At 36.3% G+C, this 68,004-nt stretch overlaps 2 protein-coding genes across 4 annotated transcripts; both read left to right on the top strand.

Moving 5' to 3' along the window:
* The first annotated feature begins 34,350 nt into the window (after nucleotides 1–34,350).
* On the top strand, nucleotides 34,351–38,314 carry LOC141446761 (facilitated trehalose transporter Tret1-like). The gene is made up of 2 exons (XM_074113493.1): nucleotides 34,351–34,665; nucleotides 36,919–38,314. Exons 1-2 carry the CDS (start codon nucleotides 34,608–34,610, stop codon nucleotides 38,250–38,252), a joined length of 1,392 nt encoding a protein of 463 aa, XP_073969594.1. The 5' UTR covers nucleotides 34,351–34,607; the 3' UTR covers nucleotides 38,253–38,314.
* Nucleotides 38,315–42,646: 4,332 nt separating this feature from the next.
* Nucleotides 42,647–65,750, top strand: LOC141446760 (facilitated trehalose transporter Tret1-like). Of its 3 annotated transcripts, none has more exons than XM_074113491.1 (4): nucleotides 42,647–43,032; nucleotides 47,853–48,028; nucleotides 49,486–50,820; nucleotides 63,691–65,750. In XM_074113491.1, exons 2-3 carry the CDS (start codon nucleotides 47,968–47,970, stop codon nucleotides 50,817–50,819), a joined length of 1,395 nt encoding a protein of 464 aa, XP_073969592.1. In that variant the 5' UTR covers nucleotides 42,647–43,032; nucleotides 47,853–47,967; the 3' UTR covers nucleotide 50,820; nucleotides 63,691–65,750. The 3 variants fall into 3 exon arrangements, with proteins under 3 accessions (XP_073969592.1, XP_073969591.1, XP_073969593.1); XM_074113490.1 differs by having other exon boundaries at nucleotides 47,850–48,028; XM_074113492.1 differs by lacking the exon at nucleotides 47,853–48,028.
* The last annotated feature ends 2,254 nt before the right edge of the window (nucleotides 65,751–68,004 follow it).

Here is a 68,004-nt window from a genome sequence, read left to right as displayed (position 1 = left end):
GGAGGCAACATTCTGGTGTGGGGTGCATGAGTGCTAAAGAAGTGGGCAAGTTAGATCTAATTAATGGTATGATGGACCAATATGTGTATGTGGATATATTAAGACGCAATTTAAAAAAAAATTCAAAAAAATTAGGGTTGGAGGGAAAGTTTGTCTTCCAACAAGACAATGACCCGAAACATACCGCACTAAAAACTCGGGAATGGCTTTTAAATAATACACTCTGGCGCCTAAACACCCCTCCACAATTGCCAGACCTTAACCCAATAGAACATTTGTGGGATGAAATCAGCCGCGAAATAAATAAACGAGGAATAAGAAACCGTGAACAACTAAAAAACGCTATTTTAGAAGAGTGGGATAAAATTCCAACATTGACGACCACAAAATTATTAGGATCGATGAAAGCTCGCTTGTTGGAAGTAATTAGGAACATAGGAGGTCCTACAAGTTTTTAAAATTTATAATTCACGTACAATGTGTAAGAATGATTTATTTCTGCAAAGTGTTCACAGACTTTTTTTGCATTCGTTTGGGGTGTTGTTTTGTTAAACATTTAATTGTGATATTCCTGCTGAACAAAAATAAAAGATTGAATATAAAATGAAAAACTCTGGTTTCTCTCTATCGAATAGTATATTTCATTTGAAAATAAAAGAAGTTTCTAATAAGATAATAATAAAAGTAATAAAATTTAGGTTAGTGTTCACAGACTTTTTTGGCCCAGTGTATGTATATATCCATAAATCCCATCCCGCGAAGATGTTTTCTAAGCCTATCCTGACATACAGCCCAGTCTCTCGGCCTGATTTCGGGGCAATTGTGATATTTTTTTTTTTTTTTAAATTGTGACGTGTGAACTAAATTAGGTACTTTTCCGTTAGCCGGGCGCAAATGTCGCCAATTGTGAACCAAACGCGAGCCAAGTCAACGGAAAAAAGTCGAAAACGTTCAACTATAAACAAATATTAATTAATAGTAAGCAAAACAAGTTCAACTATAAACAAATATTAATGAATTGTAAAGAAAACAGTTTTACCCAATACTGTTTTTCGCTTGCGCCCGGCTAACGGAAAAGTACCCTAAATTATTTCAGCAAGTAAAGGCATACAAAATTAATCCCAAATAAATTTTAATACCCAAGGAATTCATGGAGTATTTTCACCACTCTAAAATCACAATTAAAAATCATTTATTGTGAGTGAAGACTCCGACTTCAGTTTGGTCCCGGGCTTCGCGAAATTTAAGAGCGATACATTAAGCGTTTTTTTTTTTTTTAATTCATTTGTAATTTACAATCTGTAAATGATATCAGTAAATCTATACAATCTGTAAATGATATCAGTAAATCTATACAATCTGTAAATGATATCAGTAAATCTATACAATCTGTAAATGATATCAGTAAATCTATACAATCTGTAAATGATATCAGTAAATCTATACAATCTGTAAATGATATCAGTAAATCTATACAATCTGTAAATGATATCAGTAAATCTATACAATCTGTAAATGATATCAGTAAATCTATACAATCTGTAAATGATATCAGTAAATCTATACAATCTGTAAATGATATCAGTAAATCTATACAATCTGTAAATGATATCAGTAAATCTATACAATCTGTAAATGATATCAGTAAATCTATACAATCTGTAAATGATATCAGTAAATCTATACAATCTGTAAATGATATCAGTAAATCTATACAATCTGTAAATGATATCAGTAAATCTATACAATCTGTAAATGATATCAGTAAATCTATACAATCTGTAAATGATATCAGTAAATCTATACAATCTGTAAATGATATCAGTAAATCTATACAATCTGTAAATGATATCAGTAAATCTATACAATCTGTAAATGATATCAGTAAATCTATACAATCTGTAAATGATATCAGTAAATCTATACAATCTGTAAATGATATCAGTAAATCTATACAATCTGTAAATGATATCAGTAAATCTATACAATCTGTAAATGATATCAGTAAATCTATACAATCTGTAAATGATATCAGTAAATCTATACAATCTGTAAATGATATCAGTAAATCTATACAATCTGTAAATGATATCAGTAAATCTATACAATCTGTAAATGATATCAGTAAATCTATACAATCTGTAAATGATATCAGTAAATCTATACAATCTGTAAATGATATCAGTAAATCTATACAATCTGTAAATGATATCAGTAAATCTATACAATCTGTAAATGATATCAGTAAATCTATACAATCTGTAAATGATATCAGTAAATCTATACAATCTGTAAATGATATCAGTAAATCTATACAATCTGTAAATGATATCAGTAAATCTATACAATCTGTAAATGATATCAGTAAATCTATACAATCTGTAAATGATATCAGTAAATCTATACAATCTGTAAATGATATCAGTAAATCTATACAATCAGTAAATGATATCAGTAAATCTATACAATCAGTAAATGATATCAGTAAATCTATACAATCTGTAAATGATATCAGTAAATCTATACAATCTGTAAATGATATCAGTAAATCTATACAATCTGTAAATGATATCAGTAAATCTATACAATCTGTAAATGATATCAGTAAATCTATACAATCTGTAAATGATATCAGTAAATCTATACAATCTGTAAATGATATCAGTAAATCTATACAATCTGTAAATGATATCAGTAAATCTATACAATCTGTAAATGATATCAGTAAATCTATACAATCTGTAAATGATATCAGTAAATCTATACAATCTGTAAATGATATCAGTAAATCTATACAATCTGTAAATGATATCAGTAAATCTATACAATCTGTAAATGATATCAGTAAATCTATACAATCAGTAAATGAGAAGAGTATGATGAACTGGTGCGGGAGGAGAGCAGGAGGAGAGAAGCTACCCAGGGGTAGCACTCTCTATGGGAGAGAGGAGAATGTGAGGAGGAGAGAGGAGAGATAGGAGAATAATGATTCCTAAATCATCTGAAGACCCATCTTCAGACTACAAGGAAGTCGCGGGGCCACTGGCGATTCAGTCGGCGAGGAGTATTAGGGATGTCAGAGGAAGCGAGTGACAGTACAAGAGGATTAGAGCTAGTCGAGAGAGTAGTGTGGAACTTTTGATATTTTGTCTTGGCGAGTTGGTCTATGAAGGGAATGTTGAAGTCGTTGTGAGGAGTGAGGTTAGTCACCGTAGAAAGGAGTGTCAACTATCTGTCGGCAGTAGTTTTGATTGAAATGTCCTGTACTGTCCGTATGTTCTGTAGTTTTGGCTGAACCCCACACAGCTCTAGTCCGTAAGTCCACATAGGTTTGAGGATAGTGTTGTATATTAAGCACATTAATCGTAAAATTATTTCATATATTTGCTAAAATTTGTGTTATTCATTCAAAGAAAGCAGTTGAACACGAATCGATAGTTAAGTACAATTTATTTTTTTCAAGGAACACATTTTGAGACCCAACACTCTGGCTGATTGACCATGATAAAATTAGCATAACAGTAGGAAAATTTTTTTTAATTCAGTTCAATTAAGGGACATTAAAGGAAAAATCAAGTAAATCAAAAAGGAAATGGGTTATTTTAGAAACATATTCACTAATTACAAAGAGGGAAAACACCCTGGTAGACCTTTTTCAAGATGATACCCTTAGAAATGGAAAAAGAAGAGAAAATAGAAACAATATCTTGGAAAAATTTTTCAATTCTGCGAGTTGCTTGCCACTGAAAACCTAAACACTCGCCTCACTCACGCATACACCACCAAATCTACAATTCCCATCCTCTCTATTTTATTTTTTTTGGTGGTAAGGAAAGGAGGCACTGGCTACGGAGTGGGGAGTGAGTGGTAAATCCTTGGCAAATCTTTTTTCCATTTAACCCATCGCCCAGTTTGAGAGTGTGTCTGCTGTTCACGGTAGAGTGAATGCCCAGAAGGGTGTGCAGCCCCCACACTATAGCCTTGGTCTTTACTTCTACTTTCTTCCCCCCCCCCCCAAAAAAAAACAACAACCTCCGCCTTCGTCTTCTTCGTGCTACTTCCACAGTAGAGATAAGTTTTTAAAAGAGACGCTTGGTGTTTTTCTGCCCTAGCCCATTCTTTCCCCTTACACTTTTCAGAAGCTTGTGCTTGCTTCCAGCATCCACTAGCTAGGGATACCGTAGCCTTCCTATACACCATGATCTCCTCGTCAACGTTATAAAAAGCTTATCACTCGTTCTTATCCTCACACTTCGTAGTCTTACTCACACAAACACCCAGTTTTCTCCCTCCTCTACCTGTTTTTCTTCTTCTTCTTCTTCCTCTTCTTCAGTTTTCCTCCAGTTCAACTACCCCTCTGTGCAGCTCTTATAACACTTCTGCTGGAAAAAACCAAAACTCTATTTTACTCAACACACACACACACACGAGCCCCACAATTACACTGAACACTCCCCTGGTCTCTCTCCCTGTCGCTGGAGGATTCCTTTTGTTTCCCAAATACAGAGAGTATCACCCACCGTATTCTCTGGGCACTCTAAACCATTTTCGTTTCTTTTCAGCCAGCTTTTCCTCTCTTTTTACTGCTACTTCCAATCGCCTTCTTTTTTTCATCCCTATCTAACGATATAAAAGTTACCGACCATTTATAGTATAACCTAAACTCGACATGATCAGTACAAAAAACATGTTCAGACATGCTGTGGCGTACCTAGAATTTTTTTTTTTTGCAGGAAATTAAAAAGTAAAAACGCCTTAGTTTTTCATTTAAGGCTTTCTCATATAGGCTGTGATAGTTCCCACTATCTCAGCGAGATTGTTTCTGAGATAAAATTAACATTGATGATGGAAAGTCGTTAATCATTAAGTAATTACTCAACATTTAGACTGTTTGAGGTTAACTGAAGACTCGTGACCAGTTCGATCCCACGTAAACTTGTCAAAGTCGTTTTAGATAGAGCTGATTGCCTGAATACATACGTCTAATGAGTTAATTTTTCAGACATCTAGGCAACATTTATTGGTCATCAAGATAGGTAGTGTTTTTATTTACAAATTTACAACTGCAAACAAAAATTCAATATACACTTACACTCACACAGACAATGGACATTCGTCCGTCTGCAAGTTAACCTCATAAAACCAACTGCAAATATTTACTCCTAATTTTAGTATTTATTAATTAATTAAATAATAATTACACTCTTTTTTTTTTTACAACAAAGAAAATAGTAAAACTAAAATGACGTACTTAAGTGGTAAAATAATTAAGGTGGTATTTAAGGTACCAAATGCACTAACAAGAATAAACTAAATAAAAATAAACACTTGAAGTGTAAAATAAAATTATCCATTGTATTGTGAAATCAGGAAAGCTCTATAAATGGAAGCGGCCTGTATGTATGAATATAACGGGTACCAGTCGCTCTTTCCGTTTAAAAAACTAATAACCTCATCACTGGTTAATTCAGCCTTGTTGAGCCACCTTACCCTGTACTCCCTGAGTATCGGACACACGGCAAGGAAGTGGAAGGCACACTCCTCAACACCCAAATTACACATAGTGCAAAGTCGGGAATTTTCAACTGCCCACGGCTTTAAGTTCTTTATCTAATAGCTGGCAACTCGCCCGAAACACCACTCTCTTTAGATGTAAACTGCCTTCGTCAGACATATAATTTTTATAATTATCAGGTAGATCCTGACCTCAATAACTCATTGGTCATCAAGATCTACGAGTTTAATCCAAGTGCTTGGAAAGATATTCTGATAGGGTCAGGGTGCCGGTTTGGCTTCATTCCATGGGATCCTCAAAAGACATGGCCATCTTCGGGTATAGAAAAAGATTTGATGCAGCCAACTAAGAAGTTCGCACCAACAGTGGGGTAAACTTCAGCCCATAGGCCCTCGATTATTAGCACTTCCTCGTAAGTTTACGACAGAGAGTGAGTTTAACTAAAGTAAGAAAAGTTTGATTTCATTTCGTGTGAGTTCAGAAGGAGGATATGCGGAACACATTACCATTCTTCAAACGTGCTTTACAAGGACAGGGATTGCGTAGCAAAGCTGAAGAAGTAGGATCAAAACTGTGCTAACAAGTTTCAAACTTTTTCAGTATTAATTAAATGAGGGTTCGAGTAAAATTGTTTCAAATCTTTATTCGATTGGCTTTCGTCTTGTAATTGTTGTTCATTCTTTTTGGTGACTGATTCATAATTCCAATAGGATGAATCAGTCACCAAACAGAATGAACAACAATCAAATCTTTAGTTAGTTTTTCTTTCTTCTGCAATAAAAGTTAAAGTCAAACCCAGTCTATCTGGTGTCATTTTAGACACTTAAATGAATTAACGATATAGCCTGGGGAGATGTAAGCTTTAAAAAAAAAAGGACTGTCGAAAGCTTTAAAAATAAAATAATAGAATGAATATAGCGGAGGATGGAGAAATGGCAAACGGGAATAGATATGATGAAGTGGGAAGCTGAGAATGGGGGGAGGTACTTAGCAATGTTGAGTGTGTGACAGGCCACATCTGGAGAGATTTCTCTTAGTTGCTGGAGAACTCACTCCAGCAGCGCGTAGTTAGCATAAGCCTTTACTCTTATCCTTGTCAAACGTGCCGGCGGCCGCCGACTCCATTTTCTCTCTTTCCAGTGTGTTTCCATTATTTTTTAATGGAAATAAAATTTTAAATAGGATCTTTGCTGGAATACCAAGGGGATCTTCTCCAGCAGCTCTCTCTCTCTCTCTCTCTCTGTCGGCCGTACTCACATTGGCGCCCTATGTGTTCACAATCTTCTTTTCATGGCGTCTCACTCCATCAGGATGTGTTCAAGAAGGAATCATCGGCCCCCACCCCAACAAGGTTAGAATGACAATTGTCGTTTGTATAATTCTTCCTAACTAATAATAACACTGAAACACACTGCTGACGAGATAACAGCCTAGTCACAGGGCTAAGTAACAACAAATGGGAAGGTTTTAACTAGCAGGTTACAGCTAAGAGGATTGCCCCCCACCCCGCCTGCAACCCACTCCGATTCGCACGCGCTCTCTCAGCTCGACTCCTTCTTGATTTTCTAATTAGTATAAGCGTTGTCTGATACCTGAATTGTAACCTAGCTACCTTGCCTGCCCAACTTAATTATGGCCCGTTTAAAACCCCCGTCTCCATTCTATTTGCTTTAACACTTAAAGCAATTACTAATTTTAACATACAAACACACACGAAAATTGTGCATACCTTAGCATTTAAAATAGCATTTCTAGGTTATACTATAATTTTAGGAGGTTATAATCAACTAAGGCAACCGTTAATTTAATTTGTATTAAAATGAATTCAACATAAGCGTAGCTGGCTGTTCGGGGGACAACTCCAAAATTATGGAGTTGTACAATTTCAGGAACATAATATCCTACGCCTCAAAACATAATTTCCTCGGACAAACTGTTCAAATAGGAACTTTTGATCGATGTATATTTAGAGAAAAAGAATCGATTAGGAATTGTCCAGGAGATAACAGAAAGCGAGTAAAATATTAACTTTCAGTTTCCTGCAATTTTCGAAAAAACAGACAAATTTCCTAGGAGGGGGGACTTTAAAACGGATAATTTAACGGTTGAAACTTAAAATAGAAAATTTGGCATTATTGCAAATATAAAAAAAGATGTTTTGCCGATATTTTGAAGGGTTATGCCTTTTTAAAGTCAAATTTTTGATGTCGTATTTTTAATCATAAGTTCCGGAAACCTCATTAGTTATGATTATGATTATTTAGGCTGATAAAAAAAAATGTGTTTTTTCTATCAGTTATCTGTAAAAAAATTATTTTCAATACATACCAAAGCTACTGTTATTGGCTCCAACCCACTCCTTAAATCATTGGCTCCTCTTCCTAATCTTTTCCTCTATAAAATATCTCAATAAAATATTGTTCCTCTGTGAAAAACCTTGGTATCACTTTTGGACCAAAACCTATCCTGGAAAAACCATCTTTCCCAAATCTCTGGCCGCTCCATCCAGATCCTGAAGCCGTTTAATAGTTCCCGTCACCTTTTTTCCAATTAAGACCCGGTAACTCCTAGTTTCCTCTCTTGTTTTCCTCCCATTTCCACTATGGTTACTTAGTGTATGGCGGTCTTTCTGGTGATATTGAAGCTAAGCTCTCAAGCGCCTCTCATGAACTGCTTTATAAGATTTATTTTCAGCATTTCCAGCGAGACTCCCACATTTCGCACTGCTACGATGAGTTGAAGTGGCCTTTCCCCTGTCTACAGCCGCCAGTATTTTTTTGGCTTATTTCCTTTTACAAGTCATCCAGTCTCAAAGGCCGTCCTATATTTTTCCAACTCTTTATGTTTAAATCCTCGATCCATTCTCGTAATTCCTGCCACACCGTACCTCATCCTTTGACAAATCCTTCCTTATACGTGCTACCTCTCTCTCTGGAACTCCTTGCCATCATCTGTCCGCCATGCTCCTACCCTATCTATCTTTAAATCCCGTCTATTCAGTTATCTCCTTTCTATCCAGCTTCCTCCGGAATTTTAATGGTTTTAATTTATTTCCTTAATTTCTATTGTTATTTTCATTTTCACTTTTTGTAAATACTTACGCATATTTTCTGTTTAATCACAGGCCAAACTATTAAGGCCTCTATTATTCTTAGGGGACAATCGTCCCAGAATAATGAATTTATTTTCTATTCTATTCTAAAAGAGCCAACAACATCAAATTTTACATTTACGTCGTTAACTGAGTTTAAGACGTATTACCCAAATTTGCGTTTCGTAATTTCTACGATGCAAAAGAAACTGTTAAGTACCCAATTTTCAATCAAATTAAAGAATCAAAAAAGATGAATGATGGGACGCGGACCATTTCTTGAAGGAAGTGAAGTTATCTAAGGCCACAGACCTCCAAATCATTCTTCAACTTTTTTTCCAACAGCCAAGAGTTATTTCACTGGAAATTCCTCAGATGAATGTCAGTAGATGCTTACTTGTAGGATCCTGAAGATCCCGAAAGAAACATTACCCTTTTTTTCCATTCAGAACGGAAAATGAAAAAAGTGGACAATTATCTCATAATTTATAAATGAAGCCAATTATCGGCCATTATTGCCAACGCCTACTAAATAAACAAAATAATTTAATTAAAAACCCCCAAAACATTCTGCAACAATTAGTATTCTTGAATGATTGAATAGCCTTGAATAGAATTCATTAATAACAGCTGGTTAATAAAGAAATAATAAAATCAGCTGGTTAATTTAATTTCTAATTAGCAATTACGTTAATTATAAACTTTCGGATTCATCAGTTTTTCTTCTTTCATTTATTTATTATTTTTTGTATTCCTTGCAATGATAAAATTTATGAAACTGAAAATTAAAACAAAAAATTTTTTTTGCCATTTTCTACGAATAATCAAGACAAACTGGGAAATCGTTTTGGTAAAAGGCGCATTTCCTGTTGAATACTAGCATGAGCTATTTGGGATTTCCTGTATTACAAATACAAACACACACAAAAACAAATATTACAAACACCAATGATGTGTGGCTATTAAATAACGAAGACTGATGCTGCTACAGAAGAATTTAAGCATGCGCCAAATCCTAACGACCGCGACAGCTGTGCAGCGTAAAGCCTTCTCTTTCGGATTGCAGCGTCTCACGTATTTTTGTAGAGAAATCTCGTCTGACCGGAACCGTCCGATTGTGTAAGAGGTGTTAGTTTTAGTTTTGCCGAAAACATGATACTACACATGTAGTAGAGCAACGAATTGTCGTGAAATTTCACAACAAAACTTGGTAAAACCGCTACTGAAACTTATCTTTTATTAAAAGAATGATTTATGGCGATGAATGTTAATCACGATGCGCAAGTTTTTTAAGTGGTTCAAGCGTTTCCAAGATGGCCGAGAATACGTCGGAGATGTCCCGGGTCGCCCTTCCACATCCAAAACGGATGGAAAATATCGATTATAATTAATCAACATTACTACCGCGTGAGGTGCTCGCTCAACTCCGCGTGAAAGAGTAAGGAAAAAAAACGACCCCGATTTTTGGAAGAACAAGTCGCGCGGGTTCACCATCAAGACAACCAGCGCCGGCTCACACTGCATTTTCTGTCGCAAGCCAAAAGTACAACATCCCAGTTTAAGGCCATCCGCCTTATTCGCCAGACCTGGCCGCCCCATGTGACTTTAGATCTGTTCCCCCCAAAGTCAAATCTCTGCATTAAAAAGGAACACGATTTCAGTCCTCAGTTGAAGCTGTGAAAGAAAAAGAGGCACGCGTCATGCAGGAGCTCAGACAGAAAAAGACTTCCAGCACTGTTTCTGAACAATGGTAAATTCGCATGGTGCGTTGTAGGAAGGGGTGTATATTGAAGGTGATAATAACTAAATATGTTTAAATTTTAAAATAAAATGTTTTATAGCAATAGTCTCGTTATTTAATAGTCACACCTGGTATATTTATACGTAAAGTAGAAATATTATCGATGGTTGTCCCTGGAAACTGTAGCGCGACATTTAATTTGAATAGAATACATTAAAAAAGTTAATTAGCAGGAAATATCGTTTTACACAGCCTCCCAGATAGAATGGTATTATCAATAAATAAACTGCCATAATTAATTTTACTTTAGGGAGGTGGGCGCTTAATATTTTTGGGCATTTTATTTTATTCTACTTTGTTAATACTCCAAACTGTTGATAGCATTGTTGGTATTGGCGCAGCCAAAGATAAGTTCTCATTGTTTGATTATGAAGCACTATATATATACAACACACTCTCCAAGAGCATTAATACTATTGGCAGTAAAATCGTGACAGCAAGAGTGATTTGATTGTAAACTGCTATGCACAGTTAAGCCTATTACCAGGGTGTGAGTTAGGGAATATAAAGGATTAGTGGGGGTGGAGAGAGGGATTCATTGTGAAACGAGAGAGAGGGAGTGAGATGGAAGTGGGTGATAGGGTGTCCGGGTTAGGAGGAGGAGGAGAGATTTACCCATGGAAATAGGGTGACGAAGTTACTAGAAGAACAGTTCTGGAGGGTCAAGACGTCGCCAAAACTGGACTAGTGGATGAAAAAATTTTTTTGTAGGATTTGATGCACTTCTAAATTGATGAGAAAAGTTACGATTTTCCCGTAATTAATTTCTGGAAATTCCGTTCCACCTTCTTCAGCGGTGCTGCAACTCATCAGTGAATCTTAGGCCCTGCACTCTGAGTCTCGTCAAGATTTCTATCTTTAGGTTTCTTTAGTTTAGCAACATACGAGGTCTGTAAATTAAGTAATGAGACTGATTTTTTTAAAAAAAATTTTATTCAAAAAGAATTACAATTCTATATTGTCACCTCTTCAAAATAACTTCCTTCTGAAGCCACACAGCGCTGGAGACGTTTCTTTCACTCCTCATAGCAGCGCTCGAACTACGACACTGGAATAGCCTTCAGCTGGTCGGTTACTGCCTTTTGAATGTTTTCCGACTGTCCCAAAATGAGTTCCCATGAGGTGATTTTTCAACTCAAAGTCACAAGGACTCAAGTCAGTGCGAATAAGGAGGCTAAGGATACGCCTTTTTCAAAGTTTTTCAAGAACCTCTCGGTTAAAGTGTTGATTGACCGTATAAATATTGAGAGGTTCTTGAAAAAGCTTCGAAAAATGGTCATTCGTGTGAGACCAAACATCAAGAACAATTTGGGTGTTGCATCACGATAATGCTCCTTGTCCATAGCAATTTCAATAAACCAGAGTTTTTGGCCAGTAAAAACATGCCTGTGGCTCCTTAGCCTCCTTATTCGCACTGACTTGAGTCCTTGTGACTTTGAGTTGAAAAATCACCTCATGGGAACTCATTTTGGGACAGTCGGAAAACATTCAAAAGGCAGTAACCGACCAGCTGAAGGCTATTCCAGTATCGGAGTTCGAGCACTGCTATGAAGAGTGGAAGAAACGTCTCCAGCGCTGTGTGGCTTCAGAAGGAAGTTATTTTGAAGAGGTGACAATATAGAATTGTAATTCTTTTTGAATAAAAAAAAAATAAAAAACAGTCTCATTACTTAATTTACAGACCTCGTATAGTACTTGAATTACACTAACATTGTGCACATTGGGTCATCCATCACTAAGTTCAAAAGAAATTCAAGTCAGCGGTGGGCTGACTTTAAAATTAATGACTTATCAGGAAATAAATTAACCAAACAGTTTCTCTATTCGTAATAACAATCGCAGTGACTGGAGCAATAAAAAAAACCTCTTCCTTGTTACAGATAAATATAAAATGAAGGCATTTTTACAAAAAAAAGCGTGACGTGCTCCAGCTATAATAGGTGGGGGGGAGTGAGGTCATGGATTTAGTGGGGGGGGGGGGTGAGAGTAAGAAGTGGCAGGGGGGACCAACAATCCCTGACGGACTTTGTAGTTAATAGGGGCGACCGTTTTATAAAGCGATTGGTAGGCGTTTAAGGACACCCTCTCACTCTTTCAATTTGGTGTGTGTGTGTGTGTGTGTGCGTCGGCGTAAGTGAAGTCTCGATTCAATTTCAAGGTTGCCTGGGTCCTGGGGTAAGGGTGGCTGGCAGGCTACAGGAGCTGGAGCATGGTTGGGAACTATAGCAAATGGAGCTGGAGACCAGCCGAGCAGAAAATGAAACTTTTTACCGCCAGCTCTTTTGGCGAGCACCCAAGACCCGGGGGTGGTAGTAAGGGGTGCGGTAGAGGGAGAGACACGCTCACAGGAAGTAAGAGAAAAAGAGTGGTGGAAAGGGGGGGGTTGATCGGAGGCGGACTGCCGCCACTTTGGAACCGTTTATCGTGCTGTCTGGGTGTGTAATGGAGGCTCTTATTCCACATACCCCCAGCTGGTCTAATACGAACAACTACGGCCCATTTTCGCCTAAATTGGTTCCCTATTTCGGCTAACTTTAACAACTATTACCGGCTAATTGCAACAAAATAACAAAAAAAAACTCTCAGAAACAATTTGTAAAATTATTTTCAAATACTGCAGCAAGATTTTATTGGGCATCATCAAGTTCTTCGTCTTCATAATGCGGACATCATACTTTACAGGATTCCTACTCGGTGCAGGCTATTCCTCAAAAATAAATCAACCTCAATCTATCCTGCGAGTTCATTTCTGACGACGTGACTGACTTACTTCAATTCGGGTAACTAGGGTAACCAGTCCTCACTGGAAGGTATCCCTGTTCCTAACCAGGGTAAACTAAGATAGGGGAAACATTGACAAACAAATGTATGATGAAATGTAACTGCCAATTTCAAGCTCTGATCATTTAAAGAACTTTGTTTGGACCCCCAAACAAACTTAGTTAATAAAAAAAGCAAAGCAGTTTTGGTTTCACAGAAGAATGAAGCCCGTCACTCGTGGTCTCAAAGTTGCTGATATTGGGGGGCTTAAATTCGTAGAATAAAGTAGTCTTTGGAATACGCAAAAAAAAAAAAAATGAAATTTTGTTTGAGAGCTAACTTTTCTTTACAATTCGGTAAAGAAATCATTAAAATCAGAACAATACGAAAAGAGATAGAAACGTTTGAAATTAGAACGATTCCAACATTTACGTCGAGTACATCAAAATTTTAGCCTACCATTTCTCATTACCTATTACCACTAGAATGTTGCAGTTTATATCAGTTGTAGAACTAACTTTTCTCTACATTTTGACGAATAATCCATTAAAATCAGAACAATATGAAAAGAGATAGAAACGTTTGAAATTAGAACGATTCCAACATTTACGTCGAGTACATCAAAATTTTAGCCTATCATTTCTCATTACCTATTACCACTAGAATGTTGCAGTTTATATCAGTTGTAGAACTAACTTTTCTCTACATTTTGACGAATAATCCATTAAAATCAGAACAATATGAAAAGAGATAGAAACGTTTGAAATTAGAACGATTCCAACATTTACGTCGAGTACATCAAAATTTTAGCCTACCATTTCTCATTACCTATTACCACTAGAATGTTGCAGTTTATATCAGTTGTAGAACTAACTTTTCTCTACATTTTGACGAATAATCCATTAAAATCAGAACAATATGAAAAGAGATAGAAACGTTTGAAATTAGAACGATTCCAACATTTACGTCGAGTACATCAAAATTTTAGCCTACCATTTCTCATTACCTATTACCACTAGAATGTTGCAGTTTATATCAGTTGTAGAACTAACTTTTCTCTACATTTTGACGAATAATCCATTAAAATCAGAACAATACGAAAAGAGATAGAAACGTTTGAAATTTGAACGAATTCAAAAATATCCAAAATGTAACCTACCATAACTATCTCATTAACAGTACTAGAAGACAGCTGTTTATACCAATTATAGAGCTAACTTTTCTTAACAATTCGGTAAAGAAATCTTTAAAATCAGAATAATGAGAAAAGAAATACAAACGTTTGAAATTTGAACGAAATTAGTGGTCCTTCAATTAAGATGATATCTGATTTTTATGAAGTTGGATATTGCAGAATTTTTTTTTTGGGGGCGGGGCGTTGTGCATGATCTGAAAAGTTCATTTAAAAACTTCTTTTTTTTTTCTAATAGAATTTTTAAAGCTTTGTACAGGAGTATAGTTTAGTTGATGGGTAGTTTAATGCTTTATTGTGATGTTGATAAAGTTTGAGCTAACAAGTAGTTGAAGCTTAATTATGTAGCGCCCAATAAGCACGTATAGTTCGAGGAGTGTTCCATGCTTTTGAAGATGACTCAAGGCTGAGAACACTCATTAACTCTATATTAATTAGATGACATCATCAACCTATAGAGAAGGGACGGGTGTGTACAGTGGCGCTGTGGCCCGTGCATTCAGCTAACTACTAATGTAACGTTAAATTAGCGCCAACACACAAACACTTTGCAACTTTTGTCTTTAGCTATTCTAAATGGCGGGATAGTTCCTCCCCCCCCATGATCCACATTTTCCCGCCCTATACTCACTAACAAACAACCACACAGCTACTCCATATTGTTCCATTAATTACGTCACACCACCTCTTTATACTATAATTATTTTCACGTCACATCGTTCATATTTCACACTAACTAGGTTAGGTTTACCTTTATTAACCTCACACATACGTACGTGTGACTTTGAAGAAGGTTAGAATAACTTTAAAAACAGTATAAGGACTGTCCATTTTATTGTGTATTAATTTTCTATTTTGAAAGGGATTACACTGCCCTAGAAAAAGGAACTAAGGAATCCTTAAAATTGAAGTGGCCACTCCACTTCACAAAAGACGGTAATCATTTGCGGCAATCTTGATTGTTAATCAATTCAACTGCAGCAGACACATGCTAAATGTACTTCAATTGATCGCATAGCAAAAAAAACAAACTGTGATAACTGATAAGAAAAGAGAATCAATCTCGAGATAAGATACCCTTTCTCCTGTCTGTTTGTAAGTCCTTCATAGAGGCTGTTTGGCCGATGCAGTACCACCGCATGATTGATTCTCTAAGTGCAATCTGTAAGAACAAGACACGCGTAGACTTTCTAATACTATTGTATAATTTGCATACTTTTAACTTAGAACATTTCTAAAGACTAGAACTTTTTACTAGTGGTCCAGCCTTGAAACTGATTATAACATTATAGAAAGGTTAATAGGCGCCACGGTAGCCGAGCGGTGATAGGCTAGACCCGCAAAGCTAAGATGTATTGTTGGTTTAGTGGGTCCCTATCTCTAAGTCTTGGATTTTATTTAATAATGGGTAATATGAGAAATTTATAGTAAAGTATGTTAGGCGGTTATAGGCTAGACCAGCAAAGCTAAGATGTATTGTTGGTTTAGTGGGTTCGATTCCCCTAGTCTTTAGGCCTTGGATTTTATTTAATGGTTAATATAGGAAATTTACAGTAAAGTATGTTTGCTAGTCGCCTCCGTCCACGACACCTAATTGGTAGTTGGATGTTAAGTCCCGCCTGAAAAAATAGGCGATTGCTTTACTACTTTACTTTACATTATAGAAAGGTTAATTTCAATACGCCGGAAATCGTAAGTTACTACTTATTGGTCTTTTCCCTTCTACCGGGTTCACCTTCCCTCCAGATCTCTTGATCTTGCCAGGGACTTGGTGATAGCTTTCCGATGTATTCCTTCCATCTTCTCCTGTTCTTTTCCGGGGTCCAACTTCCTAGCCGTTTCTGGGGCATCTTTGAGGGAGTAAATGATTTCTTCATTAATGACTGCATTATTATGAATCATTTTCTTCAAACTTTTGAGCCGCTACTTCCGTCTTTTGTCGGATCACATCTTCTGTTTATTCTTGCTTTCTTTAGACATCATATTTCCAGAGGAATCCTACTCTAGCTAGGTAGCTAGGAAACAATATATTATAATTATTGCATCACTGTTCTCATTGAATCAATATTGCATTCAGCTTTACGTTGTTTCGTTCTGTAGCAAAACGGATAGAACAAAGTGCCGGAAACGATTGACCCTTGGGTGTTTTTTGCACTTTACAGCAAAAAAGAAGATACAAGACTCAAATATCTGACAAGTACTTCATTCATACGTCTCGTATCGTTGCATATCAGTTGCCCTGCTCTCTATCTATGTTCGGTGCAACACGAAGTAGTACCAAGTATGAAATGCAATACGGAAACCCACAGAACTAATAATTATTAAAATTCAAAAATCACAGGAAAGACCCCCCCAAGTTGAAATTAGTTTGTCCTTGTGTAACGAACTGTTTTAATATAATTTCACAACATAATTTTTCTTATTATGACCTTTTTTTTCCTCTTACTATTGAAAAGAGGAAGTGGCTAATTTTCCATTCAGAGTTTTCTATGGAAATCTTTGCTTAGAGGTTCTCTGAATCAGGAAAAATGGTATTTTTTCCTCATACAGGAAGTGTGAATATTATATCTCGTTTAGGACTTCCAAAGAAGGACCGCTCAGTAATTAAGGCCAAAAATTACTACCAAGCAAATTACTTAGTAGCACGTAATGGAAGAAGATTCAAACTTTTCCCGATTTTCTTGTAGCAGATCTCGGATTTTCCACTTTTCCTCATTATGTCAAAAACTGACGCCTACTATTTTCTTTGAATTCGTTTCTTGGGCACATCTAAAGAGTCATGACTTACTTAAGTGTCGTTTCCATTGAATAAGAGAATTTAAAAAGGGATCTTTAGAATTTTAGGAAGAGGAACACGAGTGAGAACTACGTTAAGAGTTTTTTAACATTTAGAAAAAGGGCCACGGAGTGTCTAAAGAGAAGAGGGCGTCCAAAGGGCCACGAAGGGCGTTCGAACGTTTAGAACTAAACGTGGGAAATGCCAAGTTGTTTGGATTCTTCTTACCAAGTTTCCGGTCCAATCTTTTGGCTCACAAACTTGTAGCTATTGGACCTTCGATTTGATCCTTTACATGCAACACTTCTATTTATTTTTTAATTCACATTTAGTTGCCCTTCTATTTTGTGCATTTTTCTTCGCGTGTAACATTTTTTTGTTTTTCATTTCTTTTACTGCAAACTTCTTAGAAGTGTTGCCCTAAATATAGCAGCTAGATAGATTAACTAAACTGTATTGTATTTCTTCGGTCATTCAGGAAATTCAGAGCAATGAATGAATAAGAAGGGAGAGAAGGCTAAGGAAGTTCAAACAGGAAGCACCAAATGGTACCAAACCAAAATACCGAACTTGAATTATTTACGAATTTCCGTTTTTCGCTTATTCTGACACAGAAGTTCATTTCCGGTGCCAAGTCGAGAAAAAAAAAGAAAAAAAACATTGTCAATTCACCAACGAATTACGTCACACGTAAATCCACGTTGTGTAGAAGCTTAACAAGATGGACGCGCATGCGCAGTGTGAGGTACAGCCAGCTGATGGCAGATGTCCAACCATCCTAACACCCTCAACCCACTAATTTTCTAGTTAAATTGTAGCCACGTGGCCCACTCTAAACAACCATTATATTGGCAATTGGTACACGTGACACAATGATTTACATTGAGAAGAAAAAAACGAAATGATAGATGACTTTCTCACTGATAACGTCATCGTTTGCAGAAATCTTGTTGAAGAAAATAACATTGCCATTCATGCCTCCTAAAGTGCTTTCCATTCTCTACGATTAGGTAAATAAATCATTAAAATCAGAACAATACAAAAAGAGATACAAAGGATTAAATTTCAAGGAGTTTGTAACTTACATAGAAACAATCGAAAATTTAACCTTCCATATCTCTTTACCTATAACAACTAGAACGTTGCCGTCTAAAGCACTAATAGAACTGTCTTTTCTCTAGAATTCCGTTAAGAATTCATTAAAATCTGATCTTTACGAGAAGAGACATAATTGTTTGAAATTAAAGTAATTGGAAAACCTGAAAAATTTAACCTTTCATATCTCAACAATTATTATCATTAAAACATTACTATTCATGCCGTGAATAGGGCTTTCTATTCTTTAATATTCGGTGAAGAAATCATTAAAATCGGAAAAATACTGACAGGGATACAGAGGATTAAAATTTCAAGGAGTTTGTAACGTACATGGAAACAATAAAGATCCATTACTGAGTAGTATGCTATAGTTTTCTTGACTACAGATCCATTAGTTGAGAAGATATTAAGAGTTGAAATTTTTTTGGGTCATAGTTTTGCTGTGAAATTGGGCCCCTATAATTCCCACAGTAAACAACAGATTATTCGTATGAAATTTTGTGCTCTTACACACTCTGTTTTACTGAGTAGTATGTTTGTTGAGTACAGATCCATTAGTTGAGAAGATATTGAGAGTTGAAATATTTTTGGCTCATGGTTTTGCTGTGAAATTGGGCCTCTATAGTTCCCACAGTAAACAACAGATTATTCGTATGAAATTTTGTACTCTTACACACTCTGTTTTACTGAGTAGTACGCTATAGTTTTCTTGAGTATAGATCCATTAGTTGAGAAGATATTGAGAGTTGAAATATTTTTGGGTCATGGTTTTGCTGTGAAATTGGGCCTCTATAGTTCCCACAGTAAACAACAGATTATTCGTATGAAATTTTGTACTCTTACACACTCTGTTTAACGGAGTAGTACGCTATAGTTTTCTTGAGTATACATCCATTAGTTGAGAAGATATTGAGAGTTGAAATTTTTTTGGGTCATGGTTTTGCTGTGAAATTGGGCCCCTATAGTTCCCACAGTAAACAACAGATTATTCGTATGAAATTTTGTACTCTTACACACTCTGTTTTACTGAGTAGTAGTTTTCTTGAGTATAGATCCATTAGTTGAGAAGATATTGAGAGTTGAAATATTTTTGGGTCATGGTTTTGCTGTGAAATTGGGCCTCTATAGTTCCCACAGTAAACAACAGATTATTCGTATGAAATTTTGTGCTCTTACACACTCGGTTTTACTGAGTAATATGCTATAGTTTTCTTGAGTATAGATCCATTAGTTGAGAAGATATGGAGAGTTGAAATGTTTTTGGGTCATGGTTTAGCTGTGAAATTGGGCCTCTATAGTTCCCACAGTAAACAACAGATTATTCGTATGAAATTTTGTACTCTTACACACTCTGTTTTACTGAGTAGTATGCTATAGTTTTCTAGAGTATAGATCCATTAGTTGAGAAGATATTGAGAGTTGATTTTTTTTTGGGTCATGGTTTTGCTGTGAAATTGGGCACCTATAGTTCCCACAGTAAACAACAGATTATTCGTATGAAATTTTGTGCTCTTACACACTCGGTTTTACTGAGTAGTATGCTATAGTTTTCTTGAGTATAGATCCATTAGTTGAGAAGATATTGAGAGTTAAAATTTTTTTGGGTCATGGTTTTGCTGTGAAATTGGGCCCCTATAGTTCCCACAGGAAACAACAGATTATTCGTATGAAATTTTGTACTCTTACACATTTTGTTTTACTGAGTAGTATGCTTTAGTTTTCTTCAGTATAGATCCATTAGTTGAGAAGATATTGAGAGTTGAAATTTTTTTGGGTCATGGTTTTGCTGTGAAATTGGGCCTCTATAGTTCCCACAGTAAACAACAGATTATTCGTATGAAATTTTGTACTCTTACACACTCTGTTTTACGGAGTAGTACGCTATAGTTTTCTTGAGTACAGATCCATTAGTTGAGAAGATATTGAGAGTTGAAATATTTTTGGGCCATGGTTTTGCTGTGAAATTGGGCCCCCATAGTTCCCACAGTAAACAACAGATTATTCGTATGAAATTTTATACTCTTACACACTCGGTTTTACTGAGTAGTATGCTATAGTTTTCTTGAGTATAGATCCATTAGTTGAGAATATATTGAGAGTTGAAATATTTTTGGGTCATGGTTTTGCTGTGAAATTGGGCCCCTATAATTCCCACAGTAAACAACAGATTATTCGTATGAAATTTTGTACTCTTACTCACTCTGTTTTACTGAGTAGTATGCTATAGTTTTCTTGAGTATAGATCCATTAGTTGAGAAGATATTGAGAGTTGAAATATTTTTGGGTCATGGTTTTGCTGTGAAATTGGGCCTCTATTGTTCCCACAGTAAACAACAGATTATTCGTATGAAATTTTGTACTCTTACACACTCTGTTTTACTGAGTAGTATGCTACAGTTTTGTTGAGTACAGATCCATTAGTTGAGAAGATATTGAGAGTTGAAATATTTTTGGGTCATGGTTTTGCTGTGAAATTGGGCCTCTATAGTTCCCACAGTAAACAACAGATTCTTCGTATGAAATTTTGTACTCTTACACACTCGGTTTTACTGAGTAGTATGCTACAGTTTTGTTGAGTACAGATCCATTAGTTGAGAAGATATTGAGAGTTGAAATATTTTTGGGTCATGGTTTTGCTGTGAAATTGGGCCCCTATAGTTCCCACTGTAAACAACAGATTATTCGTATGAAATTTTGTACTCTCACACACTCGGTTTTACTGAGTAGTATGCTATAGTTTTCTTGAGTATAGATCCATTAGTTGAGAAGAAATTGAGAGTTGAAATATTTTTGGGTCATGGTTTTGCTGTGAAATTGGGCCCCTTTAGTTCCCACAGTAAACAACAGATTATTCGTATGAAATTTTGTACTCTTACACACTCGGTTTTACTGAGTAGTATGCTATAGTTTTCTTGAGTATAGATCCATTAGTTGAGAAGATATTGAGAGTTGAAATATTTTTGGGTCATGGTTTTGCTGTGAAATTGGGCCTCTATTGTTCCCACAGTAAACAACAGATTATTCGTATGAAATTTTGTACTCTTACACACTCTGTTTTACTGAGTAGTATGCTACAGTTTTGTTGAGTACAGATCCATTAGTTGAGAAGATATTGAGAGTTGAAATATTTTTGGGTCATGGTTTTGCTGTGAAATTGGGCCCCTATAGTTCCCACAGTAAACAACAGATTATTCGTATGAAATTTTGTACTCTTACCCACTCTGTTTTACTGAGTAGTATGCTATAGTTTTCTTGAGTATAGATCCATTAGTTGAGATGATATTGAGAGTTAAAATTTTTTTGGGTCATGGTTTAGTTGTGAAATTGGGCCTCTATAGTTCCCACAGTAAACAATAGATTATTCGTATGAAATTTTGTACTCTTACACACTCTGTTTTACTGAGTAGTATGCTATAGTTTTTTTGAGTATAGATCCATTAGTTGAGAAGATATTGAGAGTTGAAATTTTTTTGGGTCATGGTTTTGCTGTGAAATTGGGCACCTATAGTTCCCACAGTAAACAACAGATTATTCGTATGAAATTTTGTGCTCTTACACACTCGGTTTTACTGAGTAGTATGCTATAGTTCTCTTGAGTATAGATCCATTAGTTGAGAAGATATTGAGAGTTAAAATTTTTTTGTGTCATGGTTTTGCTGTGAAATTGGGCCCCTATAGTTCCCACAGGAAACAACAGATTATTCGTATGAAATTTTGTACTTTTACACATTTTGTTTTACTGAGTAGTATGCTTTAGTTTTCTTGAGTATAGATCCATTAGTTGAGAAGATATTGAGAGTTAAAATTTTTTTGGGTCATGGTTTTGCTGTGAAATTGGGCCTCTATAGTTCCCACAGTAAACAACAGATTATTCGTATGAAATTTTGTACTCTTACACACTCTGTTTTACGGAGTAGTACGCTATAGTTTTCTTGAGTACAGATCCATTAGTTGAGAAGATATTGAGAGTTGAAATATTTTTGGGCCATGGTTTTGCTGTGAAATTGGGCCCCCATAGTTCCCACAGTAAACAACAGATTATTCGTATGAAATTTTATACTCTTACACACTCGGTTTTACTGAGTAGTATGCTATAGTTTTCTTGAGTATAGATCCATTAGTTGAGAATATATTGAGAGTTGAAATATTTTTGGGTCATGGTTTTGCTGTGAAATTGGGCCTCTATTGTTCCCACAGTAAACAACAGATTATTCGTATGAAATTTTGTACTCTTACACACTCTGTTTTACTGAGTAGTATGCTACAGTTTTGTTGAGTACAGATCCATTAGTTGAGAAGATATTGAGAGTTGAAATATTTTTGGGTCATGGTTTTGCTGTGAAATTGGGCCCCTATAGTTCCCACAGTAAACAACAGATTATTCGTATGAAATTTTGTACTCTTACACACTCTGTTTTACTGAGTAGTATGCTATAGTTTTCTTGAGTATAGATCCATTAGTTGAGATGATATTGAGAGTTAAAATTTTTTTGGGTCATGGTTTAGTTGTGAAATTGGGCCTCTATAGTTCCCACAGTAAACAATAGATTATTCGTATGAAATTTTGTACTCTTACACACTCTGTTTTACTGAGTAGTATGCTATAGTTTTTTTGAGTATAGATCCATTAGTTGAGAAGATATTGAGAGTTGAAATTTTTTTGGGTCATGGTTTTGCTGTGAAATTGGGCACCTATAGTTCCCACAGTAAACAACAGATTATTCGTATGAAATTTTGTGCTCTTACACACTCGGTTTTACTGAGTAGTATGCTATAGTTTTCTTGAGTATAGATCCATTAGTTGAGAAGATATTGAGAGTTAAAATTTTTTTGGGTCATGGTTTTGCTGTGAAATTGGGCCCCTATAGTTCCCACAGGAAACAACAGATTATTCGTATGAAATTTTGTACTCTTACACATTTTGTTTTACTGAGTAGTATGCTTTAGTTTTCTTCAGTATAGATCCATTAGTTGAGAAGATATTGAGAGTTGAAATTTTTTTGGGTCATGGTTTTGCTGTGAAATTGGGCCTCTATAGTTCCCACAGTAAACAACAGATTATTCGTATGAAATTTTGTACTCTTACACACTCTGTTTTACTGAGTAGTATGCTGTAGTATTCTTGAGTATAGATCCATTAGTTGAGAAGATATTGAGAGTTGAAATTTTTTTGGGTCATGGTTTTGCTGAGGAATTGGGCCTCTATAGTTCCCACAGTAAACAACAGATTATTCGTATGAAATTTTGTACTCTTACACACTCTGTTTTACGGAGTAGTACGCTATAGTTTTCTTGAGTACAGATCCATTAGTTGAAAAGATATTGAGAGTTGAAATATTTTTGGGTCATGGTTTTGCTGTGAAATTGGGCCCCTATAATTCCCACAGTAAACAACAGATTATTCGTATGAAATTTTGTACTCTTACACACTCTGTTTTACTGAGTAGTATGCTATAGTTTTTCTGAGTATAGATCCATTAGTTGAGAAGATATTGAGAGTTGAAATATTTTTGGGTCATGGTTTTGCTGTGAAATTGGGCCTCTATTGTTCCCACAGTAAACAACAGATTATTCGTATGAAATTTTGTACTCTTACACACTCTGTTTTACTGAGTAGTATGCTACAGTTCTCTTGAGTATAGATCCATTAGTTGAGAAGATATTGAGAGTTGATTTTTTTTTGGGTCATGGTTTTGCTGTGAAATTGGGCCCCTATAGTTCCCACAGGAAACAACAGATTATTCGTATGAAATTTTGTACTCTTACACACTTTGTTTTACTGAGTAGTATGCTTTAGTTTTCTTGAGTATAGATCCATTAGTTGAGAAGATATTGAGAGTTGAAATATTTTTTGGTCATGGTTTTGCTGTGAAATTGGGCCCCTACAGTTCCCACAGTAAACAACAGATTATTCGTATGAAATTTTGTACTCTTACACACTCTGTTTTACTGAGTAGTATGCTATTGTTTTCTTGAGTATAGATCCATTAGTTGAGAAGATATTGAGAGTTGAAATATTTTTGGGTCATGGTTTTGCTGTGAAATTGGGCCTCTATAGTTCCCACAGTAAACAACAGATTATTCGTATGAAATTTTGTACTCTTACACACTCTGTTTTACTGAGTAGTATGCTACAGTTTTGTTGAGTACAGATCCATTAGTTGAGAAGATATTGAGAGTTGAAATATTTTTGGGTCATGGTTTTGCTGTGAAATTGGGCCTCTATAGTTCCCACAGTAAACAACAGATTATTCGTATGAAATTTTGTACTCTTACACACTCTGTTTTACTGAGTAGTATGCTACAGTTTTGTTGAGTACAGATCCATTAGTTGAGAAGATATTGAGAGTTGAAATATTTTTGGGTCATGGTTTTGCTGTGAAATTGGGCCTCTATAGTTCCCACAGTAAACAACAGATTCTTCGTATGAAATTTTGTACTCTTACACACTCTGTTTTACTGAGTAGTATGCTACAGTTTTGTTGAGTACAGATCCATTAGTTGAGAAGATATTGAGAGTTGAAATATTTTTGGGTCATGGTTTTGCTGTGAAATTGGGCCTTTATAGTTCCCACAGTAAACAACAGATTCTTCGTATGAAATTTTGTACTCTTACACACTCTGTTTTACTGAGTAGTATGCTACAGTTTTGTTGAGTACAGATCCATTAGTTGAGAAGATATTGAGAGTTGAAATATTTTTGGGTCATGGTTTTGCTGTGAAATTGGGCCCCTATAGTTCCCACAGTAAACAACAGATTATTCGTATGAAATTTTGTACTCTTACACACTCGGTTTTACTGAGTAGTATGCTATAGTTTTCTTGAGTATAGATCCATTAGTTGAGAAGATATTGAGAGTTAAAATTTTTTTGGGTCATGGTTTTGCTGTGAAATTGGGCCCCTATAGTTCCCACAGTAAACAACAGATTATTCGTATGAAATTTTGTACTCTTACATACTCTGTTTTACTGAGTAGTATGCTGTAGTATTCTTGAGTATAGATCCATTAGTTGAGAAGATATTGAGAGTTGAAATTTTTTTGGGTCATGGTTTTGCTGTGAAATTGGGCCTCTATTGTTCCCACAGTAAACAACAGATTATTCGTATAAAATTTTGTACTCTTACACACTCTGTTTTACTGAGTAGTACGCTATAGTTTTCTTGAGTATAGATCGATTAGTTGAGAAGATATTGAGAGTTGAAATATTTTCGATAAATTCGAATAAATAATTCGATAAAGATATCATTATAATCTGAACATTACGAAAAGAGACATAAACGTTAGAAATTTGAACGATTCCAACACTTATGTGGGTTACTTCAAATTTTTAACATGCTATTTCTGATTGCCTAGTATCACCAGAATCTAGCCGATGATTCCAACTGTGGATCTAACTTTTCTCTACATTTTGGTTGGGAAATGTTTAACGTCTGAACATTACGAAAAGAGATACAAAAGTTTGTAAATTCGAGATGGAATTTTGATAGATGTGGAGGAGGGGATAAATAATGAGTGGATACTGTAAATGAGAACAGCAAAGCGGTAGCTAGCGTTGGTCCTGGGCACCTATTCGAACGCACAGACAAAGGTCATTTCGTATGAATCAAATTTTTCAGACACAGAGAATCTTTAAAATTGTACTTCCTTTAGAAAAACTGAACGATCATAATACTTCCTGTTTTGATGTGTGAAACTAGTTTATTAATAACTAGAATATTGAACTTAGTTCGGTGAGTAAAAAAAAATTAAATCAACATTAAAAATGCATGAAAGATTTTACACTGACTAGTTTTTATCCTATCACATGGTTTTTGTTGTGCTTAAAGAGAGCTTTCAGCTTCAGTTAAGCTTATTAAGTGGCTTGGAGGTGGCAATGAGGGTTGGCTATGAAGGCGGCTCGGAGAAGACATTCGTTTCGGCTGCCAATGAATGTGTACACCGTTCTTGCATTGGTTAGCTTTAAACTCGCTGTAGATTTGCCAGATTTTTAGCTCTCAAGGGAAGGAAGATGTCGCAATTATGTCAAATTGTCAATATAGAATTTACACCGGAAATACCCATTTTCAGGGCCTCTGAAAACTAAAAAGTGGTTTTTCAGTCACTTTTTGGTTGCGAACATCGATTGAAATATGAAAAATCGTATAAAGCATAAATTAAAAATTTCATACGATCTTATATCATAAGAACACCGGATGTAAAAGAAAGTTTAAAAAGCGATTAAGTTTAATAATAAAGGAAGAAGGAAAATAGCGGGATAAGAGAGAGAGCGAGAAAAAAACAGTTAACGCCCGTAATCTGTAAAGCGTAGAATGGATATTTAAGCGGGTATTGGCATCAGAGGGGAAGGAGAGATAGGTTAAATCATTGTTACAGGAAGATAGGTTGAGTTGCAGTAACGATGACAATAAACTAGCCAATCAATCAAACAGGCACTGGCAGTGGTGGTGTTGTTCTACGGCTAACTTCCCGTTGAGCCCTAAAACTTCTCCCCCGTACATCGCCTCCCGTGCATTAGGGGTACAGTGAGTGGTAGGGAGAGTGGGATACAAAAGCCTTACCCATCCTTCGTTGCCTTAGTAAGGCTTTGGGAGGGTTAGAACCCCAGGCTTGCCCAATAATTGCTGTTGAATTGATATAAAATTGGGACGGCGTTCTAAAAAGAAGAAAAAAAAAGGAAGACGAAGTAGAGGTTTGGGGCGCACACATCAGCGAGGGAAGCTACTACATCCGGTAGCCAGCTGACGAGTTTGTTGTGCGTGTGGTTTGAAGATTAGTGCGTTACGCACCCCAGTGTGTACTAAACAAATCTTTGGTACGCATAGTCTCTGCAGCTTGTACCAATCATATTAACTTCCATCATAGTTCATGGTGCGGCGTCTCCCTTACAACCCTAGCCCCATTATATCAATATTAGCTTGCTAAACAAACAACCTTATCTAATAAATGAAAATGATAATTTTTCTTGCTCTCTTACTTAATTTACTTAATCAAATTTTCTTCACACATGGATTACTGCCTAAACCTTAAAGCCGACCGACTAGAAACTCGGAAAATCGTTACCTAATGGAAGCATATCCGGTATATTATTCGAAAGTTATTGCCAATCAACCCTTAGCAAATCAATTCTAAGCATATAGTTCTAATAGTTACGGGATTGCGGAAGCACATTCCATGAATATCTTATGCATGTTCAAATCTTACTACATGTAATGAAACGGCACTTTAGAGGTATGCCCTGCTAAGTACCAAACTTCAATAAAGTTTCATCGAAAGATGTTTGAAATTAGAGTAATTGATCTGCAAGTATCTAGGTCGTATTCAAATTTAAGAAAGAAAATTACGAGATTAATCATTTTCATAGGCCGATTAATTTTGCATAGAGTTAAAATTTTAGTTACTCATTTAATTTGTTAATATAAAAAATAAAAATAAGGCCAAGTAAAGTCCTATTTAGTCAGGCGGGCTTTAAGTGCCGTTTTAGGTGTAGAGGATGGAGGCGGCTAGCAAACCAACTTTACTATAAATGTCTCATATTAAACACATTAAATAAAATCCAAGACCTAGACCAGTGAAATCGAACCCACTACACCAACAATACCTCTTAGCTTTGCGGGTCTAGCCTATAACCGCCTAACATACTTTACTATTAATTCCTCATATTAACCATTAAATAAAATCCAAGGCCTAGACACAGAGAATCGAACCCACTAAACCAACAATACATCTTAGCTTTGCGGGTCTAGCCTATAACCGCTTAACATACTTTGCTATAAATTTCTCATATTAAACACATTAAATAAAATCCAAGGTCTAGACCAGGGGAATCGAATCCACTAAACCAACAATACATCTTAGCTTTGCGGGTCTAGCCTATAACCGCTTAACATACTTTGCTATAAATTTCTCATATTAAACACATTAAATAAAATCCAAGGTCTAGACCAGGGGAATCGAATCCACTAAACCAACAATACATCTTAGCTTTGCGGGTCTAGCCTATAACCGCCTAACATACTTTACTATTAATTCCTCATATTAACCATTAAATAAAATCCAAGGCCTAGACACAGAGAATAGAACACACTAAACCAACAATACATCTTAGCTTTGCGGGTCTAGCCTATAACCGCTTAACATACTTTGCTATAAATTTCTCATATTAAACACATTAAATAAAATCCAAGGTCTAGACCAGGGGAATCGAACCCACTAAACCAACAATACATCTTAGCTTTGCGGGTCTAGCCTATAACCGCCTAACATACTTTACTATTAATTCCTCATATTAACCATTAAATAAAATCCAAGGCCTAGACACAGAGAATAGAACACACTAAACCAACAATACATCTTAGCTTTGCGGGTCTAGCCTATAACCGCTTAACATACTTTGCTATAAATTTCTCATATTAAACACATTAAATAAAATCCAAGGTCTAGACCAGGGGAATCGAATCCACTAAACCAACAATACATCTTAGCTTTGCCGGTCTAGCCTATAACCGCCTAACATACTTTGCTATAAATTTCTCATATTAAACACATTAAATAAAATCCAAGGTCTAGACCAGGGGAATCGAACCCTACTAAACCAACAATACAACTTAGCTTTGCGGGTCTAGCCTATAACCGCCTAACATACTTTACTATTAATTCCTCATATTAACCATTAAATAAAATCCAAGGCTTAGACACAGAGAATCGAACCCACTAAACCAACAATACATCTTAGCTTTGCGGGTCTAGCCTATAACCGCTTAACATACTTTGCTATAAATTTCTCATATTAAACACATTAAATAAAATCCAAGGTCTAGACCAGGGGAATCGAACCCACTAAACCAACAATACATCTTAGCTTTGCGGGTCTAGCCTATAACCGCTTAACATACTTTGCTATAAATTTCTCATATTAAACACATTAAATAAAATCCAAGACCTAGAATTGAACCCACTAAACCAACAATACATCTTAGCTTTGCGGGTCTAGCCTATAACCGCCTAACATACTTTACTATTAATTCCTCATATTAACCATTAAATAAAATCCAAGGCCTAGACACAGAGAATAGAACACACTAAACCAACAATACATCTTAGCTTTGCGGGTCTAGCCTATAACCGCTCAACATACTTTGCTATAAATTTCTCATATTAAACACATTAAATAAAATCCAAGGTCTAGACCAGGGGAATCGAATCCACTAAACCAACAATACATCTTAGCTTTGCGGGTCTAGCCTATAACCGCTTAACATACTTTGCTGTAAATTTCTCATATTAAACACATTAAATAAAATCCAAGGTCTAGACCAGGGGAATCGAACCCACTAAACCAACAATACATCTTAGCTTTGCGGGTCTAGCCTATAACCGCTTAACATACTTTGCTGTAAATTTCTCATATTAAACACATTAAATAAAATCCAAGGTCTAGACCAGGGGAATCGAACCCACTAAACCAACAATACATCTTAGCTTTGCGGGTCTAGCCTATAACCGCTTAACATACTTTGCTGTAAATTTCTCATATTAAACACATTAAATAAAATCCAAGGTCTAGACCAGGGGAATCGAACCCACTAAACCAACAATACATCTTAGCTTTGCGGGTCTAGCCTATAACCGCTTAACATACTTTGCTGTAAATTTCTCATATTAAACACATTAAATAAAATCCAAGGTCTAGACCAGGGGAATCGAACCCACTAAACCAACAATACATCTTAGCTTTGCGGGTCTAGCCTATAACCGCTTAACATACTTTGCTATAAATTTCTCATATTAAACACATTAAATAAAATCCATTACCTAGACCCGTGGAATTGAACCCACTAAACCAACAATACATCTTACCTTTGCGGGTCTAGCCTAATTGAAATTTTTAATTGAAATTTATCATTAAATATGTCTCCTTCACACTTAAAGATCGATTAATCGAAACTTGAAGAAAAATTTGATATTTAAAATGATCATCATCGTATTGATTAGAGATAAACTACATGTTATATGACTAATTTACTGTGTATTTTCAGGAAGTTAGTATGTATCGTATGTCAAATTTGTAATCTAGAAAAAACTAAATAAATTGAAAAACGTAAAATAAATATATAATTGAAATTTTCTTAACTCGTATCTCCATTATTTCAAGTGAATTCCAAGCCACTTATCGGTTATGTATTCAATTACATAATCATTTTAGCACAAAATGAAACAAATATGTACGAATACTCGTATATTTTGATACACCTTTAGACAAGATCATTTCTTATTTACATATTTTTTATTACCCCCACACTCAATGTTTTCAGTAAAAATTTCAGAATTAAAAAAAAGAAAAAATTGGTGCTGAACCTCACAGAACATTGTGATTGATTATATAATAGTTTTCTTAAAACTTTGCACTTTTACTAAATATTCAAAGAAAAAAACCCACTTTTTTCAAAGTCAGAGAATCTCAGAACAGCTTTTAAAGGATGAAAGTCAAATTTGGAAAATTTACTCCGTCTACAATATTCTATCTTACATAAGAGGAAAGCCAAATACAATGTGGAAAGGAAGAAAAAAAGTGTTATATTATAATTTAGCTTTAGCTCGATTACATAAATCTGTGTCATAACTATGTAAATCTCCAAACTGCAATAAATCCGTAATTGTTTGCAAGATTAAAATCTTAGGGATGTAAAAGGAAATTACGTCAATATATATATATATATTTTTTTTTGTTAAATCTTTTCGTCTGGTGCTAATTTGTTATAAAAAAAAAAATATCAGCAGTTTTATTTTCTCCTAGATCGATTCAATGAAATTGATTGTACCTATCGATTGTAGATACCTTCTAGAAATTGAACAAGATAGATAATAATTGATAATAATAAAATGATCTAGCGTGAAGACTCACAAGACTTCCTGTAACTACTTTACTCGCAAAGTTTCTTTCAAACTATTTGATGAACTTCATTTTACTAAATATGTACGTAAGTAAATAAGTTACAAATAAAAAAAAAAAAAATAAAGTATCAATGTATTTATATATTACAACTTGCACTGAAGTCTAGGGAACGCTCAGGAAAATGGAACAAGAGAATAATTTTCCGGGAAAAAGGATAGAAGATAAATCTATAGCTATAGGAAAAAGAAAAAGAAGGAGAAGTGTTTAATTCTTTTGTGACTGTGGGGAATGGGGAAGAGTTGTCGGAGGAGACTGTATCGCGGCAGAGAGGGTCACGATGACCATCTTAAACTGTAGAGGAGTTTCTGCAGACGGTTTTTGGTTAAAAGAGTATATACGTGGTTCAACTGACTAATCTACTTCGGCTATTGGATGAAAGACCGATCTTTAAAGTGTTATTTCCGGTCTGTGTACTGTTAGATCCCTTAATTCCCCATCTAACGACGATTAAATCAGGAATTTCTCTACAAATAGTGGCAACAGCAAGGCGCCACGATCGCCGAGCGGTTAGGAGAGTAGACCCGCAAAGCTAAGATGTATTGTTGGTTTAGTGGGTTCGATTCCCCCTGGTCTAGGCCTTGGATTTTATTTAATGGTTAATATGAGGAATTTGTAGTAAAGTATGTTAGGCGATTGTAGGCTAGACCCGCAATGCTAAGATGTATTGTTGGTTTAGTGGGTTCGATTCCCCTGGTCTAGGCCTTGGATTTTATTTAATGGTTAATATGAGGAATTTGTAGTAAAGTATATTAGGCGGTTATAGGCTAGACCCGCAAAGCTAAGATGTATTGTTGGTTTAGTGGGTTCGATTCCCTATCTCTAGGTCGTGGATTTCATTTAATGGTTAATATGAGAAATTAACAGTAAAGTATGTTTGTTAGTCGACCCAGTCCACGACATCTAATTGGTAGTTGGACGTAAAGCCTGCATGAAAAAATAGGCATTACTTTACTTTACTTTTAATGGCATTGACGAAACTGGCAATAGATGCCTATCTTAAATCAGTGGATGATATAATTTGGCTGGCATGTCTCCATATGAGAGGAATATGATCCATGAGGAGGTTATTTATGCTCTGATGTGGTTACAATCAGATGACTAGAAATAAGGGCAATTGCCGCTGTTTTCTTTGATTTAGTTTTGATCATGTGGTTATGTTATTTGGTTTCAGGTGTGTCTTTGTGTAATTAATTAAGGTAGAAACTTCCACCCTGAGGATGTGAGTGAAACTAATTACAGAGATTCTAAGACAATTAATTTCAGAACAGAGACCAATTGTATTAAATAAAAAAAACAAACTACTCTACATAATGAAAGATGAATTAAAAAATATCAGCGTCATCTGAGTATTACTACGACCGAGAGTAGAAAAACCTCCTAATGGATCATACTTTTTCACGTAGACACCTCTGTACGAGGTGTGGCTATTAAATAACGAGACTGATGCTGCTACAGAAGAACTATACATGCGCCAAATCTTAACGACCTAACAGCTGTGCAGCGTAAAACCTTCTCTTTGCAGATTGCAGCATCTCACGTGTTTGTAGAGAAATCTGTGTCTGACCGGAACCTGACTGGTTTGTGTAAGAGGTGTTAGTTTTAGTTTTGCCGAAAACATCGATACTACACATGTAGTAGAGCAACGAATTGTGAAATTTCACATCAAAACTTGGTAAAACCGCTACTGAAACTTATCTTTTATTAAAAGAAGTTTATGGCGATGAATGTTAATCACGTGCGCAAGTTTTTTTAAGTGGTTCAAGTGTTTCCAAGATGGCCGAGAAGACGCCGGAGATGATGACCGCCCGGGTCGCCCTTCCACATCCAAAACGGATGGAAAATATCGATTATAATTAATCAACATTACTACCGCGTGAGTTGCTTGCTCAACTCCGCGTGAAAGAGTAAGGAAAAAAAAAACGACCCGATTTGTGGAAGAACAAGTCACGGGGGTTCTCCATCAATACAACCAGCGCCTACGGCTCACACTGCATTGTCTGTCGCAAGACGACGTTTCTAGCCAAGTACAACATCCCAGTTTTAGGCCTCATCCGCCTTATTCGCCTGAACTGGCCCCCAAGTGACTTTAGATCTGTTCCCCCAAAGTCAAATCTGCATTAAAAAGGAACACGATTTCAGTCCTCCGTTGAAGCTGTGAAAGAAAAAGCCTGTACGCGTCATGCAGGAGCTCAGACAGAAAAAGACTTCCAGCACTGTTTCTGAACAGTGGTAAATTCGCATGGAGCGTTGTAGGGATAGGGGAGGGGTGTATATTGAATTACTAAATATGTTTAAATTTAAAATAAAATGACGGTTATGGTTTTCTCGACCGTTCTTGATAGATGATTTTTGGTGAATATCGTGGTGCGGTCTTAAATAAAAACAACTTTTTTGCTTTATACCAACGTTTCGGTAATTTTTACTACCTTCTTCAGGGTATTATAAAAATAAGTTTGTGAAGTTTAATGTAGAGCTACGAGTCATGAGATCATAACTGTTGAACATCACAAACTTTATTTTATAATACCCTGGAAGAAGGTAGTAAAAATTACCGAAACGTTGGTATAAAGCAAAAAAAGTTGTTCTTATTTAAGACCGCACCTCCGATATTCGCCAAAAATCATTAAAATAAAATGTTTTACAGCAATAGTCTCGTTATTTAATAGCCACACCTCTGTATATTGCAGCCTGCTACTGATGAGGGCACACATCTGAACCAAAATTTGTGCCAAATAGGTCTAGTAATTCAAACCACTTAAAAGCCTTTGAAATAATTAAAAAATTAGCATTTTTAGGCAGCAATAAGCATTAGAATCGTCTTACTTTTAATTCCGTCTCTTTCAAAAATTGGACTAAAATTATAAAATCCCATTTTTGAAAGGAGTGGGGCGCTATTATGCAATCTGAGAGATAAACGTTTTATATATAGACTCAATTTACCTAAAAAAACAAAAAATATAATATTGTTTTTGTAGCATAATTATAATTAATTAATGTATTTGCTAAATAATTATTTGGTTTTTACTCCGTAATATGGGAAATAATCTTTGACTAATCTTTGATTACACATTTATTGTTTGTATTTTTCTTAGATGTTATTTTTTTGTTTTGTTTTATTAAAAACTTCAAGGTATAATAAAGAAATTAAAATTGCTCATCTTATTTATACTCTTTTGATAACATAAAGGCAAGAGATACGATAGTGAAACATTTTTACTTCGAATCAGATCAAAACGAAGGAAACATTTCTTAACACTGTGTTCCTAGGAGGGAAGGGCACAAGATGATGATGATGAAGATGTACGACCTCCAATTACTGGTTTAGCACGGACAATTCCCGGACAGACAGACATACCTCTGGTTGTCATAGTGATCTGGGAGATTCCAGCATACCAGTTACTAGTTGCTAGCTCTACAGTGATGTACAAACTATTGAAACCACCTGGCCAGTTAGGACAATGGATTGTCGCGCTTACAGGTAAATATTATTTTTTTTTGGAATTTCCGCTTATATTTGTGCTCTACGTAAGTTGGTGAAGATTTCCGGTTTTGAGTTTTCAGAGACATACAAGTTTTTTTTTTTTTTTTTTTAAATAAGATCACTAAAAGTATTATTAAAATGTTTTATCTTATTTACTCATAAAATTTAATATCTCTCTCTATCTTCAAATATTCCCAGCGTATCTGCTATCTCGTACACCTGCAATCGCGAGCATGCAACAAAGTGTGTAGCCCACTTGTTGATCTCCTAATCTATAGTAGATCATCTTCAGGTGCTGGGCAGGAATTCAGCCGTCCATTTCTTCAAAGAAGTGTTTCTTCACATCATTTCCAATTTTTTGCTTTAGATTTTAGATTTTAAAATGACGGGGCGGGACCCTATCCCCACGGCACCGCAGCCACAAGAGGCTTATTGTGCCTTCCCCTTTAAATCTAATAGGTGAAACCTCCCCTTCTAAAAAGGTCGAGAGCTTTCCCTGCTAGTTCCTTCTGCGCATTTGCATTTTTTCGGACAGTCAAGCGGCACTGAAGGCCCTCTCTTCCTTCAGAATTAATCTCTTCCCTGGTCTGGGAATGTAAAAAGGCCCTAGATCAACTAGGGCTCGGCACAACAAAGTCCGATTGGAATGGGTGCCGGGCCATGTGGCGATCAAGGGGAATGAAATAGCTGAACAGTTGGCCAGGAATGGGCCTTCATTGGCCCGGAACCAGTCCTAGGGATCACTAGGAGGCTCTCAGAGATTGGATCTGGAGAGAGAACATGAAAAGTACTGGGTAATGCTTCCTGGGGTCAAACACGGCAAGAGAGTTATGCAAGGGCAGAACCAAAGTGACTCTAAGGTTTGGGCAGAAATCAGATTACTCTGAGATTACAGGCCTATTCACAGGGCACGGAAGGTTCAGAAAGCACCTGCACAAGACAGGGGCTTATTAGCTCGGAACCGTTGTGCAGATTGTGCCAGTAGGAAGAGGAAACGGCCTCTCACCTGTTGTTCGATTGCGTTGCAATCTGGGAGACTGCGCTACGACATCTTTGGAACTTTGAGGCCAAAGGAGATAATTTTTTGCTTTAAATCCTCCGTAAATTTCCTGAAGCCTTTATTTCACAACCATCTCTGAGAACCAAGGGCCGCTGCAAATCTTTCATCTTGCCCTTAGGACTTTGATAAAATGCTGCAGTACAGATTGTGCTAATCACAGTGCTCTTAGTATTTGAATACCTTTCACTAGCTTTAAAAAATCTTAACATTTCCTTTTTCTCGTGAATACCAACGGTGAGATAAGAAACGTAAATAAACCAACTTCTAGTCAGCGTATTTTATGATTGATTGAATTTTTGTCGGTGACCAAGACTGTTTTTAAATCATTAACTACGCAACGTTTCGGTTTCCGCTCATTATCCATCTTCAAGTCTATATTTACGACTAACTAGTCTTAATTCTGCGGCGTTCTTTCTTTAGAATTCATAGATTCTGTCAGAAACTATGGAATTTTCACATTTCCAGATCGGAAATGACGTATTCATGATAGTCGAATGTAATAATCTTTTCTTTGTAAATAAACTACTAATTTTTTTTTTACAAAAACAGCTGGGGGGATTCAGATTTTTTAAACCTGGAATTACTTCCGGGATGTAGAAATAATTAGATAAAGCAGATGAAAATATTTTTGTCGGTGACCAAGTCTCTTTTTAAATCATTAACTACACAACGTTTCGGTTTTGACTCAATTACCAATCTTCAAGTCTAATTCTTAGTTTGTGCACAGAAACAACGTAATTTTCACCTTTTTTTTTTTTGGAAGATAGACTTAGGCCTAGTTTTGATTATTTAATAAAAGATAAGTGGCGTATGGTGGGGGAGAGCTTGGTTCGTAGTGGTTGACTTGATAACTGGTATTTCCTGATAGAGATGTAGGAGCTTGGAAATTATATGAGAAATGTAACAGACCGCTGGACATCCCAAGTATACTATATTCTTAATTAATTACAATTGTGCTTTGTGAAATAGTACAACGAATGTTTGATTGAAGGTTGATAGTGTGGACTAACGAACGGTTGTTAAAGGCGGTCTCTTACAAGGCGGTATCAGGAGTTCATAGTTTCAACTGATTATATGTATTCTTCTCCCCAACAAAAGAGGGAGCTCTTTTCTCCATTCTTTATGTGTTTCGTGAAGCTTTTGAACTGCATTTGATTAGTTTCAGTTGTTATTTCTTGTTTGTGTTTCAGCGTGCGTTTGCTCGATGACTTCCGGACAAGCGTTCTCCTGGCCATCTGCCGCTCTGCCGCACATTATCAGCGGAAACGCTGGCTTCAATCTAACGGACAGCGAACAATCCTGGATGGTGACCATAACCTTCCTTGGTAATCTGATCAGTCCCATACCAGCCGGCTATGTGATGGACTCGATTGGTCGCAAGAATACGATGATAATCTTCGACACGTTGATGATTGCTTCCTGGATAATCATTTACTTCAGTAAGGTGGCCTGGGGATTGTATGTGGCCAGGTTTCTGGCCGGTTTATGGGCTGGCATTGTGTATACAGTGGTGCCGGTATTGTTAGGCGAAGTGGTTGCGGCTAAGATTCGCGGCACAATGGGCGGCATATTCGGTGTGATGATGTATGTCGGTGCGTTGTATGAAAGTTTAGTTGGTTTTGGAGATTATGGATTGCTGACCATACTGTCAGCGATTCCTCCAGTTATTCTGTTCTTGGCGCTCTGTTGCCTGCCCGAGTCACCCTACTATTATCTCATGAAAGGAAAAAGAGAGAAAGCAAAGCGTAGCATTGTCTGGCTGCGTGGTAAATGTTTGGACGAAGATCTGGACAAAATGGAACATGCTGTACAAGAGCAAATCGCCAAACGTGGCAATTTCAACGATATTTTCAAAACTTCTGCCGCTCGTCGCGCTTTCTTCATAACGCAGATCTTCGGCATCGTACAACGAGCTGCCGGCGTTACCTTTCTTTTTGCCTACTTAACCATCATACTTCCAGACTCTTGGGTTTCAGCTAAGCAGAGTTTTACCGTACTCTGCCTGGTCTGGATTGGTTCCAGTTTTTTCGCCAGCTGTATTATGGACAGATTTGGCCGTAGAACTTTGATGTTCATCAGTTGTGTGGGCTCCAGCCTCACCATGATCGGCGTATCCATCTGGTTCTATATATACGAGAAGACCAGCTTGGACACTTCCACCACTACGTGGGTACCATTCATCCTACTGATTTTCAATGGATTTTTCTACTCTTTAGGCATTGTCAGCATCCCTACACTATTACAGGGTGAACTTTTCCCAGTGAATATCAAAGGAAAAGCCTCAGCATTATTCTGCATCACTGTGTCCATTGCTTCCGGGATTACCGTTCGTATTTATCAACCATTGAAAGAATACGTAGGAGATTATCCCAATTTTATTATCTGTGCAGTTTCATGTTTTATTGGCGCCGTGTTCACGGCTACCATTATGGTGGAAACCAAAGGACGAACCCTGGAACAAATACAGGACATCCTGGAACAAGGGAAAACTAAGAAGCCGCCCAGATCGGAAATACCAACATGACGGGTCCGAATGTAATGATCTTTTCTTTGTAAATAAAATATTTATTTTTTTACAAAAAAAAACCTGGAATAAACTCTCTCCTCCTGGAATTACTCCCCGGGATGTAGAAATAATTTTGATATAGAGGTAGAAATTCTCTGCCTTATAATAAAAGGAATAGAAGTCTTCATTTTTGGATGACCAGACAGCGGCTCAACAAAAGGTGACCCATTTTGCTGTTTGAATAGGGGCATTTTGTCTCAGGAATGGCTTTCAATCTTTTTAGAATTCGGGAACACATTTCAACTAGACATATTTCTTGCAGATCATAACCCACAAAATGTCAAGAACTACTCAGTATTGGTGAGTAATTAGTAAGAAAATAAAACTAGTAGCAAGTTGCATTGTAACAGTTGCATGAATCTATTGATTTTATTGCATTACTATCGTTATATTGAAAAGTTAATTATTACTTGCAATAGAAGGAAAAGAAGACAAAATACGAGTAAGGTCAAATCTGGAGTTTTTCAACGGTACGATCTTTCCAGCAGTTCTAACAACAGAATAAATTTAATGTGAAGTATATGCTTGATATTGATCACAAACTTCCAGAATATCCGGTCGAACGTTCAGCAATGGAACTCTCATTTCCTGCACTATGTTTTCACCTTTTATTGATGATGAAAAGTCGAAAAAAAAAATTAATTTAAGAGCAATCATAATTCATTTTTTCTTTTTCAAATCACAGAATAATTCCTTTTTAATGGAAATATTTTGAGAATCAGTTTTCTCAAAAGTTAACTTGTAGTCAGCTGTTTTGAAGAATACGTCTTTCGAGATTTGTTGACAAACATCATCTTATGCAGCCGGCTTTTATTAAACACTTCAATTCTTCTTCAATACAGCATAAAACTTGGCAGTTTTTTGCTGGATAGCGAGCGCTATTTGTTCACATGATACAGCTGACCATTAACAGGAAGTCAGTTAGATGACCGGATATTATCATCAACACCTTTTCTGTTTTTTTCTTTTGACGTGAATACTTCTTTAAATTTGCTATCATATGGTGGCAATCCAAAAAACCTAATGATAACAAAATCGGGGGATACAGTTTGGCATTATAGTTTCGAATCTATCCTCTACATCCAAAATTAAATTAGATCACTGGATAGCTAAAGGATCAAAGAATTCATTACGATAAGCGAGGACTGTGACGCATCGCGCACGGTGGTGGGGGAAGCGCCGCCATTTTGAGATAATTTTGCAGCGTATCGAGATTTGCAATTAGTATATAACTTTTGACTCGGAGAAGCTACGATGTTCGTTTAAGTTTTAATCGTCAGCTGTCGTCACAATCTATCGATTGTATATAAAACATTAATGTAAAATAGTGACAGTGAATATATAATAAGGCGTTAGAATAAAAAAATATTATCAAAAATATATAATGTCCTATACGCGTCGAAAAGCCAAAAAACCAAATACAGAGATCGTTTACGGTTGGAAAGGGCTTCTCAAGAACAATCGAATGGTAAAAGTCGCAAAGCCGGTGGAGTCGCCATATATCGCAACATCAATAGCTTTCACTGATTGTAATGAAGTTAACAATGAAATTTCGGAAATTTATTTGGAAATGAAATACGCAAAAGCTAGTGATGTCTGTCTAGAAAAACGAAAAACGCCAATGGCATCTTTAAATTCGTACTCGGGTGTGTGTGTATATCCATCCGGGCACAGCGTTAGCAGAAATTAAAACTCTTTATGTTACGATAGTTGTTAAAATATTCCAAAAACATCTCTAAAATTATACCCGATTACGAGACTGATCTTACTACACCAATAATGATAGTTGGAGACTTTAATGTTGATGTCTCACAAAACCGTTCATTGCCCGACTTCATGCTCAATGCGAGTTCAATTTGTCTAATATTGTAACTTCTCCAACAACGTTAGGTAATAACCTACGAGGGTCGTTTGAAAAGTCCGTGCAAAAATAAAAACTACTTAATTTTTTGGGGTAAACCTTTTTCATTTTTCAACATAGTCTCCTTTTAGGCTTATACACTTCGTCCAACGCTGCTCTAGTTTGTTGATCCCTTCCGAATAAAAGGATTTGTCCAAGTCTGAAAAATAGCCATTGGTTTCTGCAATCACCTCCTCGTTTGAATAAAATCTTTTTCCCGCAAGCCATTTCTTCATATTGGGGAACAAATAGTAGTCCAAGGGAGCCAAGTCTGGAGAATAGGGGGGATGTGAAACGAGTTGGAACCCTATTTCCATTAATTTTGCGACCACAACTGCTGAGTTGTGAGCTGGTGCGTTGTCGTGAAGGAAAAGGACTTTTTTGTGGGCCAATCGTGGGCGTTTTTCTTGCAGCTCGGTTTGCAAACGGTCCAATAACGATGAATAATATGCACCTGTAATAGTTTTACCCTTTTCCAGATAGTCGATGATTATTCCTTGCGAATCCCAAAAGACAGTCGCCATAATCTTTTTTGGCGCAGATTCCCCCTTGGTAACCCATTGTTTAGATTGTTCTTTGGTCTCAGGAGTGTAGTGATGTATCCATGTTTCATCCACAGTGACGAAACGACGCTTAAATTCCTGCGGATTCTTCTGGAACAGCTGCAAACCGTCCTTGCAACACTTCACACGATTTCGTTTTTGGTCAAGCGTGAGCAATCGCGGCACCCATCTTGTGGATAGCTTTGTCATGTCCAAATGTTGATGCAAAATATTATGTACCCGTTCATTCGAGATGCCCACAGTACTAGCAATCTCACGCACTTTCACTCTTCTGTCATCCATCACCATATCATGGATTTTATCAATGATTTCTGGAGTAGTAACCTCAACAGGGCGTCCAGAACGTTCAGCGTCACTTGTGCCACATATGGCCACTCCGAAAATTTTGAAACCACTTATAAACTGTTCTAATCGAAGTCACCATAATGTTTATCAAGCTTCTCTTTAGTCTCCTGAGGCGTTTTTCTTGCAGCTCGGTTTGCAAACGGTCCAATAACGATGAATAATATGCACCTGTAATAGTTTTACCCTTTTCCAGATAGTCGATGATTATTCCTTGCGAATCCCAAAAGACAGTCGCCATAATCTTTTTTGGCGCAGATTCCCCCTTGGTAACCCATTGTTTAGATTGTTCTTTGGTCTCAGGAGTGTAGTGATGTATCCATGTTTCATCCACAGTGACGAAACGACGCTTAAATTCCTGCGGATTCTTCTGGAACAGCTGCAAACCGTCCTTGCAACACTTCACACGATTTCGTTTTTGGTCAAGCGTGAGCAATCGCGGCACCCATCTTGTGGATAGCTTTGTCATGTCCAAATGTTGATGCAAAATATTATGTACCCGTTCATTCGAGATGCCCACAGTACTAGCAATCTCACGCACTTTCACTCTTCTGTCATCCATCACCATATCATGGGTTTTATCAATGATTTTTGGAGTAGTAACCTCAACAGGGCGTCCAGAACGTTCAGCGTCACTTGTGCCCATATGGCCACTCCGAAAATTTTGAAACCACTTATAAACTGTTCTAATCGAAGGTGCAGAGTCACCATAATGTTTATCAATCTTCTCTTTAGTCTCCTGAGGCGTTTTGCCTTTCATAAAGTAGTGTTTAATCAACACACGAAATTCTTTTTCGTCCATTTTTTGAAAATCACTCGACTTCCTCCATTCAAACGAATGCCAAACACAAAGAAATAGACCGATCTGGCCGAAACTTGGTGTGTGTTCTTCCAAGAGATGCTACTAACTAAACATAACCTCGATACGCGCCAGTGGTGCTATCTCTCTGACTTTGCACGGACTTTTCAAACGACCCTCGTATATTGATTTAACGTTTACCAGAAATCTCGATGTATCTTGTACGCCATTTGTGTCGTACTTTTCGTATAACAGACCTATAATTAATAAAGTTATATTGTAACACAGTAATTATTTGTTTCCTTGATTTCATCCTAAATATGTACATAAATAAAAATATTTTATATAAAAAATATAACCCTTTACGTAAACGTATTCTCACGTACAACACACGGCCGTGTCCATGACATAGCCACAATAGAGCTTTTTTTTTTTTTTTTTTTTTTAACGAAACATAAGAGAACAGATTCCCAGGGTACACAGTTATTCCTAAAAACCACTGCTTTATTGATAAAAGAAAAGTTGTCCTTAAATAATTTTTATGTAAATGGTGTTGGTATTATTGGTTTCAGTTTTGGCTTCCGTCTGTGGTTTTTTTTTTTTTTTTTATCTTGCTTTTACAGAAACTTAGAAGTTCAAAGATCATAATTTGCTAAAAAAAATTTTTTTACTAAAATCTGGAGAATTTAAAATAATAAATGGTTTCCGAGGAAACAGTACAAATTATTTTATAAACATTTTAGCCCATAAAAATTTCTTCATTTTTCGCTACTATAAGTAATTAATTTTTATTGATTTTTTTTTTTAATTAATCTATAAAAAGTGAGCACATTTTGATTAAAGATTTGAGAATTGTTAAATATCCACCCATACATATTTTACCAAATGTATGTATACAAACTTTTAAAAGAACAAATTTTAATTGCCTAATTAAGCATAACAATGGTAGGAAATATATAACTAATACAATTTAGCTGTGAGATACACATATATACATATATATTTTGAAATTCGAATCCCAAATTGGCCTCGAAACTTGTTGAATAAAAAAAAAAAGGCAACTTCGAAACGATTGCAAAAAACAAAAAATACGAGAGCAATTAGATGATAGCCAGGATGAATTTTGGTATTTCCGTAAGTACTCAATGCTGTTAAGTAGTTACCTGTATTTTAAATATAATAATAAGGATTAATCCTTCATGGGATAATTAGGATTTGTGGCACAAATCTTTAATGAATTTACCTCATTAGCATAATCAAAAAGGTTTTAATAATAGACATTCTAAACTCCTTAATTATTTATTATTTTCCTGAATTATGGAAACGATGGTCGTAAAAAATAAATAATGTTGAAAGTCTGAGGGAAATTTTCATTAACTTTTTTTCACCTGGATGCCAAATCCCAACTCCTGTAGGATATCCTTAAAGTCTTAAGTGAAACTCTAAAATATTTCCCTCACTTTATAATAAATATATTTTTTTTTTTATACAGGGTGAACCATTTTGAAACGTACCAAATCACTAATTAACTTTTTAGGAAAGAGGAAATTCGGAAACCCCCCCCCCCACATTAAATAAACTAAAGATTTTTTAGGGGGTCCAGTTTTCGAATTTTCCATTCCTGATTCTGTATCTTTATTTCTGGCGGAGTTATTGCCAAAAAAAAACTGATCAAGGTTTCATAAAGACCACTGGTTTTGTGACAATGATTATGGAAACTATATGAAAAATGGTGATGACCCCGTTTTGATATCTCTAATATTTGTCGAGATATTTAAGATCAAAGTTACAGGTTTTTAAGAGGTCCTAAGACTGCAAAATAAGTGTTATTTGTGACGCAAAGAACAAAAAAAAAAAAAAAAAATAAAAAATAAAAAATAATTGAAGATAGGGTACATGTAAAGAATAGTTACCCGGAGGTGTGGCCTAATTCGAAGTGATTCTGATTCGCTGTTACTATAGAACCCGCCATATTCAAATATAAATATAAAACTATTTCTTTATTTTATATTTACATTTAAATCTGGCGGGTTATATGGTAACAGCGAATCAGAATCACTTCGATTTATTTATTTAAGATTGATAATTTTATTTAAACCCCCCTTTATATGGGGGCTTTGCCCCCACACCCCCTGATTTATTTATTTCTTAATGGGGGGCTTCGCTTCCACACCCCCCTTCTAACCTACCTAATCACCCTCAATTTTTTAATTTGAGTCACAAGATTCATTACAATAATTACAAAGAACAACACAAAAGAAACTTACCTTATTCTGTGGAATCCTTTTCCTGAGGAGGGTATACTTGGCGGACTCCCTCCAGAAAATCCAAACCAACATCCATACAAAACCAACATCCATACAAAATTTTATAACATTCATTACTCCATCCTCACTCACACTACATTCATGCTTTAATTTAAAAAAAAAACTGCAAATTTAAAACGCTCATGCTCATAAAGTTACAAAAAAAAAAAAAGGCACCTCAAGTCACAAACAGGACACTCGCGGGATCTGATAATACATTAAAAAGGAAGCAGTTGCTATGCAGTAAGTGTACTGCGCATGCGCGCGAAACATAAGAGGTAAGAAATTCAAACAAATTATATACAGTACATTGGCGGGAAGTAGTTTAAAAACTCAACGGTAAGTGTACTGTACTGCGTATGCCCTAAAAATAATCAGGCCACACCTCCGGGTAACTATTCTTTACATTAGCCGAAGATAGGGAAGGAATTAGCTATGCGGTTAGCTTATTGGATTCCCACGCGGAGATCTCGGGTTCGATAACAGCTGCTGACCCTTAGATTTCTCTCTTCCTAGGAGCTTCTCATAGCTCACTGTCCGGTGATGGACAGTGTTGTCTGTAACGAGAGAACACTTGCCGGAGGCCGGCAGTGCACTGAAAAAAAGCTCTGGGTGCCAATAACCTTAGATGTTGACGCGCCTTAAATCATTTAAAAATAATAACAATAATAATAATTGAAGATTTAAAAACATGTAGTGTAATGTAATGGTTGTGGGTGAATCAGGATAAATTAGTTTTATTGTATCAAATAGAAGCAATTATCACATCATGATAATGTACACCGTATGCAAGACTTCTTGACCTATGATTACGGTAAGAATATCTTACCAGGGATGGGCGGGTGATGGTCTAGTAGTCAAGAGCGTGGCTTTGTAAGTGGGAGATCCCCAGTTCGAATCCCGCGAATGCAGTCATTCTTATTACTTAAAAAATCATAATTTTTTTTAATAAAATTTAGTCATACGCGGGATTCGAACTGGGGATCTCCCACTTACAAAGCCACGCTCTTGACTACTAGACCATCACCCGCCCATCCCTAGCAAGATATTCTTACCGTAATCTTAGGTGAAGAAGTCTTGCATACGGGGTACATTAAAATGATGTGATGATTGCTTTTATTTGATGATAAAACAAATTTATCCCTGATTCACCCACATTACTCTACATTAAACTACATGTTTTAACATCTTCAATTATTATTATTTTTTTTTTCACTTTGCGTCACCAATAACAATTTTCCGCAGTCAGAGGACCTCCCAAAACTGGTGTATTTCTGGTGGAAAATTAATATTGAAAACCGATCAAGAACAGGATAAAATTGTAACTTTGATCTTAAATATCTCGACAAATATTAGAGATATCGAAACGGGATTAGCGGCATTTTTCACAATTTTTTATGTAGTTTCAATAATCATTGTCAAAACCAGTGGTTCTTTAGAAACCTTAATCAGTTTTTTGACCGTAACTCCGCCAAAAATGAAGATACAGCATCGGGGATGGAAAATTTGAAGACTAGACTCAAAAAAGAAACGTATAGTTTATTTAATGGATTTTCGGATTTCCGCTTACCTAAAAAGTTATTAGCGATTAAATAATAAATAAATAAATAAATAAAACCTTTATTCCAAAAAAATTACAAAAAATACCATTCTTTCTTTTTTTTAATATTTTTATTCTTTTATAAATACCTACTGAAATTAAAATTAATAAATAGAGAACAAAAATAAATAGAGAACAAAAATAAATAGAGAACAAAAATAAATAGAGAACAAAAATAAATAGAGAACAAAAATAAATAGAGAACAAAAATAAATAGAGAACAAAAATAAATAGAGAACAAAAATAAATAGAGAACAAAAATAAATAGAGAACAAAAATAAATAGAGAACAAAAATAAATAGAGAACAAAAATAAATAGAGAACAAAAATAAATAGAGAACAAAAATAAATAGAGAACAAAAATAAATAGAGAACAAAAATAAATAGGGAACAAAAATAAATAGAGAACAAAAATAGCGACTAATAGCCTGTTTTGGAGTGTTACCACTGGGTAACTTCTCCACTCGTATTCTTCTGTTATTTGTTGTTACCCTGTTATCATTGTTACTTATAGCGCTAGCGCGCTGATTGTAGCAAAAATAAACGCAAAAAAAAAAATAGAACAAAAATAAATAGAGAACAAAAATAAATAGAGAACAAAAATATAAAACCAAAGAATAAAATAACACAAAAAATAAACACATTTCTGCTTTCAGAATTAGGCCCATTTCTGGGCAAAGACCTCTCCTAATGCTCTCCATATCTCTTTATCTCAAGCCCTGGAACTCCAGTTAGATCCAACGTTATTTCTGGATCTCGTCTCTCCAGTTCTTGAGAACTGCCTACCTCTATTCCTCTTCTTATCCAAAGGGACACCACCATTCAGTAACACTTGTTTGTCCAGCTGCTTCTAGCTCGAGATAGATACACGGTCCTGCCCATCTCCACTTGAACTTTTTTTGACGTTTGCACTGCTGTAGCCCTGCTCTGATACTCTGTGTTCCTTACTTTATCTTTCCTTTTAATATTCAAAACACTTCTTCCCATAGCTTGCTGCGTGCTTCTCAGCTGCTGTTCATTTCTTTTAGTCATAGACCAAGTCTGCGACCCGTACTGAAAGCAGGGTATTATACAGGCATTAAACACCTTCCTCTTGGTTAGGTTAGGTTGGCGATTGGTGCGTTTTAAATGGATCACCCAGTATGATAAATATTTTCATATTATTTTACTAAATACCACTCACACAATTTTTTCTCTTACTTCCGTAAGTTTTAATAGATCAATTTTTCTTCCAACAATAATAAAATATTATCCCAACCAATATTACAAATTAGATAAAGCATTATACAGTAAAACTACCCCAATGTACAAAAGAAGTATAAAGAAAATTCTATACGTATTTTCTAAAAAGAAAATTCGCAAATAGTCGAACTTTGAGATCGAGAAAATTTTCTTCAATTTAACCACAAATATAACCCTCCTTATCCAATGCACAAGAGATAAGACCATGAATCGCTCCAAAAAAATTGGACACTTTACAGGGAAATCTATTCATTCCTCCCTCCTGGAAAGTATCTGTAATAGAATTTCCAGGAATAATGCTACTACAATAATTTATTTGTATATTTGTATTCAGCGAACCATTTTTTTTAAAAGGAAATCCTCAAAATACTGGAAAATCTTTCGAGTAAATTGGCACTTTCGGTGTACAGCCGATTTTCATTTAAATTTGGAAATTCAGTTCCCAAATAAAAGTTACAGCTCTAAAAAATATGGAACCAGTACACGGGATTTTTGGCCTATTTCCTGTTTTGTAGTAATATGAGAATAGTAGTAACTATATAAAAAAAAAAGATGATGCTGCCGGCAGATTTATCTTTTTCATTTCCTCTTCACAAAACTAAAATGATAATCGTCTTTTTTTCTTTTTTTTTTTAATCTTTTATTGTAACTTACCACTGCAACAGTTGTTGCAACATGCAAATATGGTGAAAGAGAAAAGAAATAACAGGAAATCATGATTGGAGAAGGCACCCAGTGGTGCACTCCAGTCTCATTTAGTGTCATTTAAAAGCAGAGGAGAATTCATAATACTCTATTCGTAGCAGAGGCCACAGGAACATGAATGCTCTCTATTATTGGTAGAAACTGAACACCAGGGCACTTGGTTGTCATAGTGATCTGGGAGATTTTTACCATTCCAAATCCTATGCTGTAGTAAATATGATAACCCAACGTATTAGACCACCTGGAAGTATTGGGCAGTGGATTGTGGCAATCGCCGGTAAGTATTAGAATTTGGTTATTATTTTTAGGAAAAATACTTTCTTACTTACTTAAAAGGCGCAACAACTCACTAATAAGTCTCGGCTTCCTCAATAAGCCTCCGTTAGGCATCCCTATTTTGTGCGGCAGCCATCCAGTTTGTGACGCCAAGTCCGCGTCCGCAGCAACGCCATCAGTCCACCTCGCCTTCGGCCGGCCAATCTTTCTTAGACTGTGGATCTCGACTTTCAGCACTCTTCTGGCTACCTCGCCTTCTTCCATTCTGATAACCAGTGTCCTGCCCATCCTCAGCTTTCCTAATTTTATGAACCTTACCACATCCTTTTCTCCTCATATAGGCTATAAAGCTCCAGGTTCTTCCTTCTTCTCTATATCTGCCCGCTCCTAACCGGGGACATATATTTTGCGGAGTATTTTTTTCTATCAAACGCCAGGAGCTTCTTTTCATCTGCCTTTCTAGTGGTCCAGGTTTCTGAGCCAGAGGTGAGAACTGGCCGTATCAGTGTTTTATAGAGTCTCCACCTTCGTCTTTCTTGAGATCAGATTAGACCAGGGGTCGGCAATCTATTTTAAGTAGAGAGCCATTTCTTCTTAAATAATTTTAGTAAATCTTAACCAAGAGCCGCAAGGATGATAGTGGAAACAAACTCTGTAGATCATTTGTATTCATAAATTATTATTTTATGATATTCAATCACATTTAAATGTTTTATATATTTATTTTCACATATTGCAAAGTAAATAAACAAATAAATAGTAACTAAACCTTTGTTTGAATGAAAATGGCGGCAGTCCTGTATATTACGTACTGTATTTTAATATAATTCTATTCAATTTCAAACCTATCACATTTAAAATTCTTTTTGAAAAAATATCTTTACTTTAATAAATGAAATTTGCATTTGTTTCAATACAATTTATTTTGGACAAGCTGAAGAGCCACAAAATTTGGAGAGCCGCGAGTTGCCGACCCCTGGGTTAGACCGGAGATGTTTTCTTAAGCCCACAATAGCATCTATTGGCTACAGCAATCCTCCTCAATCCTAACTTTCGGGAAATGTCTTGCTGGGCGTTTTCTTCTTGAGCTTTGAGTAGATAAATTGGTCTACCCACTCGAAAGTACAAGTATACGGACCAATGGTAATGTTTGAGGCGTGGGGAGCCTTCGCATCCAGACTTCATGTATTTTGTCTTGAGGAAAAATAGTTTAAAATTTTTAGCCACTTATTTGGGTTGGTAAATATATTCATGACGTTCTATTTAAGAATTTTCTTAAATTTTCAATGGAAGAGAGTGAAATTTGGGGACGTGGATGAAGGCGACTAGCAAACGTAGATTACTTTATAATAAGAAATAGTAGCTACACGCGAGATTCGAACTGAGGATCTCCCACTTGCAAAAACAACTCTTCATGACTACTAAATTAACAGATTGATGTTTCTGTGTGTGTTACAGCATGCGTTTGTTCGTTGACCGCTGGACAAGTATTCTCCTGGCCATCTGCCTCTCTGCCGCACATTATCAGAGGAGACGCTGGCTTCAATCTAACGGACAGTGAACAATCCTGGATGGTGACCATAACCTTCATTGGTAATCTGATCAGTCCGATACCAGCCGGCTATGTGATGGACACTATCGGTCGGTGGAAAACTTTGTTAATCTTTGACACGATGATGATTGTTTCCTGGATAATCATTTACTTTAGTAAAGTAGCCTGGGGATTGTATGTGGCCAGATTATTGGCTGGTATATGGGCCGGCATTGTCTATACAGTGGTGCCGGTATTTCTGGGCGAAGTAGTGGAAGCAAACATTCGTGGTACATTAGGCGGCATATTCGGCGTAACGATGTACGTCGGCGCCTTGTACGAAACTGTATCTAACTTTTATAGCTACGGATTGTTGACCATACTATCAGGAATTCCGCCAGTGATGTTGTTAGTGGCGCTCTGTTTCATGCCCGAGTCTCCATACTTCTACCTGATGAAAGGAAAAAGAGGGCAAGCAGAAAACAGCATCGTCTGGCTACGTGGGGAATGTGTAGCCGAAGATCTGAACAAAATAGAAGAAGCTGTAATGGAGCAGTTAGCACAAAATGGTAGCTTCTACGATATCTTCACCTCTGCGGCCACACGGCGGGCTTTCTACATAACGCAGATCTTCGGCATCGTACAACGTGCTGCCGGCGTCTTCCTTCTATTTTCCTATGTGACGGTCATGCTTCCAGGCTCTTGGTTTTCAGCGAAAAAGAGTTTTATAGTACTCTGCCTCGCCTGGATTGGCTCTAGCGTTACTTCCAGCCTACTTTTGGATAGATTTAATCGTAGGATGTTGATGTTGATCAGTTGCACGGGTTCCTGCATTTCCATGATCGGCGTATCCATCTGGTTCTATATTTACGAGAAGACCACTATGGATGTTAATGAAGTTATTTGGCTACCGTTGTTCCTACTCATGATCCATGGATTCTTCTATTCAATTGGCATTGTCAGTATACCTAATCTTTTACAAGGTGAACTATTTCCAGTAAATGTCAAAGCAAAAGCTTCGGCCCTTTATGGTATCACCGCTTCAATCACTACGGCCATTACCGTTAGACTTTATCAGCCTATCAATTATCATGTGGGTGATTATCTAAATTTCATAATCTGTGCGATTTCCTGCTTGTTAGGCGCGGTATGCGTCTTCACCATCATGGTAGAAACTAGAGGACGCACCCTGGAAGAAATACAGCAGGACCTGTTGAAAAAAACCTTGAAGAAGAACCTGAAGAAAAAACCCAACGGCTGAGGTAATTGATAATATTCCTCTTTTCATGTTTTCATGTTTTCTAAATACACTCTATTTATTTCCTTAAAAACCTCTACCAACTGCCCTAGACCAGAGGTTGGCCACCTATTTTAAGTAGAGAGCCATTTCTCCTTAAATAATTTTAATAAATCTTACCAAGAGCCGCAAGGATGATAGTGTAAACAAACTCTGTAGATCATTTGTATTTTCACAAATTATTGTTTTATGATATTCAATAACATTTAAATGTTTTATATATTTATTTTCACATATTGCAAAGTAAATGAACAAATAAATAGTAACTAAACCTTTGTTTGAATGAAAATGGCGGCAGTCCTATACAGGGTGATCCATTTAAAACGCACCAATCGCTAATAACTTTTTAGGAAAGCGGAATTTCGAAAAAACCCGCGAAGTAAACTATATGTTTTTTTGGTCTAGTTTACAAATTTTCCACTCCAGATGCTGTATCTTTATTTTTGGCGGAGTTACGGCCAAAACCCCGATTGGGGTTTCATAAGGACCACTGGTTTTGACAATGATTATGAAAACTAAATAAGAAACTGTAAAAAATGAGATTAACTCCGTTTCGATATCCCTAATATTAGTCGAGATATTTAAGATCAAAGTTACTATTTTATCTATTCGTGAACGGTTTTCGATATTAATTTTGCTCCAGAAATACACGTTTGGGGAGCTCCTCTGACTGCAAAAAATGTTTTTAGTGACGGAAAGTGAAAAAATAATAATAATTGAAGATTTTAAAACATGAAATATGTAATGGCTGTGGGTGAATCAGGATAAATTAGTTTTATCATCAAATAAAAGCAACCAACACATCAGTTTAATATGTACCCCGTATGCAAGACTTCTTGAACTGTGATTACGGTAAGAATATCTTGCCAGGATTCTGGTCTAATGAACAAGAGCGTGGCTTTGTAAGTGAGAGATCACCAGTTCGAATTCCGCGAATGCAGTTATTCATAATACTTAATACATCATAATACTTTTTTAAATAAAATGTAGTCTTACGCGGGATTGGAACTGGGAACCTCCCACTTACAAAGCCACGCTCTCGACCACTAGACCAACAGAGGACCCAGGCAAGATATTCTTACCGCAATCATAGGTCATGAGGTCTTGCATATAGGGTACATTAACATGATGTGATGATTGCTTTTATTTGATGATAAAACAAATTTATTCTGACTCACCCATAACCATTACATTGCACTACATGTTTTAAAATCTTCAATTATTATTATTTTTGTTCATTGCGTCACCAATAACATTTTTTGCAGTCAGAGAACCTCCCAAAACGTGTATTTCTGGTGGAAAATTAATATTGAAAACCGTTCACGAGTAGATAAAATAGTAACTTTGATCTTAAATATCTCGACAAATATTAGGGGTATCGAAACAGGGTCAACGTCATTTTTCACAATTTTTTATGTAGTTTTCACAGTCATTGTCAAAACCAGTGGTTCTTATGAAACCCCAATTGGGGTTTTGGCCGTAACTCTGCCAAAAATAAAGATACAGCATCGGGGGTGGAATACTTGTAAACTACACCAAAAAAAAACATATAGTTTACTTCCTGAATTTTTTCGAAATTCCGCTTCCCTAAAAAGTTATTAGCGATTGGTGCGTTTTAAATGGATCACCCTGTATATTACTTACTGTATTTTAATATAATTCTATTCAATTTCAAACCTATCACATTTAAAATTCTTTTTGAAAAAATATCTTTACTTTAATAAATGTAATTTTCATTTGTTTCAATAAAATTTATTTTGGACAGGCTGAAGAGCCACAAAATTTGGATAAAAGAGCCGCATGCGACTTGCGGGCCGCGGGTTGCCGATCCCTGAGCTAGACTAACCGCTAGCGTAACTCTTATTAAAACAGGAAGCCAACACTCGCACTGTAAAATCAACTATTCAAAGTTCAAATAAAATCTAACGAGTAGGAATTATTGCCGAGAATATCTTAAAATACTGAATTATTAATTCGTTAAATGGTCAACTTCCGGTAGAAAGTTTTTGCTCAAAAAACGGGGCACCTAATCAGGTATCAAAATTTGCAATTTTTTTCATTTTGAAACTTTTTTTTGGGTGGGGGGACTCTGTTGACCTTCAATAGGTTATTTCCGGTGATAAATCGACACGATAGCCGTACTTCCTTTTATAGAGAAAGAGAAATTTATGACTATACATGATGTTATACTATTTTATAAATAAATGAACAGCGTGCAGAAATAGCTGGAGGGATATGGTCGTGTAGGGTATTAGTGCTATGACAAGAACGAGGCAAGCAGGCAAAATCACGCTTGGCTAGATTCTCTGTGTGACCTGTCGAGCGGCAAATCACGCTGGCGAGCCCAAAGAAGGGTAACCTCCCCCTCCACCCGCTCATAATGCCGATCTAGTATTCTACTCATTAACATTTTTATTGGGTCTGATGTTGCTCTTTCATACTTCCCCAATCAGTCTATCTCGCACACGGAGTGAGTGAGAGTGAACGTTTTCTTCAGTTAGTTGTCATTTCCTGTTTAATAGACGGTTACGACTTAATAGTACGACGTCACAGATATCTCATTGAATTTACTGAGCATGCGTAAAACAAAAAATCTGGTTTCAAACTTCCGGATGACTTTTTTTTTTCTTTAATTTAAAATTTTTGCAAGTATTGAATCAAAAACTTCCAAAATGCCCGGAAACGGTTTTTTTCCCCCCCAGAAAAATGATTCAAACAACAAAGCGGTAGTTTAAGCAACACGTGTAACCCTCCCTCTACACTTTATAAAACACGTGGAACCGTACATTATATTTGTACTGTACTTTCTAAAAAAAGAAAAAAGAATACCATCTTTAATCAAATATCACCATGAGTGGTTCTAAATCAGAAAATAATTGAGTCATTTTTCGAGTAAATTTCGTATTTTTCGTATGGTATTTCCGGTTGTCAAATTCTAATCAGTACGTTCTAGAAGGACTGAATCTAGACACAAAATTTTTTGACGCCGACTTTTTTGTATTTAAAATCACTTTTTCCGTACAAAAGGTTGGATCACAAAACGTTTTTGGGGTTCATAAAGTCTAGCCAGTGTATTTATGGATAGATATCCGGTTGTCAAATTCTAATCATTACGTTCTAGTAGGACCGGATCTAGATACAAATTTTTTTGTATTTACAATAAAATCACTTTTTCCATACAAAAAGGTTGGATCACAAAACGTTTTTGGAGTTCATAAAAACTAGCCAGTGTATTTATGGTTAGATAATTGACTTTAACACAAACCAGAACTAGTACAATTATCCATCCTTAAACCGGGGCTTCAACCATATCTATTATTCTCATACCAAATTGATAGGCTGCACCAAAGGTTTATTAATATTGGATTACACTAATCAACAATGTGTACACAGATGTGCAATAGTAATTAACAATAGTAATATGTCCTAAAATCAATAAATTGATGTTTCATAACAGACGATATTATTGGATCCAAAATGGTAATCAAGAATTGTTCAGATTGTCTGTGAGGTGGATTTCTGGACAATTAGAAGTTCTAAAATGGATTTATTTTTATTTTTACTTTATTTTTCACAACTGCAGTATATTTCTGCATTAAGTGAAGCTGATACAATATGGCACATAGAATAGATACATGAATAGCATGAGGGAAGAATTCAACCATTTTGGTGAAACTCCCCAAAGTGGTACAGTTCTAACTATTGTAAATTGGCACTTACTTCATTTAGAAGATTGCGCGAGGCCACCTGCGCTTCAGCCGTCTTGGAGTATTTGCAGGCAATGCAGTAAGTTGGGATACTAGTGGATTAGGATGTGAGGTGATTGATATGTGTGGAATTTAATGTAACGGGATCTTACAGGTTCTGAAACATTACGGAACAAGGAAATCTCCGGTGCAAGGTATAGTTAGGGACATAGTAAGGGAAGCATTAGCGATTCCACGGACTGTTTTTTGGACTGGAAGGATTCTACGAGGGTCGTTTGAAAAGTCCGTGCAAAGTCAGAGAGATAGCACTACTGGCGCGTATCGAGGTTACGTTTAGTTAGTAGCATCTCTTGGAAGAACACACACCAAGTTTCAGCCAGATCGGTCTATTTCTTTGTGTTTGGCATTCGTTTGAATCGAGGAAGTCGAGTGATTTTCAAAAAATGGACGAAAAAGAATTTCGTGTGTTGATTAAACACTACTTTATGAAAGGCAAAACGCCTCAGGAGATTAAAGAGAAGCTTGATAAACATTATGGTGACTCTGCACCTTCGATTAGAACAGTTTATAAGTGGTTTCAAAATTTTCAGAGTGGCCATATGGGCACAAGTGACGCTGAACGTTCTGGACGCCCTGTTGAGGTTACTACTCCAGAAATCATTGATAAAATCCATGATATGGTGATGGATGACAGAAGAGTGAAGGTGCGTGAGATTGCTAGTGCTGTGGGCATCTCGAATGAACGGGTACATAATATTTTGCATCAATATTTGGACATGACAAAGCTATCCGCAAGATGGGTGCCGCGATTGCTCACGCTTGACCAAAAACGAAATCGTGTGAAGTGTTGCAAGGACGGTTTGCAGCTGTTCCAGAAGAATCCGCAGGACTTTAAGCGTCGTTTCGTCACTGTGGATGAAACATGGATACATCACTACACTCCTGAGACCAAAGAACAATCTAAACAATGGGTTACCAAGGGGGAATCTGCGCCAAAAAAGGCGAAGACCGTTCCTTCGGCCGGAAAGATTATGGCGACTGTCTTTTGGGATTCGCAAGGAATAATCCTCATCGACTATCTGGAAAAAGGTAAAACTATTACAGGTGCATATTATTCATCGTTATTGGACCGTTTGAAAACCGAGCTGCAAGAAAAACGCCCACGATTGGCCCACAAAAATGTCCTTTTCCATCACGACAACGCACCAGCTCACACCTCAGCAGTTGTGGTCGCAAAATTAATGGAAATAGGGTTCCAACTCGTTTCACATCCCCCCTATTCTCCAGACTTGGCTCCCTCGGACTACTATTTGTTCCCCAATATGAAGAAATGGCTGGCGGGAGAAAGATTTTATTAAAACGAGGAGGTGATTGCAGAAACGAATGGCTATTTTTCAGACTTGGACAAATCCTATTATTTGGAAGGGATCAACAAACTAGAGCAGCGTTGGACGAAGTGTATAAGCCTAAAAGGCGACTAAGTTGAAAAATAAAAAAGGTTTACCCCAAAAAATTAAGTAGTTTTTATTTTTGCACGGACTTTTCAAACGACCCTCGTAGTAGATATTGGAAGCTTTGGCTGAGCCCCGAAAGTTCCATTCCATTAAGTCTAGGCAGGTTTTGAGTATCATTGTGTAGATAAGGGACTTTTAGAACACTTGCAGCTTCCATAATTTTGGGCGCCGTCTTTACAGAACCTTGGGGGGGAGAGAGAGAGCGTTGTGCATGGGTCTTCAGGAAATGATAAACCTTTGAGTAACTGCTCCGCTCTTTATTCTTTGAACTTCTCTGATGAGCACAGTTCCCTGAACAGGAGCCTCCTTCAAATACCCCAAGGTAAACCTGTTCCTGTTGTAAAGATAGCTTCAGCGTTCTGTACAATATCGGAATTTTGTTGTTGTGATCACTATTGACCATCTTCGGCAAAGAAGAGAAAAGAGATTAATGGGAGAAAGCGGATTAGAAGAAACAAAAAACAAAAATTTCTTATCAGAGCACGGCTCCATAAAGTAAATACAGTTATGCATTAGGGGCCACATCATGCCCCTAGAAGAGCCATCCATGTCCAATGTGGAATCGATTATAAGACCCCCGCCGCCGCCCAATAAAGGGCAAAGTAGTGTATAATTGCGGTTAGTTGATTGGTGGGTAACGGCACCTAATGCAGGCAGATCTTCTACAGTCTTGTATAGAGGGGCCTGGAGACCTTGTTCAGTGGTTAGAAGGCCTGAAGTGTATAAGTGAATGGGTAGAAATCCTGTCAATATTTACAGAAAATCCCTACTACTCGTCCTGGACAGCCAGCTAGAGCACAGGGCCCCTATCTTCCCTAACAACCCTTGTGTTACTTCATGTACTCTAAACTGCTCTCGTTCAATCGTCCTCAGCTACGTACATCCAGCCCCGGCCAAGATTTCCCTCCTGTAATATCATCATACAGACACACAAACACACACTAGCCCCACTATACAAACAACCGTTATATCCCTTTCATGGAGTCGACCCAGAGAACGGCAGGAGATGTAAAGTTTAATTCATCATTGATTTAACAAAATCCCTTCAATTGCGTTCCCACTAATTTAATTACAATTATGTTGGCAAACAATTTTCGAACGTATCCTCTAATTAAGATGGAGGATAGAGATCAATCAATAAGTGCATTTTAACAAATTAATGCAATCATCGTAGTTACCATTAATTTAACCAGGGTGTGTTGTAGTAGAGTTGAAACTAAGCTCAAACGCCTCCATGAACTGGAAATATTCCAGCATTGCCAGAGACTACCGCATTTCGCACTACTACGATGAGTTGAAGTGGCTTTTCCCCTGTCTACTCGCCGCCAGTACTTTTTTGGGCTTCCTTCCTTTTCCAAGTCCTCTAAAATCTCAAAGACCATCTCATATTTTCCATCCAGTGATGGAAGCCGTTTAGTTCGCCAGGCTGGCAAGCTTACTCAGCAACCATCCTAGGAGTTCCGGCGTTATATGTTGAGCGTGATCGCGTGGGCCAATCGCCGCTTTAGTCTGCGCTGTGTGGATTTGAAGGAAGGGTTTGTAGTAGACATGTTGTGGGGATCAGAGGGTTGTAATGAGTGTGATGATTTGAGTGGAGTTTTGTGTATCCAAGATTGGGGCTATTTCCCGAGACGAAAGGAATATTTAGATCAGAGTGTACAGTATGATTGGAGACGTAGAAGGGAGCGTTAACTATTGTTCTTAGAATTTTAGACTGTAAGATCTGAAGTCGGTTGATGTTCGATTTTTTTAACGCTTCCGTAGAGCTGTATTCCGTACGTCCATATTGGGGGCAAGTAAGGCCGGTATATAGTGTTCGTTTGTTCGTCAGGGTCAGTTTTTATTTTATGAATTTTAATTTTTCATTTTTGTAAATACTTATTTTTATTTATAAATATTTAAAATACAGGCTAACCAATAGGGCTTCCAACTGTACATGTATTTATTCTTAGGGGACAATAGTCCCAGGATAATAAATTTACTTTCTTCTTCTGCTTCTTCTTCTTAGAGTTTTCTAGGCTAGACTGACAGGGACTGTATTTTTTTTACGATCAAGCCAGGATTTTCCGACTAGTTTTCCCCGGAAAAATATCCGTTTTGAGGTTACTAAGAGGTGGGAAATAAAAATATGAACCGAGCATGTTTTTGTAAACAAAAATATCTCACTAAGCTGATACGTAAAATTTCAATTTGGTCCTACCGTGGGGGACATCACCTCTAATTGACTAACAATGCAGACGAAATAATTGTTGAGGAAATATAAATAAATAAATAAATAAAAAGAAGTAATAACCAATAGAATTTGCTCTTGCAAACTTGAGGCCAGGCGATCGAACGGATATAAGTCACAAGAACACATTCTTTTCTATCGTAATCTTTACGCGAATGCTCGGAGAGCGAAAAGAATTTGGAGGCTCCAAATTTATTGAAACTTTCACAAATGTGAACACTCGCACACGACTTTCTCTTACTCTTGAAGGTGCGAACTCACAAATTTTCATTCGACCCCCCCTTTAGGAAAATTAGGGAAAATGGAGAAAATTCAATTAAAAATTACAATTTAATTTGTTAAATACAAATCTAAATAGTGGAAAAGCGGGCCAAAATAGTAACAGTTTCCATTTAATTGAATCCTATTAAAAACGGGAACTGGGAAGCCGATGGCAAAGTGGAGGCTTCAATTAGTGGCCTGCTAATTGGGAACACGCAGATTCCTGGATCAATGGCTCTTTCGGAGAGACACTACAGACTCACAAACTAACACACTACTGGCCGTGCTTGGCAATGTGAAGTACCAGCACCAGCCCAGCCCATCCGTGCTGGAATTAATCCGGATATGGGCGCCAATTATAAAGTGCAAATCCTTTCCTATAGTCGTCACCGATCCAACCGTGTGGTATGTGTGTCTATGTCTGTGTGTGTATGTGAACGCATGCGCCTTTTGTCCTGCTGCCAAGCTTCTGTTTCTTGCTGAGCTCATCGTTTTTTTTCCCTTCCTCATTGCAATATGTATTTCCGTTTCGTTGATTTCTTCTCTCTCTCTCTCTCTCTCTTACACTTTCTCTTAGTCTACTTCCAGTAAGAGAATGTAAAAACGCATAGTTTTTTTCTACCTTGAGTTTCTATCAGAAATATCCGATTATACAGGGTGCGTCGCCAAAATCCGGATAAAATCTATATTTTTTCCAAACATATTATTTATTGCAAAAATGAAAAGGTTTACAAAAAGTGTTTTACCCACATTACCCACAAGGTCATGAAGAACACCTTTACTCAACAGATCCCTTGCTACCTTGAATGACCGCCTCCAATCTCGGTCTGAAGCATGTGCAGGCGCGCTTTAATGTGTCACGGTCCTTATCGGGGCGAATGCTGCTTCAACAGTGACTCTCAATGATGCGACGTTTGGATGTCTGGACTTGTTAGCGACCCTTTCAACTACGCTCCATACGTAGTAGTTCATAGGATTCAAATCTGGGCTGTTGGGAGGCCAGTATTCTTTCGACCTAAAACATGTCGACGATGTCCGACAACCAATTTTGCACCAAATGACTTGTGTGGGCGTCATACGGCTTTCCAGACGACACAGTCTCCATCCACGGCTTCACTACATTTGTCAGAACACGCAAATTAAACTTCTTTTGTGACATTTTCCCCGTTGTTAAAGAAATTCGGTGGCATGACGCATCACCTTCACTGGACATAACTCCTAGCACGTGAACTCCTAGCATATTTTATTCGCTTACACCAACAACCGATGACAATTTTTGGATCGACTGCCCTGGATCTTCAAAAATCAGCTCCTGAGCCCGTTGAATGATGTCGGGCGTCCTGACAACGCGCTCCTCCGAGTGGCCTTTTTTCAACGGTGTTGGACCCCTAAGTTCGAACGAAATACTTTGTGGCTTGTCTATCTATCAGTCTATATCAGGGGACCCCAAACTTTTTGCACAGGGGACCAGTTCACTGTCCCTCAGACTGTTGGATGGCCAGAATATAAAAAAAAACTATTTTAAAGTAAAAAAAAACAAAACAAAACGGGAACAAATAGAATATTTAAAATAAAGAACAAGTAAATTTAAATCACCAAACTGCCCAGTATTTCTGTGGGAACTATGGGCCTGCTTTTGGCTAATGAGATGGTCAATGTCCGGTTTAGTTATAGTGCTTTGCCTTTCTTCCTACTTCTGGCTGTTATTTTTCGGAGCCGTACGCGTCCGTCCCGCGTCATCGGAAGTAGTACTGCACATGAGCGAAGCAGCGCTTTGCGGGCGGCACCACATATAGTGTTCCTCTCACTGAGACCACCAATGAAAGAGAGATGCCCCTGCCGGAAGTGCGGCGAGGGCCCCGGATAAATGTCCTTAGGGGGGCCGCGTGTGGCCCGCGGGCCATAGTTTGGGAGGACCCCTGCTCTAAACGCTCAACAGGAAGTAAAAGTCAAGAAGGGTCAAGTAACTCCCTTATGCTTCTACTTTCACTGAATATTGTTAAGAAGCAAGGATATGTTGAGAACATGCGAATTTTTCAAAATGACGTATACTACCTTAAGAAATGGTGCCTTGATAATTGAAGACAGTCATGAGAGTTTTATTTTGTATGATTGGACGAATGTCCTCAGGGGGCTGCATGTGGCCTGCGAGCCGTAGTTGGGGGGACCCCTGGTCTATATGAATCCAAACGGAACCCTAAAAATGGAAAATTCTCTCAAAATATATTTCGATTAGATTTCCCCACCCCAACCAAAGAACGCCCACAATAAGGGGTTTTGGCCCCCCAAAAAAGAACTTTACTGAATCGATTTTTCCAGTTTTCCCCCACCAAAAAACCGAAAAAATTATTTTATCTGAAATTTTTTTTCCACTAAAGTGCCACTACCGTTTATTGCACCGTCTTACCACCAATTTAAGGCTAATCCAAATTTAAAGGAAAATCAACTGACCGGAAATCAAGATTAATCATTTCCTTTTTGTAAAAACTATCGATTAATTAATCAATTAAAAAAAAAAAAACAATAATTGAATCATTACCAGAAATTAGTTCACGAGTAGAATAGAAAGAGATAAAGTTTGGGTGGAAAATTAAAGGGAAGGATATTTAAGCTTAGGGACAAGTGGCGCAGCGTGACGGGGGGAAGCTGCAAACCAAAGAGGATTTACCTTTTAAGCAGCAGTGGAGGCGGCGGAGGCGGCAATCGAGTGTGTAGCAGTCTGTGAGCACAATAAAGTCATTAAAACGCTACAACTTACCCTCCTCCTCCTCCTCCTGCTCCTCCCACCACCAAACTGCCTAAACTATTTACCCATTACTTCAATGTCTCTTCAGCTCATTCCCAGGACCAGAGTGTGTGTGTCTGTGCCATGTAATTGCTGTTTGTAAGGAAAGCGCTCTTACAATCAGCTCTTACAATTTCCACTGGTTGCCTCAACTCCTCCCACTACAAGAGCAAGAGAGAAAGAGAGACACACACACACACAGTGTTCCTGGAGCCCCGCTCCTCTTGCCCACCATTGCAGACGATCTATTTACTACAACCGGCGGAGACAGTAGTGGAAAATCTTTCCCATTACAACTAACTAACTACCAGTCACTTCTCCTCCTCAGTGCCTCCATCTTCTCGGCGAGATATTGCCACAGACAGACTGAGAGCGAATTAGAAAAGGAGTTTAGAGGAAACGATTCAGCTTCTAAGAGGATCCCAATAATTACTCACTTGTGACGTCATCACACCATATTGCTGTGAATAGATTTTCATCCGGTTCTCTCTCTTGTCTCCTCTCTACGTACAGACAAAATTCCTTTCAAACGATTCCAATCATTAGACTTCCTTCCTCTCTCTCATACACACGCAGACAATCAGTTGTAATCACCTCCTGTTACCAATAATCGCAAGATCTACTCATTACAAAGTGTATAATTAATACACATTGGCGGAAGCCAATGCCAAAAAAAAAAAAAAAGTAAAAAAAATAATTAATAAAAAAGAAAAGTAAAATAATGCCTATTTTTTCAGGCGGGGCTTAACGTCCAACTACCAATTAAGTGTCGTGGACGGAGGCGACTAACAAACATACTTTACTGTTAATTTCTCATATTAACCATTAAATGAAATCCACGACCTAGAGATAGGGAATCGAACCTACTAAACCAACAATACATCTTAGTATTGCGGGTCTAGCCTATAATCGCCTAACATACTTTACTATAAATTCCTCATATTAACCATTAAATAAAATCCAAGACAGACCAGGGGAATCGAACCCACTAAACCAACAATACATCTTAGCTTTGCGGGTCTAGCCTATAATCACCTAACATACTTTACTATAAATTCCTCATATTAACCATTAAATAAAATCCAAGACCTAGACCAGGGGATCGAGCCCACTAAACCAACAATACATCTTAGCTTTGCGGGTCTAGCCTATAACCACCTAACATACTTTACTATAAATTCCTCATATTAACCATTAAATAAAATCCAAGACCTAGACCAGGGGATCGAGCCCACTAAACCAACAATATATCGTAGCTTTGTGGGTCTAGCCTATAACCGGTCGCCTCATAATTAATAATTCATAAATAATAAACATGGCCAAACAATTAAATATGACTCTAATATCTTTGATTTTATCCTGAGATTACCCCCCCCCCCCTGTTTATCGTATCCCAGATGCCGATTTCAGGAGCTCCATCCAACTATAGACCAACTTAGGTTTAAGCAAGTTTCGTGTAGAGATTTTAACTTCAGTTTCCACAACGGATAATATCAGAATTTATAATACTTTTAGAGACCGTAAAAATATTATAAGTATTAAGGATTCAAAATTAGCGAGGAATCGGTTCTCGTCAACAACTCGTCTTTTTGCCAACGTTTCGACAAATATATTGCCTTCTTCAGGACCTGGATATTACAAATTAAACAATACAGTACAATTTAGAGAATTGAAACACAGTAATACAAAGATACATAAATAAATAAAATACAATACATTTATTTTTATAATTATAATTTATTTTATAATTTCAATTCTTTAAATTGTTTTTTATTGTTTTACTTGTAATATCCAGGCCCTGAAGAAGGCAGTTTGTCCGAAACGTTGGCACAAAAGACGATTTGTTTGTTTTTTATTTGGACCGATTCCTCGTCAATTTTGAATATTTAATTTAAAGTTGCGTATATTTATATAAATTATTACACCTTTTATGAGAAAATCTTGAACAAGAAAAAATAAATAAATAAATAGAAAAGTGGTACTTCTGGTTGATTGATTTCCGGTCAAAACCTTATTATAACATCCTGTGTTGGTGGGGCCGATTATCAAATTACAACTTCCTGTAAATTTTCTTTTTATTAGTTACAGTGGATTCATACAAACTGGCATACCCTTGGAGAAAATAAGAAAATGAACTTAAAAATGGTTTTTAACGAAGAAAACTCTAATTAGAAAATCTGTACCATTGTAATACCTTTCCCCCCCCTCTGATTCGAGTTGAAATTGGAATCAAATTTGGCAATAAGATCTGTTCACTATTTGATGAAATAGATCTTGATAATCTTTAAATTATTCAGAACCATAATTATCTAAAAATTATTCCATTTTTTTTTTTCAGCCAATTGCAGAAGCGGCATTAAACCAAAAACATAACCTATTTCCGGTACATGTGAGTAATTAATTGTGGAACATATATCCTCTAATTGGGAAGATCCAAAAGTGTGAAAGTTGCGCAGGCGTGGAATGAAGATGGTTATTTACTACTACATAGAATTAAAAATATCCAACTATTAATGGACAGCTGGGATTAATTAGTTCCCTGCTATCCCCCTATAGTTTCGTCCTCTACAAATAGAATTATTAAATGAACACCGTAAACTATTATACTGAGGTAATATAGCGTGCATTATAGAACGCCATCAGAAGGAACAGTTCAGCCAATGAATATTAACAAATTTACGCACTATTTATTAATTTGAACGAAATAAATTAATTAAGACAATTAGTTAAAAGTTTGTCTTAAGAATTAAGAACAATTATTATTATTATTATGAGCTGTGATTTTTGAAATGATACAGGGATGGGGGAACGTTTTGAAAAAGTGGACCATCTGTTAGTATTTTTTTTGGACACGAAAAACAAGTAGAGAAGACAACCAGCGTCTTTATATTGTTTGTAAATGTGTCTGACAAGGTGATTCATAACTTGTGACGACAGAAAGTATGGCAATGGTGTATGATTTCTTTATTTGAAATTTTCACCCAGAAATAGATGTGTAAATAGATGAGATTTACTGTATAGAGTGCATGCATAAGTTTGGGAAAAAATTGCTCACACATTAACTGAGCAATGGAACCTTACGTGGGAACTTTCTAGTCCAGGAACGTCATAAAAAATGAGGTTCAAACCAAAGTGGAATAGCAAAAGTGAAAAAGGTAAAATTACTGAATTCACCAAAACGGAGATGTAAATACAGATAAATAGGTTACATGTAATGGGGTAAAAAAAATTAGTTGAATGTGAGTGTAAGGCGGTCCTATATAAGTCTAGTGAGTAGTCAGCATGGTTAAATGTAAGTGCAAAGTGGGCCTATATAAGTCTAGTGAGTAATCAACATGGTTAAATGTGAGTGTAAGGTGGACAAATATGAGTCTAGGGAGTCACCAACTTGGTTAAATGTAAGTGCAAAGTGGTCCTATGTAAGTCTAGTGAGTAGTCAACATGGTTAAATCTTAGTGTAAGATAGTCCTATATAAGTCTAGTGAGTCGACCACGTTGCTAAATGTGAGTGTAAGAAAGGATTATATAAGTCTAGTGAGCCGTAAACATAGTTGAATGTGGGTGTAAGATAGTCCTATATAAGTCTAGTGAGTCGTAAACTAGTTAAATGTGGGTGTAAGATAGTTCTATACGTCTAGTGAGTTTACAACGTTGTTAAAGGTGAGTGTAACGGTAGTCCTACATAAGTCTAGTGAGTCAGTAAAATGGTTAAATGTGACTATAAGATAGTCCTATATAAATCTCGAGAGTCACCAAAATGGTTAAATATGAATATAAGATAGTCCTATATAAGTCTCGAGAGTCACTAAAAGTGGTTAAATATGAATGTAAGACTAATGTGCTATACAAGTCTAGTGAGTCGTCAACATTATTAAATGAGGGTTTAAGTTAGTTCTATACAAGTCTAAGAGTAATTTAGATTGTTAAATGTGAGTGCAAAGTGGTTCTATGTAAGTCTCGAGAGTCACTAAAATGGTCAGATGTGACTATAAGATAGTCCTATATATGTATGTTAAGTCTAGTGAGATGACAACGTTGTTAAATGTAAGGTATATATGTATATAAGTCTAGTGAGTATTCAACATGGTTCAATTGTGAATGTAGAAGCTGCTGCATTTATGTTTCTGTAAACATAAATTGCCGCTAGAGTTCTCTACCAGATGGAGTGCAAAGTAAGCTTACTGCCTATTTAATGGCGGCTAACTAGCCTAATTCTCTTTTATCTATTTCACGATAAAACAACACAAATTCTCAACTTTTTTGTTACTGTTAATGATAAATGTGTAAAACAGGAAGTATTATCCCAAAAGAAATATTATTTATCGTATTTTTAACGGGAAATTTTTTTTCTTGCTTAAATCGAAAGTTTATCAAATACCTATGGGAGAAATGTTGGAATTTTTTTTCTTGTTTAAATCGAAAGTTTATCAAATACCTATGGGAGAAATGTTGGAAATTTTTTTTCTTGTTTAAATCGAAAGTTTATCAAATACCTATGGGAGAAATGTTGGAATTTTTTTTCTTGTTTAAATCGAAAGTTTATCAAATACCTATGGGAGAAATGTTGGAATTTTTTTTCTTGTTTAAATCGAAAGTTTATCAAATACCTATGGGAGAAATGTTGGAAATTTTTTTTCTTGTTTAAATCGAAAGTTTATCAAATACCTATGGGAGAAATGTTGGAAATTTTTTTTCTTGCTTAAATCGAAAGTTTATCAAATACCTATGGGAGAAATGTTGGAATTTTTTTTCTTGTTTAAATCGAAAGTTTATCAAATACCTATGGGAGAAATGTTGGAATTTTTTTTCTTGTTTAAATCGAAAGTTTATCAAATACCTATGGGAGAAATGTTGGAATTTTTTTTCTTGTTTAAATCGAAAGTTTATCAAATACCTATGGGAGAAATGTTGGAATTTTTTTTCTTGTTTAAATCGAAAGTTTATCAAATACCTATGGGAGAAATGTTGGAAATTTTTTTTCTTGCTTAAATCGAAAGTTTATCAAATACCTATGGGAGAAATGTTGGAAATTTTTTTTCTTGTTTAAATCGAAAGTTTATCAAATACCTATGGGAGAAATGTTGGAATTTTTTTTCTTGTTTAAATCGAAAGTTTATCAAATACCTATGGGAGAAATGTTGGAATTTTTTTTCTTGTTTAAATCGAAAGTTTATCAAATACCTATGGGAGAAATGTTGGAATTTTTTTTCTTGTTTAAATCGAAAGTTTATCAAATACCTATGGGAGAAATGTTGGAATTTTTTTTCTTGTTTAAATCGAAAGTTTATCAAATACCTATGGGAGAAATGTTGGAAATTTTTTTTCTTGTTTAAATCGAAAGTTTATCAAATACCTATGGGAGAAATGTTGGAATTTTTTTTCTTGTTTAAATCGAAAGTTTATCAAATACCTATGGGAGAAATGTTGGAATTTTTTTTCTTGTTTAAATCGAAAGTTTATCAAATACCTATGGGAGAAATGTTGGAAATTTTTTTTCTTGTTTAAATCGAAAGTTTATCAAATACCTATGGGAGAAATGTTGGAATTTTTTTTCTTGTTTAAATCGAAAGTTTATCAAATACCTATGGGAGAAATGTTGGAATTTTTTTTCTTGTTTAAATCGAAAGTTTATCAAATACCTATGGGAGAAATGTTGGAAATTTTTTTTCTTGCTTAAATCGAAAGTTTATCAAATACCTATGGGAGAAATGTTGGAATTTTTTTTCTTGTTTAAATCGAAAGTTTATCAAATACCTATGGGAGAAATGTTGGAATTTTTTTTCTTGTTTAAATCGAAAGTTTATCAAATACCTATGGGAGAAATGTTGGAATTTTTTTTCTTGTTTAAATCGAAAGTTTATCAAATACCTATGGGAGAAATGTTGGAATTTTTTTTCTTGTTTAAATCGAAAGTTTATCAAATACCTATGGGAGAAATGTTGGAATTTTTTTTCTTGTTTAAATCGAAAGTTTATCAAATACCTATGGGAGAAATGTTGGAAATTTTTTTTCTTGCTTAAATCGAAAGTTTATCAAATACCTATGGGAGAAATGTTGGAATTTTTTTTCTTGTTTAAATCGAAAGTTTATCAAATACCTATGGGAGAAATGTTGGAATTTTTTTTCTTGTTTAAATCGAAAGTTTATCAAATACCTATGGGAGAAATGTTGGAATTTTTTTTCTTGTTTAAATCGAAAGTTTATCAAATACCTATGGGAGAAATGTTGGAAATTTTTTTCTTGTTTAAATCGAAAGTTTATCAAATACCTATGGGAGAAATGTTGGAATTTTTTTTCTTGTTTAAATCGAAAGTTTATCAAATACCTATGGGAGAAATGTTGGAAATTTTTTTCTTGTTTAAATCGAAAGTTTATCAAATACCTATGGGAGAAATGTTGGAATTTTTTTTTAAATTAATTACTTCTATGCAATTATCACTTTTGAAGTAGTGGCCAATCACAGTGCAGTACTGTTACAGGCTGTGGGCGGGTCACGCCCCACCTCTACTGTAGTCACGCCCCGTCCAATGATAGCGAGGCTGGGCTGGTCTAGGCGTACTTAACAATGGTGTTTCAATACTTTCACTTATTTTTCTAAATCTTTTATTATTTTTTCACATTTTATTAACTTTATTTTGTTATTTTAGATATA

This window comes from Rhodnius prolixus, unplaced genomic scaffold (assembly GCF_049639745.1).
Source record: "Rhodnius prolixus isolate KJV_2025 unplaced genomic scaffold, Rpr scaffold_7, whole genome shotgun sequence".
Classification (NCBI taxonomy): domain Eukaryota; kingdom Metazoa; phylum Arthropoda; class Insecta; order Hemiptera; family Reduviidae; genus Rhodnius; species Rhodnius prolixus.
Note: the sequence above shows the minus strand (reverse complement) of the source record. Positions and strands in the feature narration are given on the sequence as shown.

What these genes read in the sequence shown, in the direction of transcription:
- LOC141446761 (XM_074113493.1), top strand. Translation starts at nt 34,608, where the DNA reads ATGTACAAACTATTGAAACCACCTGGCCAGTTAGGACAATGGATTGTC. An exon ending in ATGGATTGTCGCGCTTACAG is followed by an intron (nt 34,666 to 36,918) that starts GTAAATATTATT and finishes TTTGTGTTTCAG; the next exon opens with CGTGCGTTTGCTCGATGACT.
- LOC141446760 (XM_074113491.1), top strand. Translation starts at nt 47,968, where the DNA reads ATGATAACCCAACGTATTAGACCACCTGGAAGTATTGGGCAGTGGATT. An exon ending in GTGGATTGTGGCAATCGCCG is followed by an intron (nt 48,029 to 49,485) that starts GTAAGTATTAGA and finishes TGTGTGTTACAG; the next exon opens with CATGCGTTTGTTCGTTGACC.